The sequence below is a fragment of the Phyllostomus discolor genome, chromosome 7 (assembly GCF_004126475.2).
Source record: "Phyllostomus discolor isolate MPI-MPIP mPhyDis1 chromosome 7, mPhyDis1.pri.v3, whole genome shotgun sequence".
NCBI classification, from domain to species: domain Eukaryota; kingdom Metazoa; phylum Chordata; class Mammalia; order Chiroptera; family Phyllostomidae; genus Phyllostomus; species Phyllostomus discolor.
The window spans coordinates 128,620,882-128,691,915 of NC_040909.2; the positions used below are offsets into that span (position 1 = coordinate 128,620,882).

The 71,034-nt window shown below is 45.0% G+C and overlaps 1 protein-coding gene across 2 annotated transcripts; it reads left to right on the forward strand.

Annotated features, from left to right (window-relative positions):
• The first annotated feature begins 7,265 nt into the window (after positions 1-7,265).
• On the forward strand, positions 7,266-44,220 carry FAM91A1 (family with sequence similarity 91 member A1). 2 transcript variants are annotated; one of them, XM_028533926.2, is made up of 24 exons: positions 7,266-7,602; positions 10,565-10,649; positions 11,609-11,760; positions 13,425-13,482; positions 14,151-14,218; positions 14,748-14,861; positions 15,971-16,061; positions 16,629-16,691; positions 20,215-20,321; positions 21,854-21,892; positions 22,403-22,515; positions 22,961-23,076; positions 23,904-24,016; positions 24,389-24,475; positions 26,345-26,477; positions 28,593-28,741; positions 30,742-30,876; positions 31,015-31,128; positions 33,667-33,739; positions 35,536-35,685; positions 37,699-37,803; positions 38,290-38,413; positions 39,268-39,337; positions 41,318-44,220. In XM_028533926.2, the coding sequence occupies exons 1-24, from the start codon at positions 7,531-7,533 to the stop codon at positions 41,501-41,503; spliced, it is 2,517 nt and encodes an 838-aa protein (XP_028389727.1). In that variant the 5' UTR covers positions 7,266-7,530; the 3' UTR covers positions 41,504-44,220. The 2 variants fall into 2 exon arrangements, with proteins under 2 accessions (XP_028389727.1, XP_035887288.1); XM_036031395.1 differs by lacking the exons at positions 7,266-7,602; positions 10,565-10,649; positions 11,609-11,760 and having other exon boundaries at positions 13,419-13,482; positions 14,151-14,222.
• Positions 44,221-71,034: the final 26,814 nt, after the last annotated feature.

Below are 71,034 nucleotides of genomic sequence, written 5' to 3' on the forward strand. Positions count from 1 at the left end.
GCTATGCATGCGGCCCAACACAAAATCGTGAATTTACTTAAAACATTATGAGATGTATTTGTGATTACGTGTTACAGTGTATTTGATGTGAGACCCAAAACAACTCTTCTTCCAGTGTGGCCCAGAGACACCAAAAGGCTGGACACCCCTGGCATCAATGTTGAACAGATGCCTGCTTTAATTCTTGTATGAAAAAGCTTAGATTGGGGGAACTGTTTTGCATATGCAAAAAAGTACTATAGTTGGCTATGTAATTATCATTGTAGAATTGGAATGCACGTTAGAATTGATCTTTGTTCAAACTCCTAATCTTACAGATTCATTTCAACAAATGCTGTTGAGTACCTGAAGCCCAAAGAAGTCTGATAAATGGTTGCCAGCTCTTGGTGTACCTTGAGTCACCTAGGGATATTTTATTTATTATTTATTTTTTAAAAGATTTTATTTATTTACTTTCTAGAGAGGGAAGGGAGGGAGATAGAGAGAGAGAGAGAGAGAGAGAGAGAAACATCAATGTGCGGTTGCTGGGGGTTATGGCCTGCAACCCAGGCATGTACCCTGGCTGGGAATCGAACCTGCGACACTTTGGTTCGCAGCCTGCGCTCAATCCACTGAGCTATGCCAGCCAGGGCAAGGGATATTTTAAAAAATATGAATACTTGGGCTCCAACTGAGGGATTCTGATATCATCGCTCTGGTGTGAGGCCTGGATATTGGTAGTTTAAAAATCTTCTCAAGGGATTCTCATGCTCCTAGGACTACCTGCTCCCTAATTTTTTTTTTTAAAAACTGGCATTAATATTTTTATTGTATATCTTACCCACTTACTTAAATTAACTCATTTAATGAAGTAATGGAGAAAAAATACAGGGACTCTCCAGCTGCCTCCTCACTTCTGTTGGCTTTTGTACCTGGTTCCTTTCCTCTGTTTATTATTTCAGCGAGTCCAATCTCATTTAAAAAATTAAAATTAAATACCTCACTAGAATTAACAAGTCCCACTCACTCAAAATGTGATTTTACTTCTTACCAGGGATACTGTGAAAATACAGAGTCCAGCACAAATAATGCCCCCTTTTTATTACAAAAACACAAGCATGTATAATTTTGTAACATAACAATATTACACCCAGGCACACCATACGACATTTTAGGTGAAATGTTCAAATTGCTGTCCAAGTCGTGTGAGACATTCACATACCCTACCAACCACACTCAAGCCGGCATTACTTCTGCCAGACCCTGTATATTCAAGTAAGGATAACTCATGCTTTGCACCTGGCTAACCTGCCCCGCCTACCTGAGCTACCAAGGGACACGCAACTTCAAGCTCAACGACGACCCTGAGGTTGTGCAAACCTCAGCTGGACCACTACCCAGCAGTCCTAAATGCTTCCATTTCCAAGGAAGAATCGACCGCACTTGGCGCTAGCAGACACTGGAGACAAATTAGAGAAAGAGTTTCAAGGACTTGAAGGCCTGAGAGGATGGTTTGGATAAAAATCAATAGTCAGAGATGAGGAAAACGTAGAGCTTGCGGGTTTTGGGTAACAAAATGTTGTGTGAGATCGGCCCCTAGTGGGCACCCTAAGAATTACAGTTCTGCTTTTGACTGGGGATGACCCGTGGCCTAATATTGGCGAGTCCATTTCCACATCAGACCACAAGTATTCTAAACACAGACTGGCTTCAGATGGCAGAAATATAACATTCTATACCGTATACATAAGTGTATAATATTAATCTTTCATAGGCTCTATGGCAAGAGGATCTCTCATCCTCTCTCGAAAACAGACTTGCACCTCTTCAGTTGTTTCCCACAATCTGCAGGGAAAAAAAAATCCTGGAAACTCCTTACTGGAGAAAATATGATCCCACATGACCTTTCCCCTCCTCACCTCTCCATGCCCACCTCCTGATTCTCCAGTATTCCAGTCACGGATTCGGGATGAGACGTTTTCCAGGTAGAGGAGGAGGAAAAGGCACCTCAGAGAGGAGCATTCTGTATGTAAAACCCCAAAGAGCTTAAACAGTATGGTGTAGTTTGGGAACTGTAAACATATTTCTGAAGAGTATAATGCAAGATTGGACGGGCAGCTAGGTCTTTTAGTCTGGCTTTCATTTCCTTTACTTTTAGCAGAGGCTAGGGTACAGAAATGTGTCTCCACTCCAGCTAAACGAAGTGCAAGTGTTACAGGAGAAACCCAGTTCTTCTTGCCGACGCAGCAAAGAGTTACAGATCAGCAAGTTCATTAGCGTGCAAGCAGGGTTTACTGGTGATGCTTCTCAGGGAAGAGACCAGGCCTTGCTGGGGTGGGGGTGAAAGGCAAGGGCCCAGGTGACAAAAAACAAGGGCAGCAAGAGCAACGGCGGCAAGAGCATAGCTGTCAGGATGAGGTGAAGAAATGACATATTGATCAATGGTTAAAGATAGTACCAGCTTTCCGGGGGGACTGACTACCCAAACATAGGTATGTGCGGGGGTCTGTTAGCTCGAATCCTTACCTTGCTCCAGACTCTATTTGCTCATCCTGTTGTGAAACAGATATATGAGAGGAGGCAGTTAGTTAAAGTTGAGCGAGTTACCCATACTTATTTATGGGCTCTTCCTATACGCACAAGGGGACTCCCTCATAAAACAGGTAGTGACCAGAGGCAGGCAATTAACCAAAGTTGTTTTATGGGCTTCTTCCTTGGGTACTGTGGGACCCCTCCTCTTCTCCCTTCTAGGCCTTGGGATGAATACACAGTTTCAAGGCTTTCTTTCCCAGAGAGTGGAAATGATACATAGAATTTCAAGGACTTCCCTCCTCCCGTGTTAGCATGGTGTTCCTTCTGATGCTGGAACACCTGGACATGTTATCAGGCCAGGCTAAGGACTACTGAGGCAGTGGGTGAGACGTGTCTCCCTCCTCCTCCCTGCCTCAGTTTACTACCTATCCCACCTAGCACAGGTAGGTGGTTTTCACAGCAGACTGTGTCCATAACAGGCAGTGGGCATGGTGGAGAACATAGCCCCTGAGAGAGTCCCTGTTGTGTCTTTGCCAGGTGGCCTGTATCAGCTCCTGTCCTCTGAGAAGGGGGTCTAATGCTGTGGGATTTTCCACATTTTCAAGAGAATCCCCAAATCTGGATTTTTATGAGAATTCTGCTCCGTACGCTCCATCCTTTCCTTCATTCAGTATTTATGGAGGGACCACTATGTCTTGTGCTAAGCCTGAGGACAAAGCAGAGAACAAAACAGACAAAAGCCCCTACCTTCGGGGCACTTCTGGTGTAATGGGAGAGAGAAATAGTTCTAAAAACTGTGCAAATTATTAAATACATAAGATGGCAGTAAGTGCTATGAAGAAAAATAATATAAGGGAGGCAGCTGAGGATGGCTGGAGATGTGTTACAGCTGTGAATAAGGTGGTCAGAGAAGACTTAGCTGAGAAGGTGACATTGGAGAGCTCAGGTGTCACATAATTGCTTCACCCATTCCATATAGTTGGTGGTATTTATCGAGCACTTACTGTGTGCGAGGCACGGCTCTAAGTACTGGAGACAGACCGATGAATGAGGCGGACTAGGTCCTTTCCTCCATGGAGATTACATTTGTCAGCAGTAAGCAAGAAGCCGAATAGGATAAGGTCAGAAGGCGGCTCCTTGCAACAAGGGCAATAACAAAGGTAATGTGTCAGGGAGGAGGGAGAGAAGTGGGCAGGCTGGACAGAGGTGCTGGAGAAGGCCACTTGAAGTGACAGTGGGTGGATTGGAGGAAGCCTGCTATGCAAAGGTCCGGGGGGTGGGGGGAGGGAAGCCTGCATTCAAGGCCAGAGGAACAGCAAGTGCAAAAGCCATTGGGTGGGAACAAGGCAGGCCACGGTATTGAGCATCAAGGGACGATGAATTGGTTCCTAAGACAGAGCAATGCATATATATTAGGGAAACCCAAGGCCAAGGTCAAGCCCAGGCAAAATCATGAAACAGAAAATGTTTCTAAGTGGCTTCCTCGCCTTTTTCTCTAGATGCCATTTCCTCCTGCACAGGTGCTTCTCTGGCCTCATTTAATCCCCGAGCTCTTTCTCTTTCAAACTTACTCTCAGAAAAGGGTGTGATAGTTCACATGTACTGAAAAAAACAAAAACAACCCCCCCCCATAAGGCTAAAAAGCTTGTATTCTTCCTAGGGGCATTTACATTTAAATCACAACAATTTAAGTATGAAGTATAATGCAGCAGCTGTGGGGGTGTTGGGAGTATTTTATTGCTGGGGGAGTATATTAATTTCCTATGGCTGCTGTAACAAATTATTGCAAACTCAGTGACTTAAAACAGTACAAATTTATTATCTTAGAGTTCTGGAGATCCAAAGTCCAAAGTGAGTTGGCAGGGCAGTGATCCTTTTGGAGGCTCTGGGGGCGAATCTCTTCCCTTCACCAGCTCCAAGGAGCTGCCCACATTCCTTTCCTGTGGCCCTAAGTCCCTCTGACCTCTGCATCATCGTCACATGTCACATGTCCGTCTTTGATTCTGGCCCTCCAGCCTCCCTTTCAGAAGGACCCTGTGATTCCATTGAGCGCAGTCAGAGACTCCAGGATAATCTCCCCATCTCGAGAACCTTAACTGAATCACATCTGAAAATTTCCTTTTGCCGTGTGAGGTAACATAGACTCGGGTTCCAGGAATTGAGGCATGGACAATTGGGGGTCGTTATTCTACGTAACACACAAACTGACATTCTGGAGTCTGTGAAATTAAATCACCAGAAAGCTCCATACTTTCAGGTTGTTTCTGCTCACTATATTGGGGTTTGGTTTTTTGTTTTTGTCTTTTTTTTTCTTGGAATTTCAGGAATGAAATGGTTCTGTAGTCTTTTTGAAGGGCACCTTGCCCAAGCCATTTGGGTAATTTTCCTTAGTCCGAGTTAGCAAAGTCAGATAAGATTGTATCTCACTGCCCTGGTATTTTTGAACACATTGTTTACCCACAAAGTTCATTTGCATGGGAGCTCCTGGGAAAAGCCTTCTAATCCTCTGCAGTTTCTGACCCCTCTGGAATTTGAAAAGTAAAGGTCTAATGAAGCGGAAATAGCAGGGACCTGAGCCAAGGGCCTGAAAGGGTGGCCACTGCTGTTTGCCATGAGGTGCGGTACAGTGAGCACTGCGCGTGGAGCCCTGCAGTGGCTGCTGGTGCCTCCCGATGCGGGAGGGGGCCCTCCTGTTCCTGAGCTCTCCAGCAGAGCCCTGGATCCACCTGTGGCTTCTCTGAACTGCTTTGTGTCCAGCCTCTCAAAGGCAGGTCACCATGGAGGAAATGAGGCAGATCAGTACTTGAATTAGCACCCTGTTGTAGTGCATAAGTCGAACTGTCACCATAGCCTACTCTGAAGGGTTCATCGTTTGGAATCTTCTAGTATGTAGCTCTGACCCATTACCATTTCCTCCCCTGTATTCTGCCTTTCTCAGCTACTCACTAAGTTAGTCTTTTCTGTTCTATTTTTTTTTATTCTACCTACTGGATCAGAATCTTTTCCTGGTCAAACTTTCAAAGGTCTCTGTCTTATTGATTCGGTGGGTGTCCATCTCCATCACCTCCCGTCTACTTCCATAGTTTTTGATGTGTCCACACTCTATTCAATATTTGTTGATGAAAGAGATGAATGTAGCGGGCATTCACCTGCTCAACTGTTATAATAAGGCAAAAAATTATTTATAGGGACTTTAAAATAATGTTGACTTTTACTTTTGTTGTTACTTACATTGTATTAAATCAAAGTCAGACTTTGGGAGACTATGGCTTCTATACTTAAAATTATTAAAAAATATTTTTGGAGGACATTTATGTCATTGACTTTAAATGGACATTGCCTGAATTGTGATAGGCGGCAGAAAAGCCCTGTGGGAGCCTGAATCGGGGAATGAAAAGGATGGCTCTGGCATCAGAGAAGTCGGGGCTTGCGTTTGGCTCCGTCACTGCCACCTGTGTGATCTGGGGAGCAAGTCGGGCAGCCCTGCCAAGCCTGTTTCCTCTCTATTAAAGCAGAGTAGTGGTGGTGGTATTCCTTCATCAGGATGTGAGGAATAACAATCTATTGCAAGTCAAGGGCTTTTTGCCCAGTAGGCATGTAATCAATGTATGTTGAATAAATGTCTCGTGGTCAGAGTTCTGTTACTTTTAGCTCTGATGTTGAGGGTCTGTAATCCACAGGGTTGAAAGCGCCTAGTTGTGGACTCTTCTAGTTGGATAACCTAAGACCAATACATCTGCGCAGGGTAGTGTGGGCCACATTTGTTTCGACTCAGACACAGTTGAGTTCCTGCTATGCGTCAGACTGGCCAGCTGCTGAGATGTGGGGTAGGCACGTTATAAAAATTCCTGAGTATACAAGCGTTGGTGTATTAAAAAAAAAAAAACCAACATCGTTTAACACTGAAAAGTCATTGCAAAAATCTTGAACTTGTCTCTGCTTGCTGGCAGTAACAATGGTCAGGGGTTTGCTGAGCCAGTGCAACAAATTGGGGAAGAAATTGTTCCCAAACATCTCACTAGAACTGAAATTAAGATAGGCTGGCTTTCTGCCTCGAAAAGTGCCTTTGGAGGCGTTTGTCTGGATAGAGTAGAAGAAAGCAGTAACCAGGAGGCTGCATGCAAGGTTCTTTATCTCCTAAGACTCCCTGTGGGCCTCCCCCGCTTGTCAGCACCAGCTTGTTTAAAATTTCAGCTCCCTGAATCCCTCTATATTTTAAGAATTTGAATCTTTGTTTTAAGTAGCTCCTGAAGTTTCTGTTTCACACGATTCAGCTACTACCTGGAAGGAATAAAAGATCACCAGACCTTTGCTCTGCTGCCTCCCAGCTTCGCGCTCAATTGGGGTGAAAGCTCTGACTTAGGAACGTGCATGGTGGTGGTGCCCAGAGGTACGGGTGTGGGGTTGGCTCTGCGGAAGCCCTTTAAGGGCTCAAGCTCTTGCACTCTTGGAAGTCAGCTATGGCTGCTTCTCAAGTCTCCTATCATCGCCTGCTCTTGGGCCTCCTAAGGTCACATTTTGGGGAAAGTGGGTTGTCCAACAACAGCAATGCAAACTCAGGCGCCTATTTTAATTCATCCAGAGAGTGACGACAGGAGACGAAGGACTTGGGCAGGGGGCGGTTGGTTACTCTAGAACCCCTGGCCTCTACCTCGTGGTCCCGCCCCCGGAGTGCAGGGGGCGGGGCAGGAGGCCAACCCGGAGCCCCGCCCCCTGCACTCCGGCTTCGCGCCAGAGAGCGGAAGTGACGTGACCCAAAGCCATTTCCGGCGGGGCGAAACTAGGAAGAAACTTGAAGCTGTTGTGGCTTCCCTGCAGCCCGTGTTCGCTGCTCCTGTGCCCCGTGGCCCGGGACGCGCCGAGCCGTCGGGAGCCCCGGCCATGGGGCTGTCCGGCCCGTCGGCAGCGTGAGGCGCGGGGCCTCCCGTGGGCTCCCCTGACAGGCGGAGGGCGGGCAGGCGGGAGGCGTCTTTCCAGCCGCGGTCGTGGGCGCCGCTGCTGGCCCGGGCTGCGGGCATCATGAACATAGACGTGGAGTTCCACATCCGGCACAACTACCCCTGGAGCAAGTTGCCGGCCAACGTGAAGCAGGTAAGGTCGCAACCTGGAGCCGGGGGGCCCGTCCCCGCCTCCCGCCGTCACCTGCTGGCTGCGCCCGCGGGGCCGGGGCTGGTTCCTCTCCGCTGTCTCCCGCCCTCCCCCTAGCTGGGGTCTCGGGAAACCCGACCCGCAGCTCAGGGATGAGGAGGGGACTGCTCTGGGGCCTCCGAGGCAGGATGGGGCCGTGGCTAAAAGGGATGGGATGTTACCATACACTGGACTCGCCTGGCGCCTTTGCCCGAAGCCTCCTTTCAACCCTGCACTGGGCTAGGCGCCTGCGAAACGGAGATGTAGCACACTGACCTCCAGAACTCCGGGATGGTGGAGAGGGACGAGAAGCAAAAGAGTATGTTACAGGTGACAGCAGCTCTTGCGTCCCTGGGTTGTCGTGTGTGTGGGCGCACAGAGGAGGAAGTAAGGCACTACTGTCCAGGGAGTGTCGCGAGGATGTGTACAGGAGGCCTTTACACTGGGTCTTAAGGACGAGTAGGAGATAAGAGGGGATAACGATTTTCCAGGGAGAAGGAAAGTCGTTTGAAAAGGCTCGAACGAGTGGAAGCGCGTTTCTAGAGCAGTTGGGAGGTGGAGACATAGCGATGTGTTTGGGGCTGGGGCTTCGTGAGTGCGTGGGGGTCGGCAGCAGGGGAGGCTGAAAAAGCAGTCAGATCCAGATTTTGAAGGGGCTTTGCACTTGGCGATGGACGTTGTCCTCGTGAGAAGATAGGTTTGTCAGACGTTTCAACAGAAGTGATTTGCGGTTTTTGAGAGGTAACTCAAATGCTTGAGTTTAATTTTACTCAGTCATTTAACACAGTTATTGAACACCTGCTGGGTGCAGTGTCTTGTACAAGACAGACCCTGCCTTCATGGAGCCTGCATTTTAGTGAAGAAAGATAGTGAGTGAGTAAACATGTACCATGGCAGGTGGTGTAAAAGCATATGAAGGTGGTGGTACGGGCTACATGGGGAGCACCGTTTGTTTCTCTGATCGTAGACAGACCTTCAGGTTCCTCCCATTCTGCTTGGCTGAGAGTGAAATTCCGTTTGCCACTGGTGCTGAGCAGTTATATTTGGGAATTTGGGACAGCGGTGGCAATGGTGTAAGGATATTACTCTCGCCTCCTCTCCCAACTTGGGGACTGAGTTGTAGGAAATGAAAAATTTAAGGTTTGGCAGTGCATCGTGTAGCAGAGAAAATGTCTTCGCTTTAGGATTTCAAGAAAACAGGACAGTAGGAAGATAAATGTAAGGAGCTCAGAATTCTTGGTTGTCAGTGGCTGCCCACGTGGCATTTTATCTTGATGTGGAAAAATAAAGAGAGTCTCCACCTGAGGGAGAAAGTTTCTCTTGTTAAGCGTGAATGGAGGCTTTGGTGGACCCTTCTGTTCTTCGCGTTTTGTGGCATGTCTGAGCACAGCTGGAAGAACCACAGTCCTTTTCTTTGTTTCCGTTTTTTCCTCTGCTCCTCCTTGCACAAAGCTAAATGTAGCATGATGGAAGAAAGCTGGATGATTCGATTATGTCTGACATGAATGACTGACCTTTATTACTAGTAGAAATATCTCTAAACCTTAGTCATGGCTATTAAAAGTAATCACAGAGCACAGAGCTTAGGTGATTACTTTTGTAATCAAAAGTACCTAATTAAAATTAGGTGCAAATGTGACATTAAATTTTTAAAAATTGGTAAGATCACTTAAAGAGAGAGCATTAGATCTAGAGGAAACCCTTTAAAGGTTTTACAGAAAGCCTTAATATTTTGAATCCCCTAAACATCTCCAGTACTTCCCTAGCTTTAGTGCTATGTAGTGACTGGTAGAATAGTTTCTCTACAATGAATTTTAGTCCTAACTACTCGTAATGTTAAAATGGATAAAAATAACAGAAGCACATACATTTCCACAGTAGTATGAGTTGGTTTAACCTGAGATAAATACTCTAGTTGCAGGAAGAAAGATTTTTAATTTGTTCACATCCTCTCTTTTTCTTTAAAACACCACCCACCAGTGGTTCCAGTTATTTGCCAGTTTATGTAGATGGGTGTTTCATCTGTTTTGTGGGAAGATTGCCTTGGGGAGAGGATGTGTATGGGCATTTACCTTGGCTTTCCAAAACCTATGAGTAAGAACTATAATAATTGAAACCTCTGATCTTTATGTTATTAGTCTCTTAAGATGTCTAATTTTATTTTATAGCACGTTTGAAAGATCGTACCTAGTAATTAGAAGGGGGTCAGCAGTCACATGTTAAACCAAGTTTATGGTAACACATTGGATGTAATGTTGACTGTGATCAGGCAGGCATGTTCTTGGCTCTCACGAGAGCTCAGCTTGGAGCTTAAAACATTACATGCAAGTGTTTTGATTATTAAAATATATTGGAATTCTAAAATGGTTTAAATGTTTTCTAAGAGAGCATAAGATGATGTTTTAAAGAAGTAATCTTAAATTTAGAGATGTACGTTTGAAATGTGCATTCTCCAGAAATCTTAATCATATCATTCAGCTATAAATAATTATCAGACAGGGCTCTGTCCTCAGTCGCCATTTTTCAATTTAAATAAATGTAGGTGTGAGAAACCATCCATCTAACCAATACTCATAAATTGGGGACAGCCAAGAGGAAAATCTTTATGAGTAGAACTTAGCGCTGTGTTAACATATATGAAATTATGCTCTCAAATGGCTCTTTTATTTGATATTAAATACTTTAGGTAATTTTATTAAGTCCTTTTAGAAAGGTAGACTGAAAGTAAACACATTGAAATTTTGCTGTAAAACTATAGCAGAAAGTATTATAATATTTAAGAAAGTTTTCTTTATTCAGTTCTGGGAATTAGAGAATTCAGGATAAAATTAGGGGTTGCGGTCTTGTAATTTTGTGGAGGGGGAGTACTATAGTTTAGAAGCTAAATCTATTTGAATCTATTTAAATCTATTTGAAATTTTTTTAGAGTCTTGGAAATGCGCAGAGAGAATACGAAAAGCAGGTTGTCCTGTACAGTATCCGCAATCAGCTGCGGTACAGAAATAACCTGGGTGAGTAGAGACACGTTTGCATCGAGGTGAAATCGACTGTTGCTGAATTATCATCTTCATAACTCTCTCTTCAGTACATACGTTGTAGTTCTGAAATTATTCCACGTACAGACTTTTAAGAAACTATACTGGCCTGTCCCACCTAACAATTTGCATTAGCAAATAGAGTTTTCTTTTTAGAGTATTGTCAATGGATTTGTTTTATGTATAGAATGTTGATCTTGATTCAAATGCCCTCTTTTTACTTTAGATAAGGAACTATGCCAGAAAAGAAGTACATTAGTTCTTAATAACTTTTGACTTTGAGTTTTGTTTTTGTCTGCACAGATTTCCAAATAATATAACTTTAGCGAGAACTCTTTCTTTAATAATTGGAACAATTTTTAAACATAGTTAGGGTCATGTTTTAATGTTTGCTTTTTTTTTTTTTTTTGCTCAGGTTACTTTGATTAGTCTATTCCCTTGTCCTTCTAGTCTTCCCTCCCATTTGCTACTTTTTAAAAACGTAGTATTTCAGAGATGGGCATTCTTTTTAAATTTATTCCATGGAAGTCAGATGTCTCTTTACATTTAAATCACAAAAACCAACAGATACTTTTTAAAAATAGACTTGATTTTATAAAAAACTGCCATTTAGTTTGGCTATCTTGCGAAGTGACATAGTAAGGGGTTGAATGTTTTATACCTTTTTGAGATACATTTTATGTTCACTTTGCTTTTGATTTGGTAAGAATTATTTCTCTACTTATCTGTCCAAAGTACTTATATCTTTTGAAGTCTGTTTCTTATGGTATAATTGTTTTTTTTTTCCCATTTAGATTACTTTATTCATTCTCTTCCAATTTATATACTTTTAAATTAATTATTGGTTTGTAAAGTGTTTCTGAATGCATTTATAACTACATGTAAGGATAAGACACCTAAAAAAAAAAACTGGTGAATTTCTTTCTTTCCCCCAGTTAAACACGTCAAGAGAGATGAGCGCAAATACTACGAGGAGCTACTAAAGTATAGTCGAGACCATCTCATGCTGTACCCTTACCATTTATCGGATATTATGGTCAAGGGCCTGAGGATAACACCGTTTTCCTATTACACTGGGATTATGGAGGTGAGTTTGCCGCGGACCTGAACCAGGAGGAATGGGATGGGACTACATGTCAGGGACACTTGCAGATGGTGAGCAGCTCTGCCGCTCTCAGCTTCACTGTTTCTGAGTTTACAGTGTAAAAGGGCCTGGTGGTTACAAGCTAACGGTTCTAGCCACACTTGTACAAATAGTTGTCATTGTCAACATTTTCACAGTGGAAACATATCCTTTTAATCTGTGTTCTTGAAAGCCTTGTTTACCTCGTGCTGTTATCACATTAATCAGTCATTTATGTTAGCAGAGTTTGTGTAACATTTATTGCTTTTATTGCCTGATTGAGGTTAAAATTGTGGGTTACAGAACTGAACGTTAAGCTCAGAGAAACTTAATGTACTTAGCTGTTTACTAACTGTAGCGACAATAAATGATGGCATAGATGGAGCATTCAGTGTAGACTACATGTGTCAGAAAAAGAGAGCTGCTTTGGAAGCCCTGGCTGCTAATCTTTCTGTAATTATTAACTTCCAGATGTTTTGCCAAAGGCAGTTTTTTGTCCTCTGTTGAATACGTGTAAATACCAGTTACATACTTTTCAGAGCTGAGATCTATGTAGAGATTGGCAGTATTTAGCTAATGTTCATTTGCTGCTTAAATTACATTTGAGTCTGCCGTTTGGTGCTTACCGGCCACTTGAAGAACAGGGAGAGCCTAGAACTGAAGGAGGCGGGATGCTGGACTAGCAGTGCTGTTGGCTCCTGTATGCTGTGGCTCCCTCTGTGCGAGTTCCCTGTGCTTATCTCCTCAAGCCCCTTACTCACAGGCACTCCTGCAGTCCTCTGTCTCCCGTGCCCCTCCTTTGGAGGAAATGCAAAGTAAGCGTGAGCTGTGACAGAAAGCTCCTAGGCTCCTGTCCGTCTCTTCCCTGAGACGCAGAGTAGCATGGTGCAGGTGGCTGCTGATCAGTGAGTAGAAGAGGTGTTGCTGCCTCTTTGACTCTTTTTCTGGTGGTGTCCACAGGTTTGGGGGAGATACTAGAGGGAGGTTGTGTCCCATTTGCCAGCTTTCAGCTATGTCCACATGCTGTCTGGTTTCTGTTCTTACACCATTGCGTATAGCTTTGGGGTTGAAAATGGGTCTTATCTCCCCAGTAAACAGGTGGTTTACTATTGGAAAAAAACCAGATGGGAGTTGGAAGAAGCTGGATACTGAATTTAACTCTGCAGCTGATGGGGACTCGTAGGAGCAAAGATGACTAAGTGGTCAGACACTCTGTTGGCAGTGCCTGTCTTAGGTGTGTGCTGATGGGGCTGCGACCCATTGCTGGGCCTTTCCTCGGGGTGAGAGTCTAGGGTCAGGTGTGACGCGCGGAGAGGCTGGGATCCTGAGCTCTCACGGAGGTATTCCCTACCTAGTTTCCACAGGGCAGCAGCTGCAGGTCAGCGGCCTGCGGCTCACAGACAGTGCTAGGAGCAACCGCGCCGTCAGCGTCCCATCTTCAGTTACAAGGCTGAGACCACACGTTAACTGCCACGATGTGGCTTGCGTGCTTTGGGTTGCTAAACTGATCTCAGTGCTTCATGTAACAATTATTGTTCCTCTGTTTGCCTTAGAAATACATATATTTACACATATTTTGTCTAAAGACATTTTGCACTTAAAAATTTGTATTTTTTTCTTTTAAAAAGGACATTATGAACAGTGAGAAAAGTTATGATTCACTGCCCAATTTTACTGCTGCTGACTGTAAGTATTCAGTTGTGCCAAAGGAGGTGGTGTTTGTGTGTCTTTGTGCATGCACGCTGTTGTGTCACTGTTGTAATGTGTGTTTGTGCCTGAGACATGTGAAAGAGGGGAACAGCAAGCGTCACTGTTGACGGGAATTTTATCAGGTGATACAAATCAAGTGTAACATCTAGTCTAAATGTCTTAAGAGGAATGTTTCAGTGTTAGAATCAGAAAAATGAAACTAGCCTATGTATTTCTAGAGCATGGAGTTTTTTCTGATACTTGGGCTGTGTTGTGTAACAAGTGAGGGAAGAAGACTTGTGTACGATATTTTTACAGCATGATATACACTTGTGACTAACATAATTTGCTAGTGTTATGCTTATTTTATGCTTATTTGAAATGTGACATAGTTCTGTTATGTAAGAAGAAACTTGCTGAGAAGTACACTTTGACTTCCTGAAATTGGAAGGACTTCTGCTTTTCAAAAATAAAGTGTCAGCCTGAGTTCATCTCTCTGTTTCATTATCTTGTGTATTTATTCGAAGAGTTCTTTTTAATTTGATGTTGCCAACCAATAATCGAAAGATGAACAAAAGCCAAGAGTTTTTTTCCTAAAAGACCACAGGTGTGCTGCCATTTCAAGAGGTATTAGAAGTTTTTAAAGGAAAGTCTTTTTCTTTCAGGTCTAAGGCTTCTCGGCATAGGAAGGAACCAGTACATTGACCTAATGAATCAGTGCAGGTCGTCGAAAGTAAGTCAGTCCCTCCCTCTCTTTCTCGTGTGTTGTCCTCCTCAGCACAGGCTGAGCAAACTTTTAGTGTTAGAGACAATGAACTGTAATTTCTCTGGTCACGTAAAATATAGCTAATACAGAAACCGTACAAAAACTCCTCAGTATTTTCTAGGCTATGGTTTAAGTGATTATTTAATTAAAACAGTTGAAGGCATAAAACATGTAGCTTCTTTTTAAAAATTGATTTTGTCCTGCTGGTCTTTTTTCTTGCTCATTCCACTCCCTGGGTTTATTTAGTGAGTGCAACGAGTACACTTTTCCAAAAGCAGGATGTTCCAAAAACATCCTGGGTTTGATTTTAGTTTCTGGGTTTAGGTCCAAATTTAATGATTAGTCTTTTTATGTAACTTACTTTGAAGTAATTTGAGTAGGGTCTTCTCCATCCTCAAACTTAGAAAGGTATTAGCCCGTTAGAAACAGTCTTCTTACAGGGTTGAGAAAAAAGAAAGTAGTAAATTTAGACTGATTGCCCATTGTACTGTTGCAGAAATTTTTCAGAAGGAAAACAGCCCGTGATCTTCTCCCAGTGAAGCCGGTGGACATTGCCATAGAGGCGTGGTGGGTGGTGCAGGCTGGATATATCATGGAAGATGACATAAAGGTAGTTATCTGGAAAAGGGTTTTTATTTTAAAAATTATTGTAAACTGTAGTTCTCTAAGTGTTATTAAAAAGTAACACTATTTGGTTTTCTTGGAGAAAATCAAACAAATTCAAAATACAGGATGATCTTAGTAGGCTGAAATACTGGTGGGCTCCCAAGATGCTCTTGAATAATGAGGGGGACTCGACTTGGTTCGTGCACAGCCCCCTGGGGATTGTAACCAGAGAGCAGTTTCGGGTGGATGGGTGTGATGCTGCAGCCACCGACAGTCGTGTCGGCCGGCCCTTTTAAGCACCCGCTGTGTGCTAGGTGTGCCCGGCACTGTTCCAGCACTTTTATGCTGTCTCCTTTGATGCTCAGGACAGCCCCTGAGGTGTGTATGCTTTGTACCCCATTTCACATGTGAGGAAAGTGAGCCCGGAGAAATGACGGCTCAAGGCACAGTGGTAGGAAAGGGCCAGGACTTGAACCCAGGTGTCAAAGTGAAGGGAAATGGTATTGCCAGTGGTTGGGCCACATTTCACGTGCACCTTGCGCGTTGTAGAGGAGATGTTGGTGTCCGGGAACAGGGTGGGGTGACGGACAAGGGCCTTAGGGACCAGGTCCCATGTCTGGGGGGCTGAGGGAATGTGAGTGAGCATGTGGGCTTTTTGTTCGTGTTTCATTTTACCCCAGAGGACAGCTACATGAGTGGGAGGCTCGGAAGTTTTGCATCAGTGTGAGCACTTCCTAGCAGAGCCGCCAGACTGTCCTGAGATAGTGGACTTCTGACTTGTGGCAACCATGTGCAGTTTGAATCCGCTTTATTTTTGAAAGGTTCAGAATCACAAATGGGTCAGATTTCAGTCCAAAGAAGAGGAATAAAGACTGGTGTTTATTGTGAACGTTCATTACCACAGGTGCTGTTATTGATGGTTACTCTGTTCTGTAAGTTCTGCCGGCAGCATCTTCCTGCACCTTAGTCGATGCTGATGTGCAGAGCCTGTTAGAATTCTGGAGTGAAAAATGAAAAAAGTATGTCGTTCTGGTTTAAACATGAATAGATTTGAGGGGATATGAATTAGTGAATTTGGACCGAACTTAATTGAAAATATTTTGCTTTTCTTAGATATGCACTTTGTCTGAGAAATTCGCTATTGATAAGATCATCGATGCAGGTCCTCAGCTCGCTGGATCACTAGATTACAATGTAGTACATAGTAAGTGGTTAGTAGAACTGGTCTTTTTCAACGTAAAAACATGTTTTAAGTCATTAAAGTTAGTAGCAACTTTTTATTAATTAGGTAAAAATAGTAATGTTTCCTAGAGGCATGTTATTCTGTGAAATGTGACCGTAGTCCATTGTTTTCCACTGTGGCTGTAATTAGTCACATCCACTAGAAATTTATACAAATGAATCATGAGAAAAATATTGCTGTTTTGAGCATATGAGGGAAGCTCAGATTTGAAAACTTAATTCTTCTGTTTTACTTTTTTGTTTTTCACATGGCATTCAGTTGTATGAATCTTGTTATTTAAAAAAAAATTTTTTAGTATTGTTCAATTACAGTTGTCCCCATTGTTCCCCATTGCCCTCCCCTGCCCTACTCCCGCCCCTCACTTCCACATTAATCCTTTCCCCTCTTGTCCTTGCCTTGGGTCCTTTATACACGTTCCTTGACTTGACCCTTCCCTTTCTTTTCTCCCGTTTACTACAGAAAATCAGGAATCACTTTTTTTTTTTAAATATTTAGTATGCCATCTAAAAGGTATTTTTGCTTCTATAGGTTTATATAACAAAGGATTTATTTATCTGGATGTACCAATATCTGATGACAGTTGTATAGCAGGTAAGTGTGTGCTAATATTTTTTAGTGTTTTTTTTAATGGTTCTGGCAAGTTAGACACAAATCATTCCAGGATCTTTGGTGTTAGAATTTTCCAAAGAAGGAAAGACATTCATTTTCTCATTACTCTGTGATGTGTTTATGGTGGTTTTACTTAAAGTCCTTACTTTCATTTTTATATTATTTGATGTGTACACTATATTAAAATAATAGAAATGTGGGTTAAATTCCTCACAATCCTAAATCCAATTATTCTAAGTTTATGTCACTGTTTAGCGCATCACAGTTTTTACATGTATTCAGTAATATTACAGAATTGTGTATGCTCCGTTTCCACTGATCAGTGCCTCATATTTCATGTCACTGCCGTCTTTTTTGTCTTCATTTCTTCCTTCCTACTTTACCCTCCAGTTAAATCAAAATTAAGTCCCTTGTATATTTCCTTCTACACTGAGGGGTATATTAATTCATTAACTCATCACCTATTGCAGGTCATTTAGATTATTTCCAGTGTTTTGCTACAATAGTGATGTCATTAACATTTTTGAACACAGGATATAGCTTTTTCCTGTAGGTTAGATTTCTTACCAATTTGTAGAAACACTTGTTATGTTTAGGTTATGTGTTACAAGTATGTGTTCCAGGATACCCTTTTAGCTGTTTTTCGTGTTTGTGGTATCTTTTACCATACTAAGATATTTAATATTTGTGTAATCAAATAGAAAGTGTCAGAAAGTTCCAGGGAATGGCCTTACTATTAATAACCGACAGGTGGGTGGTAGGGCTCATCGCAGAAACACTCCTGCATATCAGTGTGCGTCATGGCTGGTTATCATGCCCTCGAGTGTCCTGATCTTCCTGTCCGCCTGTGTTGATGATGCTTCAATAAGGCATTTGGAACCACGTATAGACATGAATTCTGTTTTAAGCTCAGGCATGCTAGTTTTAAAATTTGGAAGCTTTTGACAAGGAATTGATTTCTGGCAGACAGAGGTGGTAGTGGTCTGCTGTCACCCCTGGAAGACATGAAAGCATTCCTTGGGTCCCCACTCTTACTTATGAACTCACACGGACTCCTCGAGATCCACCTGAAAAGACCGGTGTTTGAGCAGTTCCTTTCGGTCCATGCTGCCAGTTTGGACACTGACTCGCGTTAACACGAAGTCCTGGGGGAAGCAGCAGAGAAGGGCTGAGTGGGTGGCTCTTGATTGCAGTGTCCCGTTCCTGCAGGCTCCAGCCTGGCAGGTTCTGGTGGCACAGACAAGAGCCTTGGTATTGTGACTGCTGTCTGCACGGGGCCTCCGGCTGGTCCCCAGGTTGGCATAACCCGTGAAAGGAGAGCAGTCTGATAACATGGAAGCCGTCACATTCAGCCCAAGAGCCACCTGACGGCGACTTCAAAGGAAGCAGCTCCGATGTGCTTCCGCAGAAAACAAGTCCTGGGGGTGGCGGAACAAACAAATGTGGGGAGGGAGATACTTCGGAGAGAATAATCATGGAAGGGTCCGTTATTAAATAAAATACATTTAGTCCACCATCATCATACTTCACGCTTTACTTTTTATGTCTCCTCTTTCTTTCGTGGTTTCTAGATTTCTATTATGCTTGCATAGAGTTCTTCTAGGACATACAAATAGTCTAAAAATTCTTTAAAACTTCAATCATACTTATTTAAAACTGTGGTGTTGAATTTATTTTCACATTTGATGTGAAATAAGGGCCCAATTTGGATAACCAGCAGCATCTGGATAAATGGTAGCACGTTTTTCCAGTAACTCGTTACCACTGAACAGAATTCTGCACGGCTTCCGTCATCCATGCAATTTCCCTCCATTTGGATTAGTTCTCACGTCCTTTTTCTTCACGTGCGTTTATTCTTAGACCCTGTTATTGTTACTACGGTGACTTAAAGTAACCTTTAATGTTGGCTGCAGCCAGGCCTGCCCTGTGTCTTTTCTTTATAACTTTCCTGGCTATTCCTTGCTGTTTCTTTATGTTCACTTATTTTTATGAAGATTTTATTGAGTAGGCGATAATTATGATATAAAATTCTAAATTTACAAAAGAGTATAAAAACACTTGCCTCCCACCCCTGTCCCTAGCCAACCTATTTTTCTTGCAGCAGCTACTGTTAGGATTCTTGTATATCCTTCCCAAAGTGTACTAAGCACATGGGCACGTGTAAAGGGTCTGGCAGTAGTCTGTCACTTGGTAAGTGTTCAGTAAGTGTTTGTTATTACTAATTATTACACAACTGATAGTGTAGGAAAAGGGTTAAATACATCAAATACGGGAATTATAAAATATTTCTGAAAAGAAACCTTTGATCATTAAAAGTATGTGGATGACTGGAATACGGGGAGCACAAGCTCAGAGAATGATGTGACCCAGATACGAAGTGAAGAACCAGTCCTGTCTTATATGTTGTGGTTTTTCGTGGTATCTTCCTGCTCACGATTTTATCTTACTTCTCCCTGTTGGGAGCGATACAGGTTTGGGATGCAGCTGGATGGTATTAGGGTCTAGGACACAGGGGTACCCAGATTCTGCTGTGGCTACCAGGAGCGTCCAGCCTTTTGGTGTGTCTGGGACTCACTGGAAGAAGAAGAGTTGTCTTGGGCCACACATTAAATACACAGAAACAGTAATGAAAACCGATGAGCAAAAAAAAGGATTAAAGAAAATTTATGATTTTGTGTTGGGCCACATTTATAGCCATGCTGGGCTGCACTCGGCCCACAGCCCGTGGGTTGGATGCCCAAACACTCTGCCTTCTCAGAGTTTTTTCAGGGGAAATGAGCCCAGAGGGCGTAAGGCAGAGGAAGGCGCAGTGCCTCTGTTCTTGCCTGGGCAGACTGCTCTGTTACACTGGATTAGAGCACCTGGACCAAAGAGATGGAAACAAGTCCGAACAAACTTCCAGGTGGAGAGCAGAGCTTGGGCCGTCTCTTGTGCCGCAGAAGGCCTTGGCCTTCTTCCTGCTGAGGAGGGCGCAGGCTAGAAAGGCCCGAGGAGCAGAGTATACCAGGATTGCTGGTAAACGGTGGGTGGCAGTCACACAGGTGACCTCCCTCTTCTCTGTGTGGAGTGGGGGTGACGGGAGAAAGGCAGCGAGCCAGCGCTTTCCACGTACCTGGTTTTCGTGTGGCCCGGCCAGCCAGTCAGTCCTTTGCTGCTCTGCCTCAGCCCCACCCCGCCTCCACCGCCTTCCCTGTTCTGAAGCAGCCCGGGTCCCCCTGCCTTCCTGTCAAGCCCTGTCCTCAGCACCTCCTCTGCCTCTGCAGTGTGCAGAGGTCCTTGGGGATTAGATTCCTCTCTGCTGCTGGAGTCTTCCCTCTGTGGGCAGGGTTGATGTGACCTTAACTTTGGTGGTTTTAGAGCACTTACTGTCCAGTGGATAAGATGAGTCAAAAGCTGAATTCAGTATTTTAAGTTAGAGGTTTCTCTTTTTGAATAGATATTTGAATTAATGCTTTCTTTTTTATAGAGTTATGTTACTGAGAAAAGTCTGTTTTGTTTATTTTAGTTCCTCCTCTTGAAGGTTTTGTAATGAATCGAGTGCAGGGTGATTATTTTGAAACTCTACTCTATAAGATATTTGTGTCAATAGATGAGCACACTAATGTTGCAGAGGTAAGTGTATCAACGTCTTGTGAAATAATTTTATTAAAAGATTTTATTTATTTATTTTTAGACAGAGGGGAAGGGAGGGAGAAACAGGGAGAGGAACATCAATGTGTGGTTGTCTCCTTGCACACCCCCTACTGGGGACCTGGCCCGCAACCCAGGCATGTGCCCTGACTGGGAATTGAACTCACGACCCTTTGATTTGCAGGCCGGCGCTCAGTCCACTGAGACATAACAGCCAGGGGCTTGTAAAAGAATTTAACCTCCAGATTATAAGTTAAGTTTGTGTGAAGTAGTTAAAATTATTTAATGATATGGTCAAGGTGTTTTAAAAATCTATACCTGGGTAGATCATGGACTATTAATATACTTAAGTCATTATTCTTAAGTTATTTCCTGCATTTACAAAATTTGGTAAATAACTTTTTATTAGGCTTTACAGTCTTGCACTGCATAACACCATGAGAGAGGGGCTGCATTTATGACAGCGGTCCCATAAGATTATAATGGAGCTGAAAAAGTGCCACGGTCTAGTGACATGGTAGCCTTCCTAAGGTCACACATGGCACAGTGAACCCCTGTTTGTGGGGGATGGGCCTGGTGTACTGCCCACAGACTGTTCCCCTTTCTAGACCAGTGTTTCACGGGGGCCACCCTTGCAGTTCCTTGTTAGAATTGTAAGATGCCCTTCAGCAGTCACCATTAGGAAACTTTGAAGAAAACAAGTTTCCTACTTACAGGCCTTGGAGTGTACTAGGCAGGGGGAGGGGAAGGGATGTCCAGGAAAAAAACCCTAAGTAACTTAAATGCTAGTTATTGATATTAAGATCTCCAAAACATGACGTCTAGCCCCAGTGGTCAGTTACGGAAATCAAGATCCAGAACACCGGAGTCTCGGGGGCAGGGGGAGGTGGCCTGGCTCTTCGGTCCTGTGGCTGGCAGTGCGTTTATTCCAGATAGCCTTTCTCGGAGGGGAGTCCTCTGCAGTCAGAGCTTAAGTCAGGCGCTCGCATCGCCAAAAGAAGAGCCAGCTGGAGGGCGTAAACTGCAGCGAGTCCGTGACTCACTCACGCGTGTGTGGCGATGCGGGTGTAAACAGACCTCCCCTGCTGCCAGCAGCGTGAAAGCGCAGCGCGGGCGTTGCAGTGCGGGCGGTGCCGTCCGGGCCCTGTAGCAGTACGCTGTGTGGTGTTCGCACTGCACGGACTCGGCTCCCGGTGCGGTTCTCAGGTTGTAGCCCTGCCTGCAAGCACTGCGTGACTGTCTAGTAAAAGGATGTTCTGGGAGTTTCCTTACTTTAAATGAGACGGAATTAAAGAGGAAAGAACCTTAAGTTGTTAAGGTCACTACCTGGATTTGTACGACTCTAAGCATCTTAAAGATATGGAAAGCAGAAAATTCTGATTTCAAAATTCATTCAGTCTTTCAATTATTCATAATAAAAAATTTTTCTAATTATGGTTAAAATGTCTACTGCAACTGTGTTAATATGCTGATAATTCTAAGAATGTCACACAGTTTTTAATTTCATTTTCCAGCTTGCAAACGTGCTTGAGATAGACCTATCCCTTGTTAAGGTATGTAATTTTTATACTCCTTTTACTTACAATGTAAATACTGAACGGATTTTATTTTAGGTTTTTGTCTTGATAAGCTCCCTAGAAACGGAGGCAGTGGGCTTCTTTTCAGCTGTGGGAGAAGTGTGCACAGTCAGGGGGCTTACGTGATAGGAAGGGGCAGGGTGGGGGCCCGCCACTAGCAGCCCACCCCGAGGAGTGCACGGGAGCGCCCACACTTCTCTGCGGATCGGGAGGCAGGCTGATGGGCGTCTTGTAATGAGGTCGTTAAGGCAGCAGCTCCGCCGCTGGGGACAGATCTAGGGAGGCCAGGCCGGAGAACTGGGCGCATTCCTCTCTCCGTGCGTGAAGACCTGAGGGGAAGAATCGGTGCACAGGAAATTGTTTTTCTACTTACAGGATGAAAATGTGTGAGGACGTGTAGGCATAGTCTGTGATCACATTTTGTCTGCAAGGATTCTGATGTCTGGTGTATTTGAAATGCTCATTTCCTGTATGTATTTCTTTCAGAATGCTGTGTCGATGTACTGCCGATTGGGCTTTGCCCATAAGAAGGGACAAGTGATAAACTTGGATCAACTTCATTCATCATGGAAAAATGTTCCATCCATAAACAGATTAAAGTAACTCATTTATTTCGTATGAGATCTTAGAGTTTTCCTTTTAAAAAATATAACAATACAGTTTCACATACAAAAATTTTACTTAATTTGCCATCATTTGAAGTGAACCCTATATATTAGTGTTCTTTTAAAATTTTATGTGTGATGAGTCTTTTAGAACCTGAGGGAAACTAAGAACCCTAGGAAACAAGCATGTACAACATTTCACGTATATGGTGATTTTAAAGGGCTCTCAAATTCCCCGGAACCCTGGGGAAGATCTGTAGGCCTTGGTTAGGAATCCTTGTCCGGTGAGGGCGCAGCATTTTGGGGCTACAGTTCAGTGTCAGGCTTGAGTAGGACTGGTGCAGGTGGATGTTTGTGATTTAAGTTCTGACTTCACTGACTACTTTTATGTAAGACCACGCACAAGATCTCTAAAAGTGAGTGGTTTCTTCGTTACCAGGAGCACTTTAGATCCACAGAAGATGCTGCTGTCGTGGGACGGCGGGGAGAGCAGGAGTCCTGTGCAGGAAGCCTCGTCCGCCACTGACACCGACACCAACAGTCAAGAAGACGCAGGTTAGCAGTGACTCGGTGTGATGTGCAGTGCCTCTGCAGACAAGGCGTGTGTCTGCACGCACACTCACGGGGGAGCTCTGGAGACTTAGTGATCTTACAGTTTGTTCCAGAGTTCACTCATTCGATGTGCAGTCTGTGAGTACTGACCAAGGTGTTGGGCACTGTGCTAGGTCTTAAGGGTATATGATGGACAAGAACATGGTACCTTTCTTCTAAGAATTAAGTCTAGGGAGAGAAGGCAGTGCAGCTGCAGAAACCACAGCAGTGTGAGAAATGGTGCAGTGTTTGTGGGGAGCAGAGAGGAAGGGCCCCCTTATTGCCTGGAGGGTTTGGGAAGCCTTCAGGGAAGAGACAGTATCTGGGCTAAGAATGAGTAAGAGCCAGCTCGCAGGTGAGGAAGGGAGCTGTAGCGCGGGCTGAGCACGGAGGGAGGCAAAGCCTAGGGGGTGGGGAGCCGCGCCTGGTCTGTGTCGAGGGGAGAGCAGCAGAGCGTGGGCTCCCAGTTCTCCCCCAGTAGCTCTGTTACCTGGGCCAGGTGACCTGTCTGAAGAGGTTAGGCTGCTTGGACTATTGATCTGACAGATCAAGACTTGGTTAATTATTGCTTTTCAAGAACTTAACTACAAAAGTGAGTGCCTTTAAAATACATTTTTTAAAAAACTTCATGTTGGTGATTAGTACTGGGACCCATACGTTGACAGTATGGCTTATATTAATTATGTACTTTCTGGTTATTAAATAAAGCTGAAATGAAATAGTTTCTCATTCCAAATGATAAGCAAAGAATACTTTTCATTTACTTGATTTTAAATTACAATTTTTTTCAGCTGACACGGCCAGTGTAAGCAGTTTGAGTTTGTCTGCAGGACATACAAAGCGTATAGCGTTTCTCTTTGATTCCACTCTCACTGCCTTTTTAATGATGGGGAATCTTTCACCAGTAAGTCAAATTCTTGTTTAAATATAAAAATGCGTAAAACAAAGATTAGATGTAAAGTAATTCAGTGCTTCTGTATCTTTTTAAAAATATGTCACTAGATTTATTGACAATATGACAATATGACTGCCTTTGATTTATATTCCATGGAGGGGGAGAGTAACTGTTATGTGACGGGTACTTTTGTAACTAGAAGAATAAACCCCTCTACTCACGCACCGTTAAGTTTAAATATGTTGGAAAGCATAACATGAATGTAAGATGCTGTGCTCAACATAAAAGGAGACCTAGAACTTGAAATTACTTGTATAAGACACGACGATATATTTTAACGTGTTTTTTTGTTTTGTTTTTTTTTTTGCTGCTTTATCGCAGAACCTGAAGAGCCACGCAGTCACAATGTTCGAAGTTGGCAAACTCTCAGATGAGTCTCTGGACAGCTTCCTTGTAGAACTAGAAAAGGTAAAGCTGGGTTGCTTATTAGGGGCTGCCAGCGCATTTGGAACCTTTTCCTGCTTGATAAACCATCAGTGAATGATTTATGTAGGGTTTTAGTGTATTCTTGCTTGTTCCTACCTCATTCCCCACCTGAATACTGTGGTAGTCATTTAGCTTTAAGCATACTGAGTGCATGAATGAATTCTGTGACTTCAAAAATAATTTTTTGAATCTCATCTAATAGCATAATTTGATATAACGAAGAAATAAGGTTATAGAAATCTTAGTCTAGTGAATTTTTTTAAGTTGTGTTTTTCTAAAATAGGCTTTAAATTTTATTTTATCTGTTTATTTATTTTTGGTGTAACTCTATGATTTCCTCTTCAACATTTTCATTTAAAGTTTTTGTTCCACTTATCTGAAATCTGAAACAGTATCCCTGGGTGTCATATTTCTGTCCCCTCCCACCGTCCCTTTTAGCCTCTTGGAGACTCAGCCTAATTGCTTGCCCTTACCCACCTGTTCCCCTGAGAGGGCAGCCCTGGTTCCCTTCGCTGCGAATCTGGCCAGCCCTTGGGGTTTCTCCTTCCCTGGGTGCTTATTCCGTCCTCTGCTGTTCGTGCAAACAGCTCGAGTGCCTCCTCTGTTTCCTGACTGATCGATAGTTGTGGCACCTTTTGTGCTTTAGTGATGAGCTCTGTGTGTTAAATGGGCTGTTTAGAGAATTTTTGATGATTTTTTAGAAATTATGTTTAAAAAAAAAGTCTACTTATAACATTTTCATTGCCCCTTCTCCGTAGGATTTTTACTTTTTTAGTGTAGAAATCAATTTGAGGTAATTCTTCTTATTAATTGATCTCTTTTACCTTGAATTTCCATTATTCCCATCAATACTTTTAACATCTTGTTAATGCTGTTTCTTATTGTATATTACCTTTTGCCAATACATGTTTATTATATTCTTGCACACTTACGTTCTGTTTTCCTGAATTGTATTATTCTTACCTCATCTAGTCTTTTTTCAAATATTGCAAGTTGGAACATCACTTTTACACTTTATAGATCTATATTCTTTTTTGTCACATAGTCTTTCTTGGGAAAGCCTATTAGTGTGAAATTTAGTTTTTAAAATACTTTCTTAGCTATCTTTTAAGAAGCCTCAGTTTGATTAAACTTAATTGGTTGGTCTTATTTAATGCAAATCTAGTTTAGTTATTTCCCCCGTAGACCTGTCCGTCCGTGTTCTGTGTTGTTTCTGGGATGTGTGTGTTTCTGCATACCAAACAGGTGGCAGACTCGGGGTCAGAGATCATGCATGAGAACGTGAGCCCAAAGAAGGCAGGGGTTTTGTTCGGTGCTCTGTGCTCATGGCCTGGACGGGTCCTTGCACACAGCACGGAAGAGGGGCTCAGTAATTCCTCATTGAACGAAGTAAAGCTGTGTACTCAGCAGTGGTGAACAGCTTTGTTGAGTCACGTGCTCTGTTGTCCCTTGTAACCAGTGGTACAAAACTGACCAGTGTGATGAGAATTAGAGGCACAGTTGGTGACCATGCATTGGAGTACTTTACTGGATGAAGCAGACTATGGATCTTAGAGGTCTTGAAGCACCCTATTTGAATCATACGTGGGACATATAATTTATACAGTGGTGTGATTTAGCATTATTTGGTTTCTAAAAGTGTTAGTTTTACTTGGGGTCATTTCTGTCATCTTCAAACATATCGTCAAATGGAAAATCAATAGAGATTGGGGTTAATAATTTGTTTTGGTACTACCTGGGCAAATTTTTGATTTAATGATTTTGATGTCTTGATATCTCTAGTATTTGGTTATGTATTAGAATGAATGGCCTAAGAGTGGTGTTTGTTGAAAAACTTTTCTCTTGGTTTAGGTTCAGAGCACTGGCGAAGGAGAAGCACAGAGATACTTTGACCACGCGCTCACTCTGAGAAACACGATACTTTTTCTTCGTCATAATAAAGATTTAGTTGCACAGACTGCACAGCCAGACCAGCCCAATTATGGTATGAGCTATATCCTTGATTCTGCAGACATGATCCTATGGAACTTCTGAGAATTTAAATAGGTCATGCTCACTTAATTAATCATCATTTATTTCGTACATTTTGTGTAAGCACATTGGACTTAGAGCCAGAGGCTCGTTTAGTGAATTTCTTTGCTTGTTGCTGTTTCTTAACCTTATTTTACTTTTTCTCCTCTTATGTGCCACTGACATTTGTAGTATTTAAATCTTATTAGTACCAAAAAAATGATTGGAGTGTTAATCTGTTTAAGTAGCTGGATGGAATTTAGAACAGGCATCTCTTCTGAGGGGTGAACAGATGCCAAAATTAATGTAGGAAGCATAAAATTTCAAGAATAAAAGATTCCATTGTATAAAAATAATAAACAAGGGTTTCATATTCAGATACTGCTGAAATATTTATTGACTAAAGTATTTTACTTTAAAAACTAGGCAAGAGAACAGTAACCTCTTTTTAAAGAGTAAAAGAAAGTAGCAATTTTAATCAGTTGGTGAACCCCAATGTGGCTGTCACCTTGGGGTGCAGTCTCAGTTTTGCGACAGACTGGCAGTTCCCAAACTTGAGTTGAGCTGAGGGGATCAGAATTCAGGCCCCGGTGCCACAGGCCCTGAGTTGTGGGTGGCGGGAGCGCAAGTGTTTGCAGAGTCTTTTCAGAGGTGCGGTGACCCGAGCAGCAGTGCGAGAGAGCAGCAGTGCGAGAGAGAGCGCCAGGGCAAGAGATAGCACCAGTGTAGGAGTGTTTGGCTCGAGTCCTGGACGTTCACAAGCGTTGCATCTCAGGACTTTGAATTCTCCGCACCACTGTAACATTTGATTTCACACATTCTTTCACATTTGTAACCTTTTTTGTCTTTTATGACTTTTTTTGAGAATGTAGTATCTTTTTGTTGGTCTTACTGAAAGTTTCTCACTTGGGGTGTATGTGGTGTTTCCTTGTGATTAGATTTGGGTTATGCATTCATGTCCAGAATATTGAGTAAGTAGTGTGTCCTTCTAAGGGCATGGCGTCTGGGGGCACATGATTCCCACCTGCCCCCTATCGTGATGCTAATTTTGATCGCACAGTTAATGTGTTTTCTGATTTCTGTGCTGTTTACTTAACTGTTCTCCTCCCACCCCACCCTGCAACTAGTAAGCAGTCTGGGCGGATACTTTAAGATGATGTAAATATCCTGCACGTCATCCGTGTTTCTTCTAGATTCGGCACCCTTTGCTGATTCTTGCCTGGATCACCCTTTAATTTTTTTTTCTAACTCGAACAGTTATTCCGAACAGTTATTTGACAGTTGGGACTAGGCATTCTTTTATATTCTTAGTATGGATTAGTCATTCCTGTCTCTTAATTATTTTGTGATACCAGTGTCTCAGATTTTGCCAGTGGGATTTCCTTCCAACTGGCTCCTTTCTCTTTGTGCCATGCCTCCATCTTAAAAAAAATTTTTGAGCGATATTTTACTTTCTGGCAAAATAATTGTGTCTTGTACTTCTGCCCAGTCCCAGATCAGACTTTCTTTTTACTGAAGGCATGGTGTTACATTAAGAATCTGGCCCTAGTTGCGCTTAAGGCTTCTGAGCCTTTTCAGCATGCCACACATTGTTTTAGATGCATCTTACTTGAGGGTTAAACACTGGAACCCGTCAAATCTGGTGCCTGCTGAGTAAATTCATGCTGTATGGACCAGCTGCAGGGAACTCTTGCTGGACTCAGAACCTGGCTGTGCTGCTCTTTGTAGAGACTGGAAGTCGGGGGAGGGAAGCCCACAGCTCGCCTGTGGCACCCAGGCGCTCCTAGTTTGCCGCTGCCCTGGAGCGGCTGGGCGGGACAGGAAGACGGGGAAAACAGGCAGTTTGTTCAAGTAAAAGGTAGCCTAAAGAAATACCGGTAGACAGTTATCTTTTTAGACCAGCAATAAAGGCGATTAGCTTTAAACCTTAAAAGTATCATCTTAGTGGTCCCTTAGGAAATTTGGCATTTTTAATATTCCGTCTTAAAAATTTTTTAATCTAAAGGTAGATAATCAGTATTTTGTTTTAGACATTTTTGTTTCATATTGTCAGTCTTTCATTCCCTGTGTGTGCTTGGTCATAATTCAGGTTTTCCTCTGGATCTCTTACGCTGTGAAAGCCTCCTTGGCTTGGACCCCGCGACTTGCAGCCGAGTTCTCAACAAGAACTACACGCTGCTCGTGTCCATGGCCCCCCTCACCAATGAGATCCGGCCCGTCAGCAGCTGCACCCCTCAGGTAAAGGCCACGTGGATGGAGGCTGCCGCTGCTGTTTCGTTTTTCTCGTGGTGGCTTGAAGAAGATCGCTAACCGTCCTACGGGGTTCATTCTCGTTTGCAGACACCATGTTCAAGTCACTGGCTCGCAAAGCAGTTTTGTGTTTTATGCTGTTGTAAGATGTTGTGTTCAATTTGTGAGGTGTAATTGGTGCGTTTTATTTGTGTATCATGCAGTGCCTTGTGACATAGTAGATTCAAGTTTTCTTCTTGAACGCAGTCTTGTAAAGAATGTTTTTGGATGCTGTGAGAAGGGAGTCTGGATTGCCTTGAGGGATAAGATTAGTTTAATTAGGAAAAATGAAATGTTTTAGAAATGGGGCTGTGATACTACATAAACTGAAAAGAAAAGATAGTACTGGAAAGGTAGAACTCTGGTTATCTTTAAAATTTACTTGTGAAAATGCCTTCCAGTTTTTACTTAGCAAGGACTTTGTGGTTTGTACCATTTTCAGAGTAGGGTTTATGTCGCTCTGTTTCAGTGTTACATCATTTCCTAGGTAGTGTGCAGGGGTTCACGGTATAGGAGAAAGGAAGGGATTCCGGTGCAAGGCTGATTTTGTTGCTCGTGCCGATCTAGCTGTCTTCGTGAGCATACCCTCCCCCACATCTGTCCTCTGTTCACCTGTGGTTGTAGGTTTGCCTTTACCAGCCTCTTTTTATAATCCCTTGTGTGCCCCCTCCAATCCCACCCATTCCACACTTCCTCCTATTCTTGAACGCAACCTCTAGGCATAGTAGGAATGCATGAACTGTAAGTGAATGGGAGGAGAGTCCTTTTGGGAGAAATTACTAATAATAGTAATAATGAACACTTTGATACAGAGCTTACTATATACCAGGTACTATTTTAAACTTTCATTTATTTTACTTTTATTTTAATTGTTGTTGCAGTACAGTTTTCTGTCTTTTACTCCCATCCCCGTCCACACCCCCAGTCCTCCCTACCTCCCTCCCATTTCCACCCCCCCACCCCAGTTTTTGTCCATGTGTCCTTTATACTTGTTCCTGTAAACCCGTCTCCTTTTCCCCTAAAATTCTCTCCCCTCTCCGCTCTGGTCACTGTCAGCCTGTCCTCTATTTCAGTGTCTTTGGTTATATTTTGCTTGTTTGTTTTGTTGTTTAGATTCCTGTTAAAGGTGATATCATGTGGTATTTGTCTTTCACTGCCTGGCTTGATTCGCTTAGCATAATGCTTTCCAGCTCCATCCATGCTGTGGCAAAGGGTAGGAGCTCCTTCTTTCTTTCTGCTGCATAGAATTCCATTGTGCAAATGTACCACAGTTTTTTGATCCGTTCATTTACTGATGGGCATCTAGGTTGCTTCCAGCACCTAGCTATTGTAAATTGTGCTGCTATGAACATTGGGATGCATAGGTTCTTTTGGATTGGTGTTTTAGTGTTCTTAGGATATAATCCTAGCAGTGGAATTGCTGGGTCAAAAGGCAGATCCATTTTTATTTTTCTGAGATAATTCCATACTGTTTTCCACAGTGGTTGTACCAGTCTGCAATCCCACCAACAGTGCACTAGGGTCCCCTTTTCTTCACAGCCTCTCCAACACGTGTTGCTTATTTTAAACTTTTTTGAACAACCTGACAACATCCGTGTGAGGTAGATATTTTATTGTTTCCTCACGAAAGAGCAAAAGGAGGGCACAGAGCGCTTAGGTGACCCTTTTGAAGATGATGTGGCGAGGGGATTCAGGCCTTAGTGGCCTGCTTCAGACTCCATTCTCTTAATTGCAGTGATAAGATGTACTTCCTCCGCTACAGCATAAAACTGAAACTGTTTGGACAGAGCATTTAAAAGTTATTTTCATAAGGTTGATAGCAGTTAACATTTATATGTTATTAATGCTTAATAGCAGCATTAGCTGTTACTAAGAGTGTACTTGGTCAGCTTGTGAAATTCGGCTTCCTTAGGTGTTACCACTTTGCTTTACCTGCTTTCTGATTACAGCATATTGGACCAGCTATCCCAGAGGTCAGCTCTGTCTGGTTTAAACTGTACATTTACCACATCACCGGGCAGGGACCACCATCCCTTTTGCTGTCCAAAGGTACCAGGCTCCGAAAACTGCCAGATATATTCCAGGTATGTTGTATGAGATTTGTTTAATTATTTTTGAGTAGGGTAAAAATTGGTTAGCGGTTTTAGAGATAACTTTCTTAATTTTTTCCCCACATTTCTGAATGCCATTTTGTCTTTCTTTCATTCATTTCTTTCCCATAGGGTTATGATCGATTACTAATAACGTCTTGGGGCCACGATCCTGGGGTGGTTCCTACATCCAACGTGCTCACGATGTTGAATGATGCTTTAACGCATTCGGCGGTTTTGATTCAGGTACAGTTGCTTCATTTGAAACAACCCATTTTGGACTTTTATTTTAAAGCTTGTAATTTGTATATCATTCTGCTGCATTGCAGTTGGATGTCAGTAATTTGGAATGCTTAAAACTGAAACACGAGGAGTCAGACCTGGGTTTCATTCGTGGCCTTTGTCTGGCAGTACACGAGTAGCAGGAGCCACATGGACTGCAGAGTCCAGCCTCACCTTCCATAACCCACGTGGCTGTTCTTTTCTTCTAAAAATAGCTTTATTGATGTAGTTCATGCAGCAGACAGCTCACCAATTTTAGCTGCACAGTTACGTTTTTTGGTATAGTTAGTTCCCCTAACTCATGTTTTCACTTTCTTGCTAGGTCAAATGATAAATCTGTGTTTAGTTGTTTAGGAACTTCCCGGCTGTTTTCCAAAGTGACGGCATCATTTTACATCCCTGCCAGAACTAGGCATTAACTGACTCTTTTTTACTGTAGCCGCCCTGTTGAGTGTTTAGTGCTGCCTCGTTGCAGATGGTGTGTGTCGTGAGCATGTCGAGCACAAGGCGTCTGTGGGACATTTGAGTGGTAGAGATATGTGGGTAATTGAAAATATTGTGAAATTCTAAGGAGAGGTCGAGCAGGAGGGATTGATTTGAGGGCAGCATCAGCACGTAGGTGGTAGATGGAACCATGAGGGCGGGCACATTAGCCCCCAGGGGAAGCGTGGGGTAGGAGCAGCAGTGGGTCATATCACAATGGAATGGGTTAGACTTGGGCTCAAGTCAGACTGCCTAAGTTCTGACCTTGATTCCACCACTCACTAGTAATCTTGGGCAAGTTAGATGACCTCTTTGAACTTGAGTGCCTTCAAAATGGAGATGACAAAATTTTTTTTATAAGATTGCTGAAAAGCATGAGATGGAAAATTTACATGAAATGCTTAGCCCGGTGTTTAGCACATAAGATCTCAAAAAATCTTGGCTCTGCCTGTCATGGGAATAGAAGTAGGGAGAACGAGTTTTAAAGTGTTTGTTAAGGAGTTTTGCTTTTGCTAAAAAAAGAGGGTCTTCTTTATTAAATTCCATGGAAAATTATCTCACTGGAACTTAAAACAACAAAACTAAGATTTTGATTAAAAACATGCTTTTGCCCTGGCTGGCGTAGCTCAGTGGATTGAGCGTGGGCTGCGAACCAAAGCATCGCAGGTTCAATTCCCAGTCAGGGCACATGCCTGGGTTGTAGGCCACGGCCCCCAGCAACCGCACATTGATGTTTCTCTCTCTCTCTCTTTCTCTGTCCCTTCCCTTTCCAAAAATAAATAAATAAAATTTTAAAAATGAAAAACAACAACAAAAAACCATGCTTTTATTATAAAAGTGTTTAAATTATAAGTGTATCAATGAAATAGAAGCAGGGTGACAGAAATATATTCAAGTTATTATATGAACTAATTAAAGGAGTGATTTTTCTCTGAAATTACTGTTTTTTATATCATAATATCTTGAATTTGAATGATGTATGGGTCTTTTTCAAAGGGAAAAAGTATAGATCTCCAGTGTTAACTTAAACTTTTTATTATAATGAAACTACACATAAACATAAAATTAAACTCTTTATGCTTACTGTCCTTGCATAATTGTGAAACCAGATTTAGAGATTAAATACAAAAAAAACTTTAACAAAATTCAAATGGACATGAATTGAATGTAATGGATGAAACTATATTATTTGTAACATTGGAGTGAGGTGGTTATACTTGATATTTTTTAAATTTAATTTTTTAATTGATAGTGTAGTCACATGATTCAACAATGAAACACTGTTGAAAGATGTACATAGAAAAGTGTAATGGCTCATCTAACACCACCTACCCCATTCTCACTCCCCTCTCTCTCCAAATTGTATCCCCACCCTTGTTAGTCCCTGCCGTGCCTTCTGGGGGTCTTGACGCACATGCAGGCGCTTACACAGAGACACCTCCATGCTTTCCCACTTCGCCACTGGAGGGAGAGCTTTCCATTTCGGTCTTTAGAGAGCTGCTGCTCTCCTTTTTGGGGGGCAGCTGAAAATACATTCATGAATTTATTTAATCAGCCCCTCATTGATGGGCATTTTGTTTGCTTCCAATTGTATATAATTATAATATTGCCACAAGTAATTTTGAATATCTGTCATTCGGTGCAGAGTTTTGAGTGTCACACTCCTAGTCATGGTATGGCAGGGGATTGTGGGGATCTTTCAGCACTTTGGTTTCAGAACTAGTGCACTTGATCTCTTTCAGTGCCCCTGGCTAGAACATGATTGACCTGCTAAATTAGCCTCCTTTTAAAAATTTAGCCCATGCACTCAATTTGAGACCCATCGCCATATAGGCTCATATATACTTGAGATTGTCTCTGCTTGTCGGAGAAGAACAGAAAGTTGTTGAAAGCACTTGGATGGAGTATTAATGTGGAATGTACCACCTCATGGCACGGTCTTAATTTAGTGTTTGAGTATCTGTTGCTGCAAATGCAGGTTGTTTACATACCTGTCAACTTGTGTTTCTTCATGTTTAGGGACATGGCTTGCACGGGACAGGAGAGACTGTCCACATCCCGTTTCCGTTTGATGACACGGAACTCCAAGGAGGTATCTCACTTCTGATTTGTATCCATTGGACTTCTTTATCGTTAACCTTCGTCACCAGTTCGGTGAAACACATAGCAGGAGATGAACACTGAAACTTCTGGAGCTCCAGGGCCCACTTACAGTCTGTTTTAAAGGGTATTGGCAAAAAGTACTTTTCTGCCACGTGCCTTTTCCCGCAAAGAGCGAATAGAGTAAGGCTCACTCAGGACCTTTGAAGGAGCACTGGTCTGTGTTTGAGATGACGAGAGGGAGTAGGTGTCTGCCTCGATGAGAGGCTGGGTTTTCTGTATGTTTAGTCTTTGAGTTTCCTTTTATTGTCGATTTATTTGAAGTAAGTCATCGGGAAGATTTTATACTTAGAAAGTCGAGTTTTCCCCCCACAAGGTTACACAGTGGTTTTCTTTCAGGGGCTGTTTCAGTTCCTTAGAAGTAGGTGCTGACGGACGTCCGTAACCTGCCTCACAGCCTCCAGAGCGCTGGCGTGGGCTTCCTGCGTCAGCTTTTTGTTTGTTTGCTTGTTTGTTTATTGCTGTTAAATTTTATTTTTGCCGTTTGAGGGGACTTGAGTGGGTTGCAGTTTGAGCTAAATTACGCTGCTTAGAATCAAGGGAGGAAAGAAAAGCCCTGTGCAATGTTACCTCGTTCTAGAATCGGAAGTGCAGTGTAGTACTTGATAGAGATGCAGAGGGTTTCTGTAGAAGCAAAGTCAGTCTTCCTTTTGTCTGACATAGAAGATACCTTTTGTGTGTTGAATACTGAGAAAACATAGTCAAAAGAAAAATACCATCATTAAAACTTAATGTATCTTTAAATAGCACTTGTGTTTCCTACTCCGTGAAAAACTGCAGTTCTATAATCTATTTTTCTGGTTTTTAGAGCCATATTGCTTGGATTTCAAGAGAACAAGGAATGGTTTGAGTGATTTAACCTATGTTAATGTATATAAAAACTTACTGTTCTTTTAGAATGTTGATCCTCACTGCCCCGCCCCCAAAGTGGGGAAGGGCAGAGGATTTTTATAGATCTCGGTGTGGGGCTGAACTGCAGGAGCCTCGCGTTTGAGTTAAGTGCTCTCCTCTGGCTGTCGTGAGCAAATGTGTACACAATTTAGAGAAGGGACTTTTTCTTCCAAAAAATAGCCACTTTTCAGACAGGAGTGCTTGTCTGCAATTAAACTTTGTATTTAATCCTCTGATAGATACTTCATAAAATCTGTGGGAAAAAATAATTGTTCATCTGAAGATACAGAGTGATCTCAAAATCTATAAAATGTCAAGAACTCATTGATAGATCTCCTGCCTTGGGAGATCACTGTGTGAATTATAAAAATAGAGAAACCTTCATATTTGGATACACATCATCTTCCTCTTTTCTGAGTTTCACATATTTATAAGAGCTTGAGCTAACACTTAATTTATTAGGGATATAATTTCAAGTATGTAAGCTTTATTTTCAATAAGGGTGATTTTACTTTGCTTAAATTTTTAAAAAGTAAGTGTATCTAATAAATTTCTTGGTAGAAGCCCACCAAAGGAGCATTTGGGGCAGACTAGAACCACAAAGAGAAGGCTAGAGAATGTGCCCCTAACCGGCTGTGTTTGCTTCCTCCGCAGGTGATGTGTTCCGACACAACACGCGCCCCCGGAAGGCCGCAGATGTGCTGCATGCGCATGGGGCCCTTTTGTGTTCGCAGATGCTTTTTCTTTTTCCCATTAGAATCAGTCTTTTAGATGTAAGTGTAAAGGTAGTTTAAGAGCTGTGGTCACTTACCATTTGCTGTCGCTCTTTGTTCTTAGAGTTCAGCCGTGCCAACATGGGGGTGCACAGCGCGCTGCAGGTGCTGAGGGGCAGAGTGGACGTGCGGCACTTCTGCGGGTACATCACCATGCTGAATGCTTCGAGCCGCCTCGCAAGCAGGAAACTCAGCGATGCCTCTGACGAGAGAGGTTAGCCAGGAGTTGGCTTCTTTGAATTAAGATCATTGGTATTGAGTTGATCACAGTCTTAATATTGAAGAGAGAGCTTTGCAGGGTGTCAAACTGTTTAATACTTAGTGGTTTTCACCGGAGTGTGAGAAAACACCCTGTGGCGCCGTTTGGACAGGTCCCAGGTGTTCATTCGGGCGGGGAGTGTGCTGAGAGCGCAGGTGAGGGTGTGCTGTCTGTCCGGGGCAGGGACGCGCGTGGTCCTTCCCTTGAGCCCTCTGCTGTCCTCTCTGTGTTTGTTTTCAGTTGGGCTCCCCTGTGGGACAACGGCTTCAAAATTCTGGTCTCTTTGTGCAGATGTTTCCAAAACAGAATGAACAGTGCTTCTTTCAGCCTTTCTCTCTACCTGTCAAGGTGCCTTCGTGTCAGTGTCCACCCTGTCTGGGTGCCGTCCTTCTCCTTTCCCTGCTGTGTCCAGTGGTTCCCGGTTCTGGGAACAGGCTTTAGAAGTGTCTCCCGTATCCGTTCTCCCGTCTCTCCTTGCCAGTTCTCCGGTTCTCCGAAACGCCGTCCGTTCTGCGTCCTGGCTCTGGAAGCAGCCGAGTCTGCTCAGCCTTCCTGGCCGCCGCCGCCTCCTTTCCATCCCCAGTCTCCTGCATATGGATGATGGCTAGTTTTCCTTAGCGACCTTTTTCTTTCTTTTTAACTTAAATTTTTATCTTCCAGTCACCTTTTCATGCTTACTCATTGTTTCTGCTCCAGCATAATTTGGCTTGTGTGTGACCGTGGTTGCCATGGCGCCAGCTCTGGTCCACGAGTCTAGGAACCCTCCAGTTCAGTAGTCTGTCATCAGTTGACTCCGTTCCTTGAGCCTCCTAGTTTGAATTCCTGAGAAATATTTATTGCTAGCCATCCAGTGGATTGGATTGGCTCCCTTTGAGCTAGGCGTTCATTCCTGGTCCGTTTACCTTTGGTCAGAAAATTTGGATAACTTTCTCTCTTTTTTTTTAATAACATAACAGATTTTCGTATCTATTGTTGTGCAATAGGTAATTTTCAACAGCTGACTGCCAAGTATCACAGGGGCCTTTTCCAGAGAAGTTGGCTGTGGGTTAGGCAGTCATTGCAAAGCTTGTCTGCTACAGCTGCCACGTTTTATTCTGTTCCTTCCACAGATGTTTACGGAATGTCTGCTTGGGTGCTGGAGACGTTAAATTTGTAAGACCTAGAGGGTGATGCCCTGGACAGGGAGACAAGCAGTGAGTCCGCTGCCCGGCAGCGTTAGAAGGCTGAGACGGGGTCTGTTTTAGCTTCCAGCGCTGCACAGGACGGAGGAGGCACACCACAGCCCAGCGCGGCTGTCGGAGCAGGGCTCTCGGAGAGCGTGACGGCTCAACTGAAGTTTGAAAACGGAGGCGTTCCCTACACAAAAGATGGTTGTTGTTTGTTTGGGGGATAGCAGCCTTTCAGGCAGAGGAAATCAGGGACTAGAGCAGCTTGTGTTGGCCCGAAGAAAGGACTTACTGGGCAGCGGATGAAGATGAGAGTGGAGAGTGGGTGAGATCCAGGAGCATGTTATGTGCTGAAAGACACGGGAAGTCAGAGGAGTTTGAAGAGGAATGGTGTAATCAGACTACACATTTCCACGGGGATAGAAATGGCTTTAGTAACGATCCGTCTGAAAGTCTGAACTTCTCCTCTGCCCTTCGAATCCTTACTTCTTTAGGCTAGGGTTTGACAGCCTCGGCCCTGTTCATATTTTGAGCTTTGTTGATTTGTGGCATCCCTCGGTATCTATCGGTAGCATCTCTGTTCCCGTCTATGACAAGCAGACCTGTCTGCAAATGTTGCCTGATGCCTCTTGGGGGACAGACCTGCCCCCGGGTGAGAACCACTGCGTTAAAGCTAAGGCCTGTTTATTGTTTTCCGTTGCCGTTTCTATTGCCTGAATCCTCTCCTATGTCAGGACTGATGTACTAACAACTCAGACCAACTGCCAGAGCCTTAATGTTGTGCCTGTGCTCGAATTGTAAGGTGAACCTGACCTGGCTTCCGGCTCGGATGTGAATGGAAGTACGGAGTCGTTTGAGATGGTCATCGAGGAAGCAGCTTTAGACTTGGCAGCTAAGCAGAACTCCGGTGAGGCTTTAGAAATTATTTGCAATCTTAGACTAATTTCTAAGGTTTAACTCTTTTGTTAAGTCATTTGTCTGCTGTTATCCATAATGGACCTTTTGATAAGAATTTTCTAAGAAACACTTTTATGTATGTAGAATAATAACATAAAAGTATGACCTGAGAATTATGACAAGTTTCATTTTTCCTGTTAAAATTTTGATTAATTCCTCTCAACTTGTCGGTATCTTGCAGTTTGGGTAAAAGACCACTTTGAGCATCTGGTGAAAACAGTACCTTCTGCTCAGGAGTGTGTCCATACTCACAAAACACCTCTGTCTGCTTCCGAGCGTCCCTGGCAGCCCCGCCCACCCACATTCGCTCCCCTGCTGGTCAGGCGCTGGTGGGTGGGGGGTCCCGGTGAAAACCCACGGGCTTCGGTCCAGAAACCGGGGCCGGTCACGGCATGTAAATGTCGGTGTGATTGATGGGTTCATGTGTCTTTTGTAGTTGCCACAGCAGAAGCAGACTGGGTTCCTCTCGAGCTGTGCTTTGGAATTCCGCTGTTCAGTTCTGAACTAAACCGGAAAGTGTGTAGCAAAATTGCTACCCATGGCCTCTGCAGGAAGGAGAGGTGAGGGTCTATATTCATTGTCATATTTTCATCTGCAGGACTTTTAAGTCAGCAACAGTTGCCGTATCTTTCTTTTACTTTGCACATGAACCTAGTAACTGTCTGTGTATGTGTGTCGATTGAATAAAGGTTGCTAGTTTACGGGTTTCGCTATATTTCCAACATGACTTTGGTACCTCGGAAATTAGGCACGTGGAAACATTTTGGGCACGTTTTGGTTCATTATAATTGTATTTACTGAGTTACCCATATTTGGTGAGGGTGTGGTGAGCCGGGAGTGCGTACATGAGGGTGTGAACCTAGTTTTTTAAAATATATAAATGTCTGTGGAGAGTTTTGGGGGGGATTTCTCTTACTCTTAACATACCCACTCAAGTTATGTTAATAGTGATTATGTCTTGTGGTGGAATTATGGCTGATTTTTGAAATTTTCTTCAATTATTACCTATTTACATATTTGAAAAGTGTTTTTAATTTCAAGCATTGATGTTATGTTAAACATCTAAGACTTCCTAATTGCTATGTTTCAAAGTGCATAAATTTTTAATTAAAAGGGTTTGAATTAACATTTATATTTGCTAACAGCTTAAGCTTTTGTAGCAATACATTTTAATTTTGGTTATATATGATGTTTTATTTCAAAATGGTCTTTATGTACTGTTATGCCTTAATATTAAAAGAAGGAGAAATTTCATTGACAAGAACTGTTGAGATTGTTTCTTTAAAATTTTAATGTGGTTAATCATCTGTTGTGTGCATATATAAATGCATTTAAATTACTAAAGTTAAACTCTTGTTGGATATTAGTCATTGTCATTATATTTGTTCTAAACTCCCTCCACCCTTTTTTTCAGCCTCCAGAACCTCTTACATTCCAGTAGAAAGCTCGCTCTGCATGTCCTTAACTTTGTTCACTCATTCCAGGTAATGACAACCCAAGGATCTAAATGGTATTCGTATAGAGCTTTTTATGCAAAACATGTCCATGTTTGTTTTGAGTCTTCACAGCAGTGAGACATGAAGTAAGCGTTGAGTTTATAAAGGAAGACCCTGAGATTCAGGGCGCTAACTGACCTGCACCTGGTTTCGTTGGCCGGGTCTGGAGGGCCTGAGCTCAGCACCAGCGTGCTCAGTGGCTGTTACAGGCCGGGCACCCTACGGGCTCGGGGTCAGGAGTCTGGGCCCCCGTAAGAACTGCAGCAGGTCTGCGTCGTCTGCAGTGGTGGAAGCCAGTGCTCTAGACCTTCCTCGCCCTGTGTCCTCCCCCGCCCCCTAGCCCTCCCCTCCCCCCTCAAGGGAGTGACCGGATGCCCTAGACCTGATCTGTAGATGAGCTTCTAGGATGGAGTAGTTGTTCAGAATATCTGACCCAACATTATGAAATCATACTGTGGAGTTTTGTTTCAGTTATTCTTTTATTCTTTCAATAAATACTTGCATCTGTGCTATGCCAGGCCCTTTACCAGGGGCTGGGGAAACAGTGATGTCTAAGACACTCACGGAGCTTGTAGTGTTGTACGAGACGCTAGTCAAGTAAACGCTGAAATACGTGAGCGGCTACAGATCCAGGAAGTACTTGGAAGGAGCCAGACTCCTTCAGATCTGATGGCATCCCAAGGCGGACCTATTTTAAGTAGGTAGAGGCGATACACAGTCTGAAACCTAAAGGATGGGAGAACGTGTTCTGGGCAGAGCCTAGCAGGTGCAGAGGTCCTGTGCCAGGAGAGCAGAAGGCCGGGTGGCAGAGGCCTCGCGCGGGAGGGGCGTGGCGAGAGGGGGAGGGAGGGCCTTCCGGAGTGCATTAAAGAGTGGCAGTGTGTGCTGAGTGCAGAGAGAACCCTTAAAGAGTTTTAAACGTAGTGACACTGCTTCTGACGAACAGTTTTCAAAGGTTAGTTATTATTTAGGGAGTAGACTAAAAATGAACAAGCCTGGAAGTGAGGTCAGTTTGGAGACCACTGCACTCGTCCGAGTGAGAGGCATTGCTGAACTGAGCGCCGTTCTCCACTAAAACAAGACGAACGGTGCTGCGTGTGTCCGTAATGAAGTCTGTCGATTACACACGCATACTGTTACGCCAATAAGTTGTGTGTGTAGTAAAACACACACAAAAATAGAAATGTTTAGAGGGTGCGGTAAATGGATAGAAGCTTCCTAAAATTTTTGTAGCACCATACCCGTGTTGGCGGGAGGACCCCACTGTGGGGCCCCCTGGCCTGGACTGCAGTGGTGGCTGTGGCGAGTGAGGAAGGTAAACTGATTTGGGACCCATCCGTGTTGGAGGTAGATTGTCAGGCCCTGGTGGTTAGTTAAAGGTGAGGAACAGGTGGAGGATGTGGCAACAAGGAGAAACATGATTGAGTCTCACGTTTCTGACTAGCTTGATGCGGGGAATGGGGGAGGCTGGGGAGGAGCAGATGGGAGATTTGGGAGTTCTGTTGGGGACATGGAAGGTATAGCATGTGCGTGCTACGTCCCCAGGCAAATGCCAGGTGCGTGTTTGAGCCTGGAGATCTGGGGAGAGGGCTGTGCTAAACACGAGAGTTCGAGACCCCGGGAGCGGACAGGTTGTTTCAGTGCCTAATGCTGTGTGAGGGTGTCTAGACACTGTCTAGTTCTAGAAGCTGTCTGAGAACTAGCTTTTTAAATCCCACAGTCTCATAGCCTGTTATTTCTATCTGTATCAAAGCGCTTATCGTAATTGAACTTGTATTAGTTGTTTTTGCATACATCAATACCTGCCATCAGCTGTTTTGGTTTTGCATGGTAGGTCTCTGCAGTCTCCATTAGGGCTTTGCATTCCTTAAACATTCCTTGGGTAACCGGGGTCTGTTTTCTCATTGGCTGTGCTGAATAGTTTGGTCAGGCGCTGAGCAGACTCTCTCTCATTTCTTGGTCTTCTAGGAGGGTGCTTCGACGCCGGACGTTCACGCAGAGGCCAGCTTCCCGAGTTTGCTCTCCCAGCCCTCCTGCGCCGACCTGGGAGTTCCACTTCCCGCCAAGAACTTGATATTCAAGGACGGCACCTTGTCCGAGTGGCGTGGACGCTCACCTTCCACACTTCGCGCTGCTGATCTCCACGTGCAGTGATTTGGTCCCACTGTTCATTGCCGCTCACACTTCCTGCCTTTTTTCTTTCTCAACGTTAGCTCCATAGTGCCAGCCACTGAAAAGTGTCTCGCTGCCGCAGTGCAGTCCATGCTCACGTGGTGTCCAGGTTCCGGAACATGTCCGTGTTTCCTGAAGGTTTCCTCGTCATCGCACCTCCTCATGCGACGAAAAGCTTTTTAGCAGCCTGCACTGTATTTTTTACCTTGAGACAATCGACATTTCTTTTATAAAACTGAAGATATACTTTATAGGCTTTATGATGACTGTTATGTTTATAAGCAGTCACTATGAATATTGCAACGGTAATTTTGTATGTTAGTTTATCGAACATAATCTTGTTTAATTTTATATTTTGTTACCTACTCTTTAGGGGATTATGGGGAGATGAACTTAAGTTCATCCTTGGCACTTAAAGTAGCAAAACTATAAAGCGGTGAACAGCCAACATCGAGAGAGGACGTGATGGGGCATTATGGATCCCGTGGCTGCCTGGAAACGGTGTGTGCGGCGGACTTGGGCCAAGGTGTGCGCGTCTTCAGTCGTGCACAGCTTCACCTGGACCTATACGGGCTTAGCCCCGCCTCTGCGTTGGCATCTCATGAGAAGCTTCGGAAGACATTCTATTTTTAAACAATGTTTCTATGTGAACTTCTGTCATCACTCACTTCGGGCTTTATATTTTGATAGAGTCTCTCTGGATAAATAGAATTTATTTTCCATTCTCGTAGCTGTGGCTGCTGCATATTTTCACTGTGATTTATTTTTTGTTTCGTTAATTTTACCAATGAATTGGTATGAAATTGAATTTGATAGTCTCTAACCAAGGTTTGCGATTTTAGATTAGAATTATATAATAGAATCATTAAGGCTATGTCTTCTGATCACAATACTTTAGTGAAAAGCCTACTTTGAAGACATATTCTTAGGCAATTTGGATCTTAAATTTATGTGAATAGTTTGGGAGGAAATGATAAAAATGAGTAATTTCAAAATGTTTCTGGAGTTACTGATTTTTTAGTGTCTCAAATGTCAATTAGAATAACTGGAATCACTTTTTAGATTTTTCAAGCTACCTTGGGAAGTGTGTGCAGTGTTACAGATTAGTTTAGCTGTTCTCATAGGGGAATACTGGTTTGCTAGCTTAAAGCTGTAACCAAACTAACTGGTCAAAGAACTTACTTCTAAAACACTTAAAGCATTAGAAAATTTGGGAATGTTAAACCTAAACATTTTTTTGCTGATAGTTTTTGTTATTTATAGAGCTGATATTTGTGGATTTTAACATACTTCTAGAAATATATGCCTTTTAGAAACTGTTCACATAGCTGTGTGCTCAGTAGCGTGGCCCGCCTGTGGAGCTGGGTGGTCTGGCGCAGGCTGACCAGGGCGTGGGCCGTGCTGTGTTCAAGGGAAACGCAGTCAGCGTTTCATTTTCTACTTTCTCTTCTATGTGGTAGAGACCAGTGTATGTTATAAACGTTTGTCTATAAGAGGAAATATACATACTGATATTAAAATAATTTCTATGACTGTGAATCACTCATTTATTTTTCCAATAATTGACATTGTACATTCCTAGTGCTATTAGGTATGTATGTGACTTTTATAGATTTTCAGTTGAAAGCTGTATTTCATTTGATCAGGGCTCTTTAATCTCATTTTCATTTGCTTTGTTTGAATTAACTGGTCATTTTATTTATTCCTGTATTACCGATCTCAGCTTCCTGTAGTGACATATACACTAATGATGAGTCAGACATTTGTGGTCGTTGGCAGTGAACCCAGTTGCTGGTGAATTTAAAACTTAAATGTGGATGTGATTTGCTGCTGCATTGTCCTTGAGAGATGATGGGGGAAGAAGGAGAACCTAGTAATGATCATGGATTTCAGGGAAAGTACTGACAAAGCATGCGGCCGGCTCTGGTTTCTCCTGTGGGTGAGGAAGGCATCTGAGTCCTGGCCAAGGACCCCCATTAAGGGGGTCGTCTGCATTTGGAGGGCTCTCAGCAAGATCTGAAGTCCGCTTCATGCTTTGTCTGTGAATTTGGCTTTGTTTCTTTCACATGTCAGCTCATGTAAGGATGCATCTCTTAAATCTTACGTAGGTGTTGATCTGTTTCAACAAAAAGTAAGTTTAAAACATAGCCTTTATTATTTGCCAAAGATGATTCGTGAAATAATTTTCATCTAATTTTTCTGCAGATGCTAAATTTCATTAGCTTTGGCTACCTCCCATTTCTTCCCCCCCTTCATGTAGCTTAAACCGTAGCAGACATTCCTTAGAAACCAAGAGGAAAAAGATACCAAAAAGGACGTAGATTAGAATTTAGTGGGGTACACTTCCACTCTCACGCGGGCCTGCAGGACTGCAACTCTGTGTCATTAAAGACAATTATCATCTGATTCCCTTGATTTCTTTCTCTTCAAATATGTAATCAGATGATTTTGTATTTTCTTAAGTATTCGTTTCTTTTATTGGATGTTTCAGTTTTCTCTGCCAGTCATCTTTCCCATTCATGTTCAGTGTTTCAAATACATTTGTATTTAAAGACTTTAAAGTACCAAAACTGTAACTAAGTACAGTGGACTGTTTTCTGGTATGATGTTAATATTATACAATGAAATGTATAAAGTGTTGTCAATTTGATTATTGACTCATAATATGTTTACAAATAAACTGTGGTGTTGATCAAGTTCTTGAGAAAATGTGTATCATCTTCTGTGAGTTCCTTCCTTCACTTTCAGTACACCGTGCCGTACAGTTGAGAGATGTTCCCTGCGCCTTGCCTGAGCCTCCCCACGTGTTAACACCTTTCGTGAGTGCTGGCACGTCTGTCCACACTCACAAATTAACACCGACGCAGCACCGTTGACTAAACTACAGGCTTGATTTGGTTTTCACCCGTTTGTCCACTAATGTTCTTCTCCTGTTCCAGGATCCAGTTCAGGATACCACGTTGTGTTCATTTAATCACTGACGCCTCTTTAGCCTCCTCCAGTCTGTGACAGTTTCTCAGTCTTCTGTGACCTTGACACTGTGAAGGGTACAGCTTAGTTATCTGTAGGATGTCCCTCCATGTGGGCTTGTCTGATGTGTTCCCGTGATTAGACTTGAGGTGATGGGATGTCAACAGCGTTGTGGGGGGTGGTCCTCCTTTGGTTTAAGGTGGCGTCTGCCAGCTATTTCCACTGTACAGTGACTTCCACTTTCCATAGTTGTTCTTTGGAAGTGAACCTCTAACTCTAGCCCACTCAAGGGGAGGGGGCAATATTTATATATAATTGAAACTTTTTCTTGAAAGTTTGTTTCCCCTATTTATTTATTTGAGCATTTATTTATATTAGTATGCGATCCTGGCTATTTATTTTATACTTGAGGTTAAAATCCAATACTGTTATTATTTTGTTGCACAAATAGTTTTAGCTTTGGTTATTGCAAACACTTTCTGATCCATCCCTAATTTCTTTTGACATACCCTCATCTGTTATGTTTAAGGCCGCATTATTACTTTGTAGAACTACAAGTATTATCTGGCCATCCACCCAGAAACGAGCTATTTCTTCTAGAAACCCTGGTTCTTTTTATTGGGGAATGGTATTTAGAAACCAGAATCTGGGCATTGGGTGTGCTTGTTGCTCCTGTTTTCATTCCTCTCCCGTGAAACAAACTAAGAGATGTAAACATGTGTACTTACCAATGCGTAGGCACCTCTCTGTATCATTTCTACATCTGTCTATCCATCTAAAGGTAAACTGACTCTCATCCAGCACCACAAGGCTCATTCTAGTTTGCCTCTTTGCTTATTTGTAACTTCTTTCTCTGATAGTGAGAAACCTGGCTCCTTTTAGCTGCGACTTGCTTATTTGTTCAGCCCCAGGACACTTACAGAGTGGTTTCGGAGTAGTTAAGTGCCCCTGTGATAAACAAATTGACTGACTCGAGTATAGCAGTGAAGTACATTTTGTATCTTCAGCCCTATACTATCTCCCCAAAACACCATTTTCCAAGTAACTTCATTCAGCTTCTTTTATCCCCCGCTCCCTTCGTTGAGGCTATGTGACACATTCTGCAGAACATGCATTTGTCACACCCTGCCTTCCGTCTGTGATCTCTTGACATCCGGCTGATTTTTTCATACAGCAGCATTCACTCCGTTCCAGCTCCAACAAAGGTGCCGGCTGTCTCGGTGCTCACAGAACAGTTCCATCCCTCTAAACAGTCCCCTTGGTGCTCAGCTCCCCACCCCGGCAACTACGTTTTCCATTCCCGTAGTTCTGCTCGTTTTCCAGAATGCCATATAAGGGGTGGAATTGTACAATTTGTAGTCTTTTGAGTCTGCCCTTTCTTGCATACCAAAATACATTTTAAATTCATCCACATCGTGTGAATCAGCAGCTCGTTCCTTTCCATTGCTGAGTACTTCATTGTATGGATATGTTAAGGCTTGGTTATCATTTCACATTCATGTATAGGTTTTTAATGTAAACACGATTTGTTTTGCTTAGGTAATTACCTAGGAGTGGATGGGGTTGCTGAGTCTTTTGGTAAGAGGATATTTTACAAGGAGCCACCAAACTGTCCTCCAGAATGACTGTGCCATTTCACGTTCCCGTGACAGTGGTATCGTGTGATTGGAATGTTCATTTCTGCGATGACAATGATTTTGACCATCTTTCCATGTGCTGATTTGCCATCCAGATACCTTCTTGCATGAAGTGTGTGTTCAGATGTGTTGCCTATATGAAAAAAAAGATGAATTTTATTGTTGAGTTTTAAGAGTTCAGTATAGGTCCCACCCTGGATGATGTGGTTCACTTGGTTGGGACATCGCCCGGTAAACCAAAACATCACGGGTTCGATTCCCACTCAGGGCACATGCCTAGGTTGTGGATTTGGTCCCCTGGTTGGGGAGTATACTAGAGGTACCTGTTCGGGGCGTGTACGAGAGGCAGCCGATGGATGTTTCTCCCTCTCTTCCCCTCTTTCAAAAAAAAAATGAATAAGCATGTCCTCAGGTAAGTATTAAAAAAGTTCAGTATAGGTTCTGGATATAAGACCTTGATCATAGATGTGTTTTACAGACTTTTTCTCCCAGTCTGGCACTCCACAGTATCTTCTATAGAACAAAAGGTTTTAATTTTAACGCAGTTTAGTTAGTTCGTTTTCTTCTTGAATGAATCGTGCTTCTGATGCTGTGCTCTAGCAGCGCATCCCCGAACCCAGGGCCCTGCAGATTCCCCCTGTTCTCATCTGGAAGTGCTGCAGGTTTATGTGTAGGTCTTCCATCTGTCTTGAGCTCATTTTAATGTATGTTACATGTGTCAAGGTTGGTTTTGGCACGTGGCCATCCAGGTGATAACACACCTTTCTGGAAAAGGCCGTCCTCTCTCCATCGGATTGCCGGTACACTTTTCCCGGAAATCCCCTGATGGCAGAGTGGATGGGGGGTTGCCTCAACGGAAACGGAGTGACTCCAGTGACCATAAAGCATTTTTTTTGGAGTGCTAGAAATGTTCCACAATCGGACTGTGGTGATGATTGCACAACTCTTAAGTTTACAAAAAAAATTATTGCATTGTATACTTAAACAAATTTTATCCTGTGTAAATTATACTTCAATAAAGCTGTTTTAAAAACTCAGTTGGCAGTATTTGTATGGGTCTGTTTCTGGGCTCTGTTCTGTTGCATTGATTGATGCGTCCTAATACCCCACTGAACTGAGAGAGTGTGAGTCTTCTGCGAGTCTTCCATCTCTTTTTTTCTAGAGCTTGTTTTGCTTCTTTTAGCTCTTTGCCCTTCCATGTTTTAAAACTAGCTTGGCAATATCTGCACACAAGCTTGCAGGGAATTGAATCAAAATTATGTTGAACCTATAAATCAAATAGAGGAGAACTGATACTCAAATAAACATCTCCATTTGTTTATTACCTCCTCGCTGTAACGCAGGAGCTTTCTCTGGGTCTGGACAGTGTTCGGTGTCTGTAATAATGGTACAGGCATGGTACACGGCTGTCCCTGGCTCGGGGGGGGGGGGGGGTCGAGAGAAGGAGCCTCGAGTGTCCTGCCCAGGCCTGGGGGGCGTGGCTACCAGATTCTGGGAGCCAGGACCGGAGGTGGGGTCAAGCTTTCACCTGACCTTTCTCTTACATCTGTGCCTCATGGCACCTCAGCCTTTCGGAGTCAGTTTCCCTTTAGTACCCTAGCTGAGTGGGGGAGAGGTGGGATTGGGGGATCCAGTGCTCTTTTCTTTTATTTTTTTAAGATTTTATTTATTTATTTTTAGAGAGGGAAGGGAGGGAGAGAGAGCGAGAGAGAGAGAGAGAGAGAGAGAGAGAGAGAGACATCAATGTGCGGTTGCTGGGGGTTATGGCCTGCAACCCAGGCGCGTACCCTGGCTGGGAATCGAACCTGCGACACTTTGGTTCCCAGCCCGCACTCAATCCACTGAGCTACGCCAGCCAGGGCTCTCTTTTCTTTTTTGATATAATCATATTAGTGTTTTTTTTTTCTTTCGCCCATCTTCCTAAACTCATCCCCGTTGGCAACCAGCAACTTGCTGTTATCTGTGAGTCTGTTTCCGTTTTCGGTAATTCATTTGTTTTTCAGATTTCACGTATAAGTGAAATCATATGGAATTTGTCTTTTTTATGATTGATTTTATTTAGCATACTACCCTCTAGGTCCATCCATGTTGTGAACGGCTGGATTTCATTCTTTTCATGGCTAAATCATAGCCCAGTGTGTGTGTCTTTCCCACATCTTTTTCATCCACTCACCTATGGAGGGACACTTAGGTCGCTTTCATATCTCGGCGACTGTAAAACTTGCCGTGGCTATAGGGGTGCATGTGTCTTTTCAAATTAGTGTTTTTGTTCAGGTAAATATCCAGAAGTGGCATTGCTGGCTTTTATGGCTGTTTTTAATTTTTTTAAATAACATCTTTTTAAAAAAAGATTTTATTTATTTATTTATTTTTAGAGAGGGAAGGGAGGGAGATAGAGAGAGACAGAGAAAACATCAATGTGTGGTTGCTGGGGTCCGTGGCCTGCAACCCAGGCATGTGCCCAGACTGGGAATCAAACTGGCGATCCTTTGGTTTGCAGCCCATGCTCAATCCACTGAGCTGCACCAGCCTGGGCCGGCTGTTTTTTATTTTTTGAGGCATCTCCATACTGTTTCCCATGGTGGCTGTACCAAGCTACAGTCCCGCCAACAGTGTATGAGGGTTCCCTTTCTCCACGTTCTCACCTCCATTTGTTGTTTGTTGATGTTTTGAGGTGGTGGCCATTCTGACTGGTGCGAGGTGGTATCTCATGGTTTTAATCTGCATTTCCCTGATAATGAGTGACACTGAGCATCTTTTCGTACGTCTTCGCCCTCTGGATGTCCTCTTTGGGGAAGTGTCTATTGAGGTCCTCCACCCGTTTTTAATCGGATTGTTCTGTTTTGGTGTTAAGTCATGTGAGTTCCATGTATATTTTGGATAGTAACCCCTTATTGGAACACCACTTGCAAATATCTTCCCCCATTCAGTAGGATGGCTTTTTATTTTGTTGATGGTTTTCTTTGCTTTGCAAAATCTTCGTTTGATGTAGTCCTGCTTGCTCATTTTTGCCTTTTGTGTTGTTGTCTTCGCCCAAGGAGACATACCCAGAAAGAGATTGCTAAGATCAATGTCAAAGTGTTTACCGCCTTTATTTTCTTCTAGAAGTCTCATGGTTTCAGGTCTGACATCCTTCAATGTCTTGAATCCATTTGAGAAGATTGCTGTTGTGTTTGTTTTTTGTACGTGGTGTAAGAAAGGGGTCCAGTTTCGTTCTCAGTGCACTTCACGATGAACTCTACTTTCCCTCCTCTGTCTGCTGTGCGGGGCCGTCTGTGCCCCACCCTCTGCCGTCCACCCTCCAAGCTGCGGTTTGGTTACAAGCCTCTTAGGGTTAGCGGTGATCGATTGTTTCTCCTTCTCCACGTGGTGTTAATGGGTGGTTGCCAAGAGAAGGGTGGAATCTGATCATTTAAAATACAAAATCCTCCCAGCCTCATCCATTTTTTTACCTTAGGTGTCAAAGAATGCCACCCTCAGAAGAAGCCCCCGTGGTGGTAGAGGTTAGGGCAGGAAGGTGCTGCAGTTTAAAAAGTTGGCATTCATGTGGGCTTATCCCTGTCCGTCTCTTCCTTCTCCTTTACGAGAGTAGCCATCTCCTCTCTCTCTCTCTCTCTCTCTCTCTCTCTCTCTCACACACACACACACACACACACACACACACACACACACACGTTCTTGCTCAGACCTGGGCTGGGGCTGCCCCGGAGAGTGAGGCCCATCCCGTAGGGACTGACAGCTGGGGGCTGCCAGATGACCACCCTCTTTGCAGCGAGAAAGCGAGTCCGTTCTCGAAGCAGGATCTGAGGGCTGCATCTCTGTGCCTGTTACGTTCGCTGCAGGAAGCCGGGGTTAAAGAGTCCCGGTCCAGCTCTCTGGAGTGTTGGGACTGGGACTCCGCCAAGCCCTGAGGTTGACGCTCCAAGCTCCATGCCGGCTGCCGAGGCTCCGCTCCGCCTGGGGGTGGCAGTGTTTCACTCCTTAACCCTCCATGCTCTCTGGGCAGCCTCCACCTGCGTGAGGACATCACAGGTTTTCTTTTGGGAAGACTAAAACAAATCGGTGGTTACGGAACAGTCATGGGGGGGGGGGGTGTCAAGTACAGCGTGGGGAACGGAGTCAGTAATCCTGTAAGGACTGCTGTGCGTGGCGTCAGATGGTCACTGGAGATATCAGGAGGGTCACTTCCTAAATTATGTAAGCTGGGTTGCACACCTGAAACTAATATTGTACCTCAACTGTAATTGAAAAATAAAAAACACTTTAAAAAAAGAACAGAATTCGTTTATAGTGTGCCCCCCCCCCCCCCCCCCCCCCCGCCGCGACTTCACCCACCGCCTCCAGTCCTGCTAACTTTGGTCAAGTTCGCCTGGAAAACTGCTTTGGGAACATCAGGATGATTATGAACTGCTTTCCAGAGAGAAGGGGAGAGGACGGGGAGGAGGCGGAGGGCGGGGAGGGGGTACGGAGCGTCCTGACATCCCGACGATGGTTTGGTTCCCGGTTCCCTCGCCCGCCCGAGGTCACTGGGCTTGCCCTCCCGGCTCCTGCAAGTCCTCTCCAGCTCTCTGAGATGCTCCCGCACCCTTCCAACGCAGCCCCATTTTGGCCTAAACTTTTAAATTGGGCCAAAGCCTCTTGTAACGAACTGAGAGGGTTCTTTAACACCCTGAGGCATGAAAGGAAAAGAGAGAACGGAGATTTTCCCTGCCCTCCGCCTCTGCCACCAGCCCAGGTCAGCACCCTTTCCTCGGACCTGGGTGTACTGCTGTTCTCGTCCTTAGCACACCGCTCTGGAGTGCACGGGAGCGGAAACACGCTTGTCACAGTCCCCACTGTGGGGACGTTGCTCAGATCACCAAATGCATTCCATGTAGCAACCTCATGACAGTGGCGTCCTCACGCCACGAAGGAGAAACCAATGTCCAAGTGGGTCAGTGAGGTGCCGAAGGTGGCAGCTGCTATGACGCCCTACCTGGCCTGTGTGACTGACACAGCCAGGCTGCGCCCACGGGCTACCCCCCCCCCCGCCCCCGCCAATGGGTGAGACCAGGGCTGCAGATGACGGTGGGGCTCCATTCCCCTCTCAGTGGGGGAGGGGGGGAGTAGCGCTGGAAATACAACCGTCACTAAGTCCCCGTCTGAAGAAGGCCAAGAGAGGCACTGTAGTGACTGGTCCCTGAGAAGCTGGACGGGAGGTGAATGCATCACAGGACCCTTAGTCACACACGCCATCCACCCCTCTGCAAGCGTCGTCACCTGGAGAGGAGGGCCGTGCAAGTGCTCGCAGTTCCCCGCGGGAATGCGCACGTGGGTGACGCGTGTTCCTGAGGGTGTTTGTCTCATACGTTTTCAACGGTGTGGGTCAATTTTGTTATTGAAATTGAGGTGTTCTTCTCCCGTCCATCCGCCCCCTCCCCCAAGTAAGGAACTATTGTCTAAATAGACTTCACTTTACTTGGGAACAAATGCACCAAATAAATATATTCCCAGTCCCCATTGTTTCTTTCTTAAGTCCGAGTGAAAACCCAAACTACTGCACATCTGCAAAGGGAAAAAGGACTGAAGAGGATCTTCTGTGTGTGGATGGATCTGGAGGGTCGTTTCGTAAAGACTTTCATGCACAGCACGTCCTGTAGGGGTTGGCTTCGGAAAACTGGCTGCCTTGCAGCCAGAGCTCAGCTGTTTGGGGCAGCACGTCAGAGACCCTCGCAGCCCATGTCTAAGACCGGATTCGCGAGTCGTTTAGGTGGGCTGGTTTGCACGCAGTCTGGAATGGAAGACCCAAATAATAACGTCTTCCTTGTTCTCGGTTTCTTTCATCTCCAAAATGATTAATCGACAAAGGGGAAGGCGAGAGTAAGCAGAGAGCGTGGGCTGAGGGTTTAGGGGGCCTGGGTTCAAACCACGGCTCCACCGAAGTGGTAGACACGGGGGTTGCCCCCGAGGTCCCGTTTCCTCCTCTGGCCCGTGGCTGATGGTCCTCCCCACCTCCGCACAGGGAGCCCCGGCCTCACGACTTGCGCTGGCCCAGGCGATGTGGGCGGAAGTGGTGCGTGTGGTTTCCAGGGAGAAGTCTCAGAGCCAGCGCACAGTTTGCTGTTCCCTTCCCCCGGTCACTGTCACGGATGAGGCTGCAATGCACCGGGCCCATCAGCCTGGTCCCTGGTGAGGGCGCTGTGGAGCAGAGCCGCCACTGCCAGCTCGGGATGGATGGGAGGTAGCGGGAGTGTGAGAAACCTTTGCTGTTTTAACCACTGAGATCTGGGAAATGCTTGTCACCAGTGCGTAGACTGTACCCTGGTCTGCCCTGACGGACTCACCGTGGGGCCCTGGGCAGCAAGAGCTCAGCCTCTCATTTCTCAGTTTCTCCTGCCAGTGCCACCACCCCTGAAAACATGGTCCTGTCCTTTCCTTCCATCACTCTCTATAGAATGGAGCTCTGCCTCCTATGGTGGGCTTTCCTTCCCTCCTCCTCTCTCTTTCTCCCTTCCAAGCAGCGGAGACCTGGCCCTTGTATTCCACCACCTGCGAATTCCTGCCTGCTTGTCTGCAGATGTCCTGAACACACCGAGGCCACCTGTGCCCTGTGGTCTCCGGTCTCTGTGCCTTTGCACACGCAGTCTGAAGCCTTGCCCTCCCTCTATCCGGCTTCTGCCCCCAGGTTGCCCATGTCCAGGGCAGGAACTCCACCTCCGGGCTCTCCCAACGCCCACCACACTGCAGTCCCTTTGTCCGTGTCCCTGTCTAGTATCCCCACCAGATCACGAGTCCTGGAAGGCAGGCTTGTCTTGCTCACCCTCGTGCCCCAAGTCCTAGCACAGTTCCTGGTGCCCCCCAAGTCTCCCTAAACAGAAATCGTGCAGGACACGGAGAAGCTGCAGGCTGGCTCCTTACCGAATGCTGCTGGGAAAAGTCACTGAGAAACTCAGCTCTGCTTCTGGCAGGACCACAAGGGGGTTGAGCAGCCTCCTTTGTCCCTTGTGTCCCTCTCACGGGCCCGGGCCACCCTCTCATCTCACAGCTTCTCCTTTCATCACTCGCTTGGAGAGTGTGATGGTTCTTGTCCCAATCAGAGGTCAGAAGCTACCGTTTCAGCCCAGATTGCCTCTCAGAGGAACCTGGTCCTTGTATTTGTTTCCTGGGGCTGCTGTGATAAATTAGCAGAGCGGCTGGGTGGCTGAAAGCAACAGAAATGTGTTCTCTCCGGGCTCAGGAGGCCAGAAGTCAGAAACCGAGGGGCCAGCAGGGCTGTGCTCCTGCCCCCCCCTCCAGGTCTCCAGGGGGGCAGTCCTTTCTTGCACCTGCTAGATTCTGGTGGCTGCAGGTGTTCCTCGCCCTGTGGCCGCGTCAGTCCAGCCTCCGCCTCCATTCTTTCTCTTCCCTTCTAAGGACACGTGCTGTCGGATCTGGGGCCCATCCTCACCCAGGATGCTCTCATCTGGAGACTTTTCACTACAGTCGTCCCAGGCATCTGCAGCTTCGCTGTCCACACTTCCAGTGATCCATCGCCCACCCAGGCCGAACGTATTAACTGGGAAGTTCTGGAAGTAAACGATTCATTCGTTTTGAACTGCATGTCCTTCTGAGAAGCGTGGTGAAATCTCACGCTGCTTCACTTGCACCTGCCTGGATCGGGAGCCAGGCCTTTCCCCGGCGTCTCCACGCTGTGGGTGCTGCCTGCCCGTGTGAGTGGCCATCTTGGTCCTGAGATCGACTGTCTTGGGTTCTGGCTGCCCTTATTTTACTTAATAACGGCCCCACAGTGATGCTGGCAATTCAGATATGCCAGAGAGGAGCTAGGAAGTGCGTGTGACCCATCGTCGGAAGGTCGACAGGGGGCTGACGCTGCATCACAAGGTCCACCCTGTTCACCTGACTTCATCTCTCCACGTGGGTGTTCACCATCTCGCCTGTCACAAGAAGGTGAGCACATTTTGACAGAGAGAGGCCACATTCCCATAACTTTTGTTACAGTATATTGTTATTATTGTTCTATTTTACTATTATTGTGGTCAATCTCTTCCTGTGCCTAACTTATAAATTCAACTTTATCATCATAGGTGTTTGTGTATGGAAGAAAAAACAGTAGACATAGGGTTTGCTTCTGTCTGTGCTTCGAGGCACCCTCTGGGGATAAGAAATCCCCTCCCAAGCCATGTGGGAGGAAGGTCCGCCAGAGCGAGCCTGTCCTCCCTCACTCTTCCCTGGGGGTTTGCACGGTTCTAGCGTGCTGCCTGCACCCCTGTGTGAGTGTGTGTGTGTGTGTGTGTGTGTGCGTGCGTGCGTGCAAACTGAGCAGGCTTGCTCACCCCTGCAGTCTGCCTCCTGGTGACGTCCTGGTTCCTGGGCAACTCTGGCACCTCTCTGACCTGCCCCTGGGCTGGGGGCCAGGCCTCGACACAGTATTCCCGCACCAGACCCTTGGTTAGATCAACACAGGCCCGGAGTGGCCGAGCCCGTCTGTGCCCTGTGGTCTGCCCCTCCGGCAGTCCCGCCCTTTGACGATACAATGCCAATGTGTTTGTGGGGGCACTTGGGGAAAGACTGTCAGCATCTGATGTCAGTTGCCTGGTAATCTCAGCCCCATCCTTTAACTGGTCTGAGGGTGGCCACGTGATCCAGTTCTGGCTGATGAGAGATATAGGGGAGAGCTTTCCTTCCCACAGGAACAGACAAAGCCTCATGAGGGGAGAGATTTCTTTATTCCCTCCCTCTTCTTCCTGCCTAGAACTTGGATGTGATGTACGGAGCTGCAGTAGCCATTTCATGACCATGAGTGTGAAGCACATGATAAAAAAAATAGTAAAAATAGTAGTGCAGAAAATAAAGCCTGGGTCGTTGATGTTATTGTTAGAAGCTGAACCAATGTCAACACCCTCTGAATGCCTTGTTATGTGACAAAAATTACCCCCATTTAAGTCATTCTAAGTGGTCTGTTATTTGCTTTAAAAGTATTTCTAAAAGATACAGATTAGGAAATAAAGAATTCTAGTACATAAACATTTAAAATTCTTTTTTAAAAAATTAAACTTAATTTCATTCAGGTCCATCATTTAATATACAGTAATTTGATTTTAAATATAATTAAAATTATAAACACAATGATTTATATTAATATGGTTTAGTTTAACTCAAACTTAGGTCCATCATTATTCAAGAAAATAGGTGATCAATTTTACTTATCAAACTGAATTAGATTCCTTTCGCTTACAGCCGACACTGAATATTGTGTTGGTTTGAGGTGCACAGCACAGTGGTCAGATGTTCACATAACCCCCCCAGGTCAGTGCCCACCTGGCTCCGCACATGCGGGGTCCGGCCGGAGTCACGCGTGCGTGCGTGTGGTTGGGAGGGTGATAATGTGGGTGTGATCATTTATAGTTTTCATTTGAATATTTCACCTAACATGTCACATGGTGTGCTTGAGTGTGCTATTGTGATGTTACAGAATTACATGCTGATGATTTCGTAATAAAAGATTTTGTGATTAAAAAAAAAAAAAGGGGGGGCGTTATTTGTGCCAGACCCTGTAGGTATTATAGTGTTATTAACAATGTTCCCTGTGCTGGACTTCACACCCATTACTCTGTTTATCTATGTCCTTAGCTGGAGAGTAACCTCCCTGAGGGTGGGACCTGTGTGCAGTGAGTCGATGCTTACCCAGTGCCCGGTATGTAGTAGGCACTCAATCAATGTGCGGGGAATGAGTGTCTGAAGCTCCACTCACCAGGGCTCGTCTCATACACGGTTCTTTCTCCAGAAAACTCCCAGAGGACCCAACGTGAAGTGTCACCAGACTCTTTCCCTGTAGAGAGGACTTTCTGACAAGCCCATGAATTTAATTTCTGTACAGTTACCCTAAAACCTCCTCCAGCCTTCTCTGGCAGAGGCCGGATAGATGATCCCTAAACCCACTTCCTTCTGGGAAAATCACTAGACTACATATCCTAGCACTTCTGCATTTGGGTGGGGCCATCTCGCTGAACCGTGAGCAAAAATGACAACTGTCACCTCCCAGCCAAGACAGCAGAGGCAGGAAAGCCTCCGTGTTCCTCCTCCCTCCCCTGCACTGCCAGACAGACCCGGCCACAACTCCAGGTCTCCAGGGGGCGCACAGCCGCCAGATGGAAGGGGCCTGAGTCACCGAGCGCAGTCTTCTGTCACCCGCCCTGGGCCGTGACTGCCACCGAGACGATGGGGTTGTTTGTCACGGCGGTTGGTCTACTTGGACCAGACATACCTCCCATGGCTCCTCTTGGTTCCCTTCCCGAGAGTGACCTGTTGTGAGCCACTCTCATTCTTTTATATTTATTGATGAGGTATGGCTGGAGGAAGATGTGTGTGTATAGTCACTTGACTTATACTTTATCTGGGGGACACTGGAGAACTGTAGATCTTCATGGATCTTCACGGTTCTTCATGGGTCTTCATGATAAAATAAAATAATAAAATATTGGTCATTTGGGTAGTTACATAAAACAGAGCAAGGGGGAAAAAACCTTCGGGTTTTATTGGCTCCAATGTAGATTGCTGTCATTTGGGTAGTTACATAAAACAGAGAAAGGGGGAAAAAAACTTCTTTCTGGTTTAAGCCACTATTATCTGGGGGTTTGTTGCAGCAGCTGACACACTCACCCAGGCGTGGGGCTGGGCAGAGAGGGGCTGGGGGATGAGGTAGAGGTGGGGTTGGGGGAGGTTTGAACACGCCTGCCTGTCTGCTGCGAACTTTTCTTGGCAACAGAAAGCCGTTATCCCGTCTTCCGGGGCAGCGTTGTCACGTCACGGGTGCTTCTCTCTGGAAACTGTCAGCAGTTCTGCTGCAGGGTCCCCTGCAGCCAAGTTGATGAAGGTCATTGTCTTACAGAAAAGGTCTCTGCAGAAGTGATTGACAGCTCAGCCTCCTGCTGGCCTGAATGGGAGACTCGAGAGATCAGGGACAGTCAAGCCCAGTGAAACACCTCCTTCCCTTCAGTACCAGTCGGGGGTACCGTACGCATCTCAGGAGAAGAAAACAGAAGTCCGTAGCTGGGCTAGGCTCACGTTCTTAATCCAAACCCACATGGCACTTCCTCATGGCAGGCCAGGGGGAGACCTTCTGCCTGCATTCTTTCAGACCGCGTGGCCCGCATCCCACGCTGCTGCTACATGGTCAAGAGTCTTCCCCTTCCCAGACACATGGTCAAGAGCATGCACGAGAGAGAGCCTCTCATGGCTCTCCTACTCTTTTTCCCCCATGGTCCAGAGTTCAAGCATGGCTGAGGGAGAGAGCTCCCTCTCCACTCCTAAACCGCATGGTTAAGCGCCAGCATGGCTGCTGCACCAGGTTCAAATCCCCACACAGATCTTTCTCCATAACCCCCGTTTCTGACTCCTCCCACACTGGGTTACACCTGCCAGTAGTCTGGTTTCTTCTGCTTTTCTCCATTGCCATTGTTAGTCTGGGCAAGCATAGCCCGCTGGTTAGGACCTGCCCCCAAGCTGCTCTTGCAGGAAGCCCCCCCAGCTACATCACCTCACACGGGTTAGAGCCCCACTCCACCCATCTCCCAGGCTCCCAGCAGGCACAGCTTTGAACGTTACTAAAACACTGGGCAAGTTCTGCAGATATGCAAATAGCTCTCAATGGCTCTGCTGGCTTCCCTCATCTCCCAAGGGACAGCTGTGGGGGGTTTGGGGTTTGGGGGGATCTCTAGCTCTGCACCCTGTTATGAGACCTCATGTATTTCTTGAGTTCATTTGAACACGATACTGCAGTGTAGTGAAAGCAAAGGAGATGATAAATCCCATCTTTGAAAAGGGAAACTATGAGATCGGAAGTGTAAGTCTCTTAGAGAAGGGGATCAGCTACCTTTAAAGGGAAAGCAAAGCAAGTCACTTGGGTCTCCAAGTGCTTCGTTTCTTGGGGTTCTGTGTTGTACCTCATTTCTCAGGACTTTCCCGTCACTGCAGAGACTCAGGGGGCTACACAAAGAACCTACTTGATAAATGAATCCCGCTGACAAAGTTCCTATAATCAAACTCAACCATGGTCTGTTTTTCATCATTTTCTTTTTATGCTGCCTGACTTTTTATATAAAGAGATAAGGAATCTCTTGTGAAACTGTCTTCCTTCTGAGCCCACCTCCTATCCCTCTAAAATGTAAAATTCTATGCTTGCTTAGAATAATTTAGATGTTAAGAGTCATAACACATGTCAAGTGTAAGACACAATGATACTGATATATTCTACCACTGTTAATCACTTCAGCTGTATCTAAACAAAAGCCAAACTTTCTTTTTTTGCATTTTTTTTCTGTTTAGAGTTAAGTCATTTATTTTGTAGCTTAATAGAGCTTTTGGCATTTAAGAGGGATGTTTATAATTGCTGTCTCATACACAGAGGGTTTCAAGGAAGTTAAATGATAAAAAAGTTGCATATTTTGGACAGTTGCATATTGCCATGTGTCATTATCTACAGTACTCAAAAAATTCTTCTGATTTTTCTTTATTGGTCTGCATTCTGTCAGAAGCTCTGTGAGGAAGAAAATAAGAAGCCTGTAGCTGACCGGAATGACAGAAAGCAGCCAATGGAAAAAAAAAAAAAAGAGTCAGGCACTCAGTGTTTTTCTAAGGTTTTTCTCAGAGAGAAAACAAAGCAGCACACCAGTACTGATTCTGGTTGGCATGGTGATGATATTGACAGTCTTCAAATCTGACACTTGTAGGAGCATAAGAAATACTTCATTAGACACAAGAGCCGAGAAACTCCACACTGAGGCAGCGAAATTCATGGTCAGGGACGTTAGTGCAAGTGCGACAAGCCCTGCTTCCGTGTGTGCACCACTCTCCCCGGATTTCCACTGGTCCGCCCCGCCAGAAGCCCAACCTGCTGGCGTCTTGCGGGGGCTTCCTTACACAGACCTGGCTGACCAAATCCTTGGCCTTGGTGAAGGGACTCAACCACCGGCCCTCTCCCTCGCTGGAGACGGGGGTGGGACTGAAAGTTCCAGTCCCCTAACCGAGTGGTTCCTTCCCCTGGCAACCAGCCGCCATCCCTAGGGGACCTAGGAGCTTTCCCATGGCCGCCTCACCAACGTTACAAAAGACACAATAAAGACACCTTTATTGTTCTTATCTCAGTGGAAATCCCTAAGGTTTTAGGAGCTCTGTGTCGGGAACAGGATGAAGAGCACATGCACACCTCTTGTTATAAATCACAACAGCACAAACCTAAAATGATATTTAAACACGTCAGGATGTGTTTGATGAGCTGGAAGGTCCAGGTGAGTTGAAGAGCTTGCAGGGGAGGGTCTTCTTCTTCTCCTTCTCCTTCTCCTTCTTCTTCTCCTTCTTCTCCTTCTCCTTCTTCTCCTCCTCCTTCTTCTTCTCCTCCTCCTCCTTCTTCTTTTGGCAGAAAGAGGAGGGAGTAAGTTGCCACTGGTGGACAGGGATGTGGAGTGGAGACTGGCAGCTTGGGTGCTCGGGTACAAAAGCACCCAAGCACCCTTGGCCTGGATACCCTCAGGATGGGTGCAGGAGAAGTACGAGTGCGATGCTCTTGGGCCGAGCTCCTGGATGAGGGGTGCTGGAGAGAAGTGTGTGGGGGGCTTCGAGAGGCACATGTGTGTCTCAGTCAGTTACGACACAGTACCACAGACCTCGGGGATTATCAACCACAGGAATTTCTTTCTCACGGTTCTAGAGGCCAGAAGTCCGAGATCCTGGAGTCACCATGGTTGGGCTCTGGTGAGGGCCTTCTCATAGCCGCGGAGGGCAGAGAGACGGTGAGCGAGCACTCTAAGGTCCCTTTCAGAAGGACACTAATTCCATTGCTGAGGGCTCCAGTGCAAGGACCTAATTACCTCCAAGGCCCCGCCTCCCAGTGTCATCACACTGGGGGTTAGGATTCCCGCAGGCAAATTCAAACCCTCAGCCCATTGCAGTGTGGCTGGCAGAAGGGGCTAAGGTCACCTGCCAGGTGCCCCGGGACGTAACTTTGAGAAAATTCCTGTACCTTTGATCACCTCGTAAGAATTCTAAACATATGCAGTATTTTTACTTCTTCTGCTCCCTTCAGGCCCAGTTCGCTCTTATTTCTTTAGTTTCCTAAGGTGGAAGTTTAGGTTATACATTTTAAGTCTCTCTTTTTTCATACTACAGCACTCAAAGCTATAAATTATCCTCTTTCACTGTATCCAAATTTTGATAAGTTGTATTTTCATTTTATCTAGTTCAAAATATTTTTAAACAATTTTCTCATGTTAGAGTTCCTATATTTATTCTTTTTTTAATTGTTTTTTTTTTAAGATTTTATTTATTTTTAGAGAGGGAAGGGAGGGAGATAGAGAGAGAGAAGCATCAATGTATGGTTGCTGGGGGTTATGGCCTGCAACCCAGGCATGTACCCTGGCTGGGAATTGAACCTGTGACACTTTGGTTCACAGCCTGAGCTCAATCCACTGAGCTACACCAGCCAGGGCGTTCAAAATATTTTTAAAAATTTATGTTGAGAGTTATTCTTTGACTCATGGTTATTTAGAGGTGTGTTAATCTCCAAATATTTGGGATTTTCCAGCTATCTTCCCGTCTCAATCCCAGCTCAATCCCACTGTGAGCTGAGAACATACTTCATATAATTTCTACTAAAATTTTTTTAAAGGATGTGTTTCATGGCCCTGAAGGTGGTCAGTCTTAGTGAACGTTCCATGTGAGCTTGAGACAGATGTGTATCCTACTGTTTTCCAAGGGGGTCATTGAGAAATGTCCATTAGATCAAGCTGACAGCGGTTCAGGCCGCCTGTGTCTTGACCGGTTTTCTGCCCCCTATCGGTTACTGAAACGTGAGTGGCAACGTCTCCTCCTGGACTAATGAACGTGTTTATTTTCTCTTTCAGTTCTATCCGTTTTTGCCTCCTGCATTTTGACGCCCCTTTGCATACAAATTTCGGATTGCTCTGCCTTCTTGTCTTAACTCTTTTACTATTATATAATGTCACTCTTCCTTCCCCTGATAATTTCCTTTTGTGCCTGATAATTGTTATGAAGTTTCTTTTATCATAAATCAGCACAGTTATCTAACTTTCTTTGATTCATGTTGCTGATCGGTGTATGTGAACCATAGGGGTCCCATTCTCCTTGGCAGGGATTGGTTTAGACATGGGTATGTGACTCAATTCTTGAAAATGGGATTTGAGGACAAATCTACTGGTGTCGGGACTCTGGGAAAGGCTTCTTTGCTAATTGAAAGAAACATATAAGGAGAACCGGTCACTCTTATTCCTCTGCATGTTCTCCTGTCTGAATGTGACACCTGGATCTGTGGCAGCCATCTTGGGACCATGAGGGCAGCTAGACTGTAGGACAAAGCTGACATTCTGGGGCTGGCAGAGCAGAGAACGAGGAAGAGCCTGGTTTTCTAATGATGTCGTTGATCCACTGAATTAATTAAGCCTGACACTACCTGACCTCGGACATTCTTACATGGTGAGATAATAAAAGTTCCTTATTGTCTAAGCCATCTTGATTTGAGTTTTCTAGTACATGTCACCCAAAGCATCCTAAATGTTCAATTATTTGTTAGACCAGAAAAACTAAAGGTCCAATTGGTAAGAGAAGTTGTCCGATGTCACCGAATAAGGAATTACTGGGGTTGACTTGCACTCCGGGCTGTCTGATTTCAACATTCTCTCTGTTCGCTCAGCCATTACCTTGTAGCATGGTATAATTCTGCCACTTCTCTGGACTTTGGCTTTTTTATTTGTAACGCGGGCATGTACCTCTTCCTCTCCATGACATATTAAAGATGTAAAGAAATTGTGTGTGTGTAAGCCCTGGCTGGTGTAGCTCAGTAGATTGAGCGCAGGCTGCCAATCAAAGTGTCACAGGTTTGATTCCCAGTCAGGGTACATGCCTGGGTTGCAGGCCATGACCCCCAGCAACCGCACATCGATGTTTCCCTTTCTCTCTCTCTTTCTCCCTTCCTTCCCTCTCTAAAAATGAAATAAATAAAATCTTAAAAAAATTGTGTGAACAGAAAGGTCAGCATGAAGATGCCTAGTAAGTTTCCTCCTTTCTTGTCTTCTTTGGGCTTTTTTTTCTTAGGGATTTTCATGAACTCTTTGCTATGAAAGGTGACTAGTCCTCTCGTCTTAAAGGGGCTGGTATATCATAAGGACTTACAAGAGATAAGTAAAGTTTCTAGTTCTATGGAATTACTCAGATCCATGAGTACCCCCCGTCTATCTGACTTCGCGAAGCTTGTCAATTCAATGAGCTCCTCAGGCTACGGGGATCACTCCCAGTCACACCCATGTGCTGGAGCGTTTGTGTCCACTGTGCTAGTTCTTCAGCCCCACTGTCCCCATTTTCAGTTTTCACCCGTGGATGACAATCGGCAGTGGGGACCAGCCCTCAGCAGCAGCCCAGGTGCAAGGGTTCTCAGAGCCATGCTTTCTGAAAACGGAGGCCAGGACGTCAGTTTTGAGGATGCTGGCTAAGCGACCTTGGACAGGTTGCTCAATCATTCTGAGCTTCAGTTTTCTTATCAGGAAAATGGGGATAACAAGGCTTACCTTGCAGAGTGATGTGAAGATTAAACAAGGTAAAGCGAGAGCATCTGATCGTTAGAAGGTTAAAAGAACATCATCACCTTCTGTGAGTCCTGCCAAGTACAGCCGAACACCCTGTTCGCCTCCCCTGCAGACCCGGCGCCGCCTACCGAAGTGTTCCCTTTCATTAAAAAGGAATAGATTCATGAAGAAGGGCTTCAGCCTTGCAGTCACACATCATTGCTCTTTGGAGATGCAGCAGCAATCAAGCTTCCGGAGCAGGCGTGCCCTGCAGGGGACACGAATTGGTCCCAGCTCAGTCGGAACCACAGCTGGAGCCTCCCCCATCGTCTCCTTTTGATTATAAACAGGGAGCCCTTCGGGACTCTCCGGAGGCTCCTGTTTGGGGTTCGAGTAACTGGAAACCTGGGCAGATAATTATGTTCCCTCCAAGACAGCTCTCTAAATTAACTTGTGCCAACTGAGACCACTCCGTGCGATTCAGAGGGTAGGGGAAGTGATGAAATAAATTAAGTTTCTCTTTGAATCAAAGTAAAATGTGTTTCTAATGAGACGTTGCAGAGAAGACAGACTAAAAGGACCGTGGCTAGTCACACGGTGTGCTCGCAGCCTCCCTGAAAGCACTGATCCAGTGGGCTGCGTTTCGGGGGCAGACCCTCCACCCTTTCCTCTCTTTGACCTCTCCACAAAATCGGAAGACTCCAGTACTCCGTGTGTGCATGTGTGTGTGTGCGCGTGTGCACGTACAGATATCCGAAATGAACATTCCCACCCCCACGAAACTCCCCCGTGCTCCTGAATGAATGCCCCTCCCGAGGTAACAACTGCTACTCTGACCTCTCTCACCTTAGTTTTGTGTGTCTTTGAACTTCGTGTGCATGGAATCAAGCAAGTGTGCATTCTTTTGTATGTGGGTTCTGTGGCTCATCAGTGTATGTTAGGCTGAGCCATACTGGTGGTTGTGGTCATAGTATTTGAGGCGGGATTTATTTTTTAGAGTAAAATTGAGTAGATCTACTCCTGCCCCAGCATGTGCACAGCTCCCCCCCCCCCCCCCCCCCGGCCAGAGTGGTGTACTTGGTACAATCAATGAGCCTACACCGACCCCTCACTACCACCCAAAGTCCACAGTTTGTGTTAGGGTTCACTCTGGGCTCTGAATGTTCTATGGTATCCCCGATTATGTGTGTCATCCGGAGTATTTTCACCGCCTCAGAATCCTCTGTGGTCCTTTTCTTCCTCCCTTCCTTCCTGCCACCCCTGGGAACTGCTGAACTTCTTACTGTCTCCGTAGTGTTGCCTTTTCCAGAAGGCCAGGTAGCTGGGATCGTATGGTATGTAGTCTTTACAGACTGGCTTCTTCCACTTCCTAGTATGCATTTAGATTTCTTTCATGTCTATTCATAGATTGATAGCTTTTTTTTTTAGTGCTGAATAATATTCCATTGTCTGGATAGGCCACATTTTATTTTCCTTTCACTCACTGAAGGGTACCTTGGTTGCTTCCATGTTTTGGCAATAATGAAAAAGCTGCTGTAAGCACCCAGGTGCAGGCTGTTACCTGGGCACCAGTGTCCATGTCCTTTGAGTAAACTCCAAGGAGCACGAGTGCATAGGTCACTGTTTGTTTGTGCTGCTGACAAACATCTAGGCCATTTCCAGTGTTTGCATGTTATGAACACAGTTGCCATGAACATTCTTGCATTATCAGCTGGCCCGAGAATTTACGTATCTCTTTGCTGATGACGATGTGCTGACGTCACTCCCCTTGACTCCTGTACCGGGAATCCTGGTTGTGGGAGAGGCAGCACCGTGTGTTGGGCACTGATGCAGAGTACATGCAGCCCCCTGGGGAGCCTTGCTCCAGGCTGCAAGGTATGGCTACCTAACTGTCACTGTTACTTAGTCTTCAAAGGGTGAGACCAGAGGGCTGCCTGGTGACAAGCCCATTGCTGACTCTTTGTCTGTGGGATTACTTAGGGCAGTGCCAGCTGCTGTAACAAATCCGCTTAGCAATTTCAGCGGCTTTCCATGCCAGATGCTTATTTCTCGTTGACTTCCAGTTCACTCACCAGTGGGGTGAGGCTGGGTCCCAAGTTGATGGAGACTGTGCCATCTTTGACACCTGCTGGCAGGTGAGGAAAGACAGAGAAAAAGTGGAGGATCAAGAGTGAGGGTTTTATCATGCATGCATGGAGCTGGCATATGTTACTTCTCATCACGTACTTTGGCCACAACCCCGTCACGTGATTACAATCAACTGCAAGGGAGGATGGGAAGTACAGTCCAGTGCACGTCCAGGGAGAAGGAGCAATGGGCTGAGAAACAGCGTGTCCGTCCATCTCTGCCATAGGAAGTATGTGGTGCTGTTGTAACTGTGACCATCATGGGTCACTCCTGGCATGCAGTGGCCAGGGCCCGGGAGTGGTAAACATCCTACCGTGTGCAGTGCCGACCCACACAGGGAACAACCAACTCAACGTGTTTGTTCTATAGGGGAGTTCAAGGTGGAAGGATGCTGGTCTGTGATCACACAGTGTGCCCTGGGACAAGAACTCAAGGACCCTGCTTTGGCTCCAATGGCCTCACTTCTCCAGCACAGATGCAGTGGTTAAGGGCGCCGGCTCTGGAGTCAGAGAACCTGGGTTCAAATCCCGCCTCCAGTATGTTCTGTCTGTAGGATGCTGGGCAAATGTCTTTGCCTGTAAAATAGGGACAAACTTAGTACTTGCTTGCAGAGTAGGTCTTTTGAGAATAAAAACGAGTTAATTCACCTGCACAGTGCCCTGAACAGTGCCTGGCACATGGGGAACGTTCCTTAAAGTTGGGGTGTCATTATTTCCCTCTATATTTGCATGCGGTTGTTTTCACGAGGAGAGATGGTATTTTCCCTTATGTTTTATTTTTTATTTGTATATAATCTTTATTGTATTTTTTCCATTACCATCTAGTCCCCTTACACCCCACTCTCCCCCAGCAGTCACCTCACTGTTGTCCTTGTCTGTGAGTCCTTTTTCTTTTCCTTGTTTTTTTTTTAAAGTTTCTATAAGTGCTTGTAGAAAAATTCACACATTATAAGTGCAGAGTAATTAATTTCTGCCAACCGCACTAACCCCCACCAGCACCCCCAAAACCCCCCTGTGCTCCCTGCCAATCGCTGTTCCCCTCAAAGAGGAAACCAGTATTCTAATTTAACAGCACAGACTCTCTTATGCCCATGTCTGTACTTTATATGCATGGGTTCATATCGCATGTACTTTTGGGGTGTCTGGCTTCTTTTAGTCAGCATCGCACTTAGTTCTATCCCTCCCCTCTCCTTCTCCCTCCCCCTCCCTCCTGTTTATTGGGAGGGAATAAAGCATCAGCACAAAGAGGATATGTATGGGTGGATAACTTAAAATCAGGGCAAGGAATATATGTTATTTAGATCAATTTAGGACTTGGTGAACTTATTCAGCTTTATTAAAATCCCGACAGGTAAGAATCCCAAGTGTGGTAGGGAGTTTTAAATTAGTGGTTTGGGCTTTGAGGAAGGGATAAAAGAGAGAGAGAGTCTGATGAATAAAAATCATAACCGCACCTTCGCCGGGGCAGCGGCCCAAAGAGGGCCTGCGGCTGGGTGTGCTGTCGGTTCAGCGGAGCTCTTTCATCTCCCTCCGCAGTGTTTCCCTGGTCATTTTAGTTATCGTAACTCAGGTTCATTTCCTTATGTAATGAAGACATCCTCTAAGTACGAGATGTTTTCCATTTCAGAACGGTGCTCTCTGCTCTCTGCACACACGTGGTGAAGTGGCCCCGAGTGACCCCACGGCCCCTCTCCCCGAGCATAGCTTCCCGCGGGCCTGCCGGCACGTCTGTGTGAAAAAGAAGTGGCCGTTGGCCTCAACTGATCTTCATCCTTTTTTTTTTATACTTCAGTAGGAGTCATTGTCTGCTTAATTTCAAGACATAGAGGTAATAATTTTTCTGTCTTTCATCATAACTGCAAAACAAATTCTGAGCTCATGGTTCAGCGAGGTAGGAAGTCACCAAAGAGTTGCCGGACATTTCCAGAGAGGTGTAATATAAAAGCAAACAAACAAACAAACAAGTAAAGAGCCTGGCTCCACAGAGAGAGTCATCAGTGATTTCATCAGCAGGTCGGACAGGGAAGGTCAGTCATGGGCCGTGTCTTGTCCAGCTAGCCTCAGTCCTGCAGTGACAGTGGGACAGCGTTTGTGTCTGAACTGGGGGTCGCTGCTAGGTGAGACTGAATCATTGTTCATGGTGACTAGGCTAGGGTCCTAGGTGAGAATATTTTTCTTAAAGAAACAATGGAGGAAGTTGTGGTTGGATAACGTCTAAAAGCAGAAAAAGCAAAGGATTGGACTGTTATCTGTTTTGCTTTTGCAAGAATTGACTTTTTACTGTCGTATCTCATTGTAGAGTTAAACATGTTGAGATGACTTGATTATTTATTGCTCATGTACGGTCTCCTTTGTTTCCTCACACACACCTAACACCTATGTCTTCAACCATCACCTTGCACAGGTGGCTCCCAAATCTGCATCTTAAGCACAACTTATCCCCTGTGCTCTGTACCTGTGCAGCCAAATGCTGTCTGGGCACATCCTCTGGATGTCCCGCCATCATCTCACAGGTAACGTGTGCAAAGGTGAGCTCATCATTTCTACCTCTGCCGTGCATTTCATCCCGTGCTCTCTGATTTGATAAATGGCACTACTCACTTGCTCAGGCTACAGGTTTGGAAGTCATCTTGTTCTCTCTTCTTACATATTCCGCTGTTGCCAAAGCTCGCCAGTTCTACCTCCTAAATACCTCTTAGGTTCAGCCCTTTGTCCTTTCCATCCTCACAACCACTGAAGATTCCTTTCTGTTTCTTAACTGAATTACCAGTACTCTGATAGTCTTCTGTGTAGCCATCTGGTTTGCAGTCTGCCGCCTCGTCTGTCTGTCCTGAACACTGGTGCTGTAATGATGACTATCAAGGGCATGGCCAAGTCTGACAATGTAGAAAGAGAATGATACACAACGACTGGGTGGCATTTATTCCACGTATGGAAAAACTGGCTCATGAATCAAACACCGTTCAGTGGAATTCACCATTTCAACAGGCTAAAGAAGAAAAGTTATGTCATCGTGTCAAATTGATACAGAAAGAGAGTCTGACAAAATCCAACACCCATTCATGATAAAAACCCTCTGAACACTAGGGACGAAGGGGAACATCCTCTACTTGATAGAGAACAGCTATGAAAAACCTGCAGCTAACATACTTAATGGTGAGAGCCGGGACACCTGCCCCTAGCCAGGATGCTTCTCTTCATTCCTCGAAGATGTAGATGCTGGCTTACCGTTACTCTCTCCAGCCCTGCCTCTCAGAATGCCTGGCGATTTCAACGTCCACGTGGATGATTTTGCAGCATCCTGACTTCTCAGTCCCTTGCCCTTCTCTCCAATGATCTTATCCTCTGCTCTGCCTCAGCTTTCCATTTCCAAGGTCATACCCTGATCCTGTCAATATCAGTAATTGCATCCATTCTGTATCTCCTTCCATTCCGACCAGTCTGATCATCAAGAGCCCAGAAGCCAACAGCTGTTCAGCACACTGGGACCTACAATACCTTGGTCTGACCATCTTTTCACCACTCTTCACGCCCCTCAGATTGTCGGGTTCCTCTTTTTATCACTTTTGACTCTGTAGACCATCTTATAATTACTACCTTGCATATACACGTGGCTCTTTTGCTCTTATAACCCTTTATTGTATTAGCGTAGTCAAATTCTATGAGGTTAATCACAACTTTCCATGTACCCTTTGCTGCCTTCCAGACTGTTAAATGAAGCTAGATAAAAGTACCCAAACACAATGATTGGTTTTACCATATGTTCATGACTGCTGATCTCAAGTGAGCCCTTACTGGGGTATTTTCCTAGTCCACTGACTCTTCCACTCTCCTAGGGCTCTCTTTCATTCTTCCTCTTCTCAAATCTTTGAATTCAGAATCAGACTGACTAGAATGACATCCAGGCTTTGCCACATACTAGCTGTGGCATGTTCCTTACCCTCTTCATGCCTCAGTTTATTCATCTGCAAAATGGGAATACTAATGACTACTTTATACAGTTATGATTAAGTGAACCATGCATGTGCACTACTCAAAACAGTCTTGGCTTATAGTAAGCACTAAAGAAACGGTAGTTAGCTCCCTATTGCACGAAAAGAATAGTCAGAGTCAGAAAAGAACTGTCACATACCTCTGCCACCTCAAATGTGAATACACCTGTAATAATGCCGTACACACTTCCTTGTCTCCTTCGTCCGTGTGTGAACCGAATGACGGGTGCATGTTCTTTTCAAAGTGGGCTCCTTCACTTGAGTGTCGGAGGCTATGCTCCCTCACCCACCTAAGGTCAAATGCTTGCAATTTTGCCTTCTCTCTCCTGCCTCATCAGATGTCCCCTCCTTAGTGGATTGTTCCCCCAAGCACACAAACATGCAATAACATTTTCCATCTTAAAAGACCTTCTTCGGACACTGTACGCTCCTCCAGTTACTGTCCTGTTTCTTTGCTTCCCTTTAAGAGGAAGCTCAAATGTGTTCCCTACTCACTACCATCACCTTCTATTTTCCAAGTTTTTCTTGGATCCACTCGGCTAAAACAGATGATCCCCAGGGGCCTCCACATTGCTAAGTTCTGACAGCGATTCTCATTTCACCCTTCACCTGGCTTCTGGGACACACCTGGGCCTGTTTTCCTTCTCGCTCAGCATCCCTTTTTCTCAGCCTCCTTTGCTTAGTCCTCATTTTCTTTTTAACCTCAAAATGTTGGAACATCCAGGACTTTAGCTACATTCTTCCTCCTCCTTTCTCTCCTTCTCCTTCTTCTAAATTAACATCTGTCCTGTCAGGGCCTTCTCTGGTTTCATGACTTTAAATACCGTCTTCTAGCTTTTCGCCTGCAGCCTGGATCTCTCCCCGAGCCCAAGTGTGTGAATACAACCGCCTGCCCCAAGTCTCCACGTGGGCGCCAAAGGGCATCTCAAACTTTAACAGCTTCATAACAGCTCCGGATTCCTGTTTCACCTAAATCTGCCCTTCTATATGTCTTCCCCGTATTAATAAATGGCAACTCCATTTATTAAATTGCTCGGACCACAAGCCTTGGTGATCCTTGACTCCTGTCTTTCTTGTGCACTGTAGCTGGTCTGCAGATCCTGCCAGCTGTGCCTTCAGGATACACCCAGAAGCCAGCCGAGTCCAACGCTGCTGCCGCTACCACCCTTCTGTCCCAAGCCACTGTTGTCTCTCACCTGTATTACCAGGTCTCACTGGTGTCCCCGTACTTCCTCCCTATAGTTCATTCTCCACTCAGAATCCAGAGTGGTCTTCGAAAGATGTTGATTGAATCATGCCATTCTGCTTCCGAGGACCCCTGTGGCTGTCCGTGTCACTCGGTGTAAACACCCACGTCTGTTCAGTGTTCCACAAGGCGCCCACGGTCTGGCCCCGGTCAGCCTCTGGCTCCATCTCGTGCCACCTTCTCTCTGCGTCCCAGCCACACTCCCCTCCTCCCGCTTTATCGGACACGCCGGCAAGGCTCCCCCTCGGGGCCTTTGCACGTGCTGGTTCCTCTTCCTGGGATATCTTCGTTCCTGTTTCCTGGATATCTGTGTGACCTTGTTCCCCCTTCCTCAGGTTGATTCAAATATCATTTTTTTTCAGATAGTCTTTCTTTAACCACCTTACAGAAAACAATAACCCCTTCTATAACACCTCTCTGTGACTCTGTTCCCTTCACCCTGATTTTCCCCGTGGTGCTTACCAGCACCTGACACATGATGCGTGAGGTGTTCATGTGTGTATCATATCCCCCCCAACTAAACACAAGCTGCAGGAGAGGAGGGACTTTGTCTTGTTCACTGAGGTAGCCTTAGAATCCACAATAGAATAGTCCTTGCCGTATTTGTAGGGATAAAAGCTGTGTCTCCATCAAGACAATTCATATGTTGCTCCCTGAGAGGACCCTTGCCTCATCCTGCGTCCCTTGGGTCCCTGGGGTGGGCTGGCCATGCCCTCCTCTCTGTTCCCCTTGCTCATGACTCTGTAGCTGTGTGTTGGTCTCTCTGTCCCAGCCCCTCTGCACCCCCTCTCCGTGCCGGTCTGCAAGACTGACCCCGGCCCGGACCAGGGCTTCCTCCTCCTCCTCATCACCCTGGCAGCCACCCCAACACTGGGCACATAGAAATAGGACAAAGTGATATAATTTATGTGAGAGCACTTGGTGCACATCCACCCAAGAGTTATTCTTTTATTTATATTTTTCATTATATTTGATGTATTGAACTTGCCTGG

Bases quoted from the DNA above. Each gene is read 5' to 3' on its own strand.
- FAM91A1 (XM_028533926.2), top strand. From the start codon at position 7,531: ATGAACATAGACGTGGAGTTCCACATCCGGCACAACTACCCCTGGAGC. The intron at 24,017-24,388 runs GTAAGTCAAATT...GCTTTATCGCAG, and splicing joins TGATGGGGAATCTTTCACCA to AACCTGAAGAGCCACGCAGT. The intron at 33,740-35,535 runs GTATCTCACTTC...CTTTGTTCTTAG, and splicing joins TGACACGGAACTCCAAGGAG to AGTTCAGCCGTGCCAACATG.